A 70,577-nucleotide genomic window follows, 5' to 3' on the forward strand; every position below is an offset into this window, starting at 1 on the left:
AACCAATGACCCCTGCTGTTCCCTGCTTCCAGAGAAGGTCGATTTCTGGGGTTCCAGGAGAGACAGGAAACTAGGGGGACACTGTCAACCCAGTACATGGCTGAAGGCCTGTGGGCCTCCTGGGCTGGCCTCAGGGTGGGAGGGAGGCTTGGTCCCTGTGAAGGGGAGCAGCCCGGGGCCGTCAGTGCCAGGATCCACAAACGGGCAGACGCATCGATGACGCAGAGGGCTGCGGCCCTTGCCCTCGGGGAGTGAGCCTGGCTGGGGTGACAGTCATAGCCCCAGGATGCAAGGTACCAGGTGAGGGGGCACAGACACAGGCAGTGCCACCGTCCTGCCAGGGGCAGTCCGGAAGCCTCTTCGGGCTGACCTGCCAGCCAGGCCTTGGAGGCGAGGAGGCGCTGCTATGAGGACCCCGAGGCCCTTGGCTGGGACAGGTCCCGCCCTGTGGGCAGCTGCTGCTCCAGGCACACGGGCTGTTAGGAGCAAAGTCCAAGCCTCCCACAATACATTCTGGAACTTTCTGCCTTGGAAAACGTCAAACCTCCAACATTGCGTCTTTCTTCTGGAAAAGGCACTGGGCACAGAGCTGACAGGTGCTGGTCCTTCCAGGAGCCCCCGGCATCATGGGGGAGACGCCCAGCCGCGGGCCCAGCTCACGCCTGCCTGCCGCTGTGGGCTGTGCGAGCGTGCCCCTGCCGTGGGCCCTGGGAAGGCTTCTGCGCCACAGTGGAAAGGCTCCCAGCGTCTTCAGAAACGAACGCTGCTGAGTGACAGGCAGCTGCCTATTTCAGCAGCCCCACTGCGCTGCTACACAGGACACCTGAGGCCGGTGACTTAGAAAGGACAGAGGCTTACCTGACACGTGGTTCTGCACGCTGCCCAGGAGGCACGGCCCTGGCATCTGTTTGCTGCTGGGAGGCCTCAGGAAGCTTCCACTCATGGGGGAGGGGGAGGGGCTGCGTGTGTGGTGCTGCGCCGGGTGGCGGGAGAGGAAGCCAGTGGGGGAAAGGGGTGGGGGGTGGGTGCCAAGCTGTTTTCAGCAGCTGCTTTCTCAGAACTCACACAGCGGCACTCCCTCCCCCCAACACCCCCAGGAGGAAAACGCCTTCCCTTAGGCCCCACCTCCAATACTCGGGATCAGGTTGTAACCGGAGCTTTGGAGACCCAGCCGCACAGCTGCCGGCCCTGCTCCTGTACCCCCATTCATCTGCGTCTCAGCCCCAGAGAGAGCCGCCACCCTCAGGGACTCAGCACTAGCAGTACCAAGGACAGCAGCCTACCCGCCAGACGCGCCTCCTGATAGGGTCATTGGGGTGTTTGCAGCGTTTGCAGACACTCCAAACACCCACTGTGTGCCAGGCTGGCGCACCGAGGCCCTGCCAGCTGGTGTCATCACGTCAGCTCTTCCCAGGCCTGGGCAGCTGAGACCTGTGCTCACCAGGCCAGAGTCTCCAGCCCCGGATAAGGACCGGGAACACCCCGGGCCACCTCCTCCTTCTTGGGGTCCTCAGATTTGCTCCCGGAGAGCCTTGAGGGTTCACATTCTCACCGTAAGCAGGCACTCACACTGGGGGCAGGCAGAGGGAGGGTGGCCCCCTAGAGGCAGGGCCCATGGTCCCACGCACTTCACCCCTCCTACAGGACCTGGCCTGGGCCCTGTGACCTGGGAATGCACATCGCAGAGGTTCCCTGGAAACAAGGGATGCGGGCCCCACGGCCACGCGCCCCTGCTCCCCAGATGACCCACTGGTGCAGACCGAACATGGGCTTCCATCTCTGAGTTCCCGGCGGTGCAAGCAAATGATGTGTGTGGGTTTTTGTCTTCCGAGAGCTGACTGGAGGTAGGGACCTGAGGACTAGTGCGTCCCCGGGAGGCGAATAGAGCAGTGTCAGGGCAGCGGGGAGGGAGGAGACGCAGCTGCCCACAGCTTCTCAGAAGGCCTCTCCGTGGTGGCCGGGTCCCAGTGGGCCCACTCACCATCACACCTTTAATTTCCCACAGCTACCACAGAGCACAATAAAGCCGGTGACCTCGGACAGAGGTTTATCCTCTCACCGTCCTGGGGGCCGGAAATGCCCCACCAAGGTGCCAGCGGGCCGTGACCCTCCGGAGGCCTTGGGGAGGCTCCCTCTCAGCCTCTTCCAGCTTCCAGGGGCCCAGGCATTCCTTGGCTTGGGGCCACACGGCTCCAGTCTCTGCCTCAGTTGTCACGTTCTCCCCGGGTGCCTGCGTCTTCTAGCAAGGACATCGGCCATGGGATCAAGCCACCCTAAATCCAGGACGACTTCATCTGAACTTACTGACGGTGCCAAAGACCCTGGTTCCAAATACAGCCACATTCACAGCTGCCGCTGGTTAGGACTTGAACGTGGATTTTGGGGGGACACAATTCCACCCACAGCAATCACCCTTGGTCCCCACCCAGCCCAGGTGAGAGCCAACCAGGCACCTGCGGAGCTGAGGCGGCGGACCCCACCCCACCCTTGGACCCCACCCCCACCCTTGGGCCCCACCCACCCTTTGTCCCCACCTTGACTGGAACGCTCACGGCCAGGGGCTCTGCTGTCCATGAGTCTCCCCACCTGGTCCTCACCACAACTGCAGGCCCCATCCCAAAAGCATGGCGGGTCTGCCTGGCCCAGAAGCTCCCTGTCCCCGACATTGTTCTGCCAGCCCAGGGGAGGCCTTCCTGATGTACCACCAGGGTCCTTAGGCCTGGCAGGCTGGAGCCGGGCCGGCTGTCGCTGACACTGTCCTGGACAGCCTCGTGGGCCTCTCTTGCAGTGAGCCAGGGACCATCTCATTACCCTGTGAGCCCTGGCTGCCCTCACCAGAGGGGTCCCCTCCCTAGGCTGGGCAGGCGAGACGGAAAAGCAGACCTCAGGAGCAAAAGGGGGAGACCCTAGCCCCCAAAACTCCCCCAGGCAGAATGGAGCAGAAGAGACGGGCCCATCCTTTATCTCCTGGAGCCAGGCTTCCTGCCCCCGAAACGCCAGAGGCTGCCCTCACACCACGCTGGGCAGCCTCAGGAGACATTGTGCGACCGCCCAGTGCTGGGGGACTGGCAGGCATCGGCCTTTCCCCTCTTCCCCAGTGTGGGAAGGAGGAGATGGGGCACAAGGCAGGGGACCCAGGAGAGGGCTCTGCAGGAGCACCGAGCTCCAGAGGCGACCCCATCCACCACACAGGAGCACCAGCTGCGATGCCCATACACTGGGGACCCAGCAGGCAAAGTGGCTGGACACTGGCATGGATTTCTGACACATCAGGGTACAACCACGAATATTCAGAAAGGTCACAAAACATTAAAGCAGGTGATGGAGAGAAAGTATTGAAGACTTCAGCAGCAGTTTCTTGGCCTATTTCAATGATATTAACTTTTTTTTTTTTTTTTTTTTTTTAGAAAGAGAAAAAGAATAATAAGAAAAAGAATAAAGAAGAGGAAGAAAGAGAAAGAGGAAGAGGGAGAGAGGATGGGGGTATTGCTTTGTTGCCCGGGCTAGAATGCAGTCTAAATATGGGTATGCCTATAATTGTCCTTAATCATGGAGACATGAAAGAAAATGAGGGAAGAGAGTAACAAACAAGGAGCCAACCAACATTTCGTTTAAACTTCTAAGTTGATATGATGTGGCACTGATAAGAGTGTATATTTTGTGTAAAGTGGAGAGTTCTATAAATGTTAACTACGTCTACTTGTTCCAGATCCGAGTCCAAGTCCTGGACATCGTTGTCGACCCTCTGTCTCATTGATCTGTCTAATATTAATGTTGAAGTCTCCCACCATTATTGTGTGGGAGTCCAAGTCTCCTTATAAGTCTTGTATGTCTGGGTATTCCTGCGTTGGGTGCGCAGACATCTAGGACCCTTAACTCTTCTTGTTGTTGCATTGATTCTCCCACCACCATACAATGTCCTTCCCTGCCTCCCCCGATCCCTGCCGCTTCAAATACTATTTTATCAGAGGCAAAAATTGCAACCTCCGCTTCTTATTTATTTATTCCTGCTCTCTGGTTAGTTGGCAAGTCTCTCCCCATCCTTCGTCTTGAGTCTCTGTGCATCCTTGAATGTGAGATGGGTCTGGATGCAGCATACAGTTTTAGTTTTGTGTCCAAATTGCCTGTCTGTCTTTGAATTGGGGAATTTAGTCAATTTAAATTTAGAATTAATAATGATATATGTGAGTTTAATACTGTCATTTGCCCATTAGTTGATGTAAATTCTTCATTATATTGATGTTCTTTACTTTTTGGTATTTTTTAGAAAGGCTGATACTGTTTGTTCCTTTCTATGTGTAGTGGTTCTTTCAGAAGCTCTTGTAAAGCAGGCCTGGTGGTGATGAATTCTCTGCGTGCTTTCTTGTTCACAAAAAACTTAATTTTTCCTTCACTTATGAAGCTTAGTTTGGCTGGATGTGAAATTCTGGGTTGAAAGTTCTTTTCTTTAAGGATCTTGAATATTGGTCGCCACTCTCTTCTGGCTTGTAGGGTTTCTGCTGAGAGATCTGCTGTAAGTCTGATAGGCTTCCCTTTGTGGGTAACCTGACCTTTCTCTCTGGCTACCCTTAGTATTTTCTCCTTCATTTCAACCCTGGTCAATCTGACGATTATGTGCCTTGGAGTTGCTCTTCTTGAGGAATATCTTTGTGGTGTTCTCTGTATTACCTGGAGCTGAATATTATCCTGCCTTACTAGGCTGGGAAAATTTTCCTGAATAATATCCTGAAGCATATTTTCCAGCTTGGATTCATTCTCTTCGTCACATTCGGGTACACCTATCAAGCGTAGATTAGGTCTTTTCACATAGTCCCATATTTCTTGGAGACTTTGCTCGTTCCTTTTTATCCTTTTTTCTCTAATCTTGTCTTCTAGTTTTATTTCATTGAGTTGGTCTTCGACCTCTGATATCCTTTCTTCTGCTTGATCAATTTGACTGTTAAAACTTGTGCATACTTCACGTAGTTCTCGTATTGTGTTTTTCAGCTCCATCAATTCACTTATTTTCCTCTCTAAATTTTGTATTCTTGTTGACATTTCGTCAAACCTTTTTTCTAAGTTCTTAGTTTCTTTAGATTGTGTTAGCATAAGTTCTTTTAATTTACAGAAGTTTCTTATTATCCACATTTTGAAGCCTGCTTCTGTAATTGGAACACACTCGTTCTCCATCAAGCCTTGTTTCGTTGCTGATGAGGAACTGGGATCCCCCGCTGAGGGAGAGGCGTTCTGATCTTGGGTATTCTCAGCCTTTTTTGACTGTTTCCTTCCCTTCGTTGTAGATTTATCCATCTGTGGTCTTTGTATTTACCGTCTTTGTAATTGGGTTTCTGAGTGGACGTCCAACTTATTGATTCTCAGCGCCGAAATCTGAGCAACCCACTGCGCCGACTAAATCAGCGGTGTTAAGATTGATGGTGCTTTTCTGATTCTGCACCAAGAACCGTCGCCTCAAGGCGCGGGCAAAACCGCCTCGCCGGTCACAAGAGTCGCGCTGGTGACCCGTGGGGCTCCTCCGCTGGGAATCTCCTGGTGCGTGAGCAACAAGAATTCATGTGAAGGTGTGGCGTCCTCTCGTTCTTTGCGTTTTCACTGGGAGCTACAATCCCGAGCTGCTAGTGATCAGCCATCTTGGATCTCTCTCCGACATTAACTTTTTAATTAAAACTGATGCTCAAGATTTTCCAACAGAGGGAAGTTTCACTTTTTAACCTAGAGGGAGTTGCATGGACTCCCAACCCAGTGAGCTTTCTGGAGAGGCAGAGCAGGTGGCAGCAGGACTCAGGGGCGAGGCAGGGTTGGCGGGGACAGCGGGGTGCTGCTGGACAGAGACGTCCCTTGAGGGTGGGGTGGGGAGGGACAGGTGCTGTAGGGAGGGTCCTCCTTGCCCTCTGGTGACAAGAACACTCTTCTGGGTGCCACTCATGCAGAGACAGGAGGAGACAGAGGCACAGAGACAGAAGGAGGCAGAGAGACACAGAGACAGGAGGGACAGAGACACAGAAACAGGAGGAGACAGAGAAACACGGGACAGAGACACAGAGACAGGAGGAGACAGAGAGACACAGAGACAGGAGAGACAGAGAGACAGAGACAGGAGGAGACAGAGAGACACAGAGACAGGAGGGACAGAGAGACAGAGACAGGAGGAGACAGAGAGACACAGAGACAGGAGGGACAGAGACACAGAGACAGGAGGAGACAGAGAGACACAGAGACAGGAGGGACAGAGACACAGAGACAGGAGGAGACAGAGACAGAGACAGGAGGAGATGGACACAGAGCACAGGGAGAGCTAGAGAGACAGACAGGAAGAGACAGAGAGACACAGAGACAGGAGGGACAGAGACACAGAGACAGCAGGGACAGAGACAGAGACAGAAGGAGACAGAGAGACATAGAGACAGGAGGGACAGAGAGATAGAGACAGGAGGAGACAGACAGAGACAGGAGGAGATGGACATAGAGTGCAGGGAGAGTTAGACACAGAGACAGGAGGAGACAGAGAGAGGGAGATAGAGAGACACAGAGACAGGAGGAGACAGGAGGAGACAGACAGAAAGAGAGGTAGAGAGACAGAGACGGGGAGGCACAGTGAGTTCCAGGGACTGACAGACACACAGATAAAGGTTGAGGTACTGCCAGAGAAAGGGACAGAAGGAGAGGGAGGGGCCAAGGGCGGGAGACGGGACGCGCTTGGTCAGGGAGTCGCTCCTGGGCGGAGCCTGACCAGTCCACGCCCGTCCAGGGCCGCGCCGCAGAGGACAGGCGGTGAGGCTGGGACAGGCCGGCGGCCCTGGAAGGTCTAGCGTGGGAGACAGATCGGTCTCAACCCCAGAGGTCACTGTCCCGGGGTGGGAGTCGGGGCCCGGCAGTGGACGGGAGGAGCAGCTGTGCGCCTGGACCTAAAATCCCCACCCCGCTCCAGCGGCCCGCACCTGCCCTGGGGGCGCCGGGGTGGGCTCCGCGGGGGCAACGCGCGGGTGAGCCCCGGGGAGCAGCCTGGAGGAGCCCACCCGCTTCGGAGGTGCGGGGCCGGATCTGGGTCTAGGCCGCCCCACCTCCCTCCTGGCGCCCCCGCGGCGGAGCGCCGCCCTCCCCAGTGGCAGCTCCCTGGGGCGGGTCGCCTGGGTTGCGGTGGAGACCGAGCGCCCGGCCCTGCGGAGCCCGCACCGGAACCCAAGCAGAGCGGGAGACTCGACGTGCACGTGAATAGGCCCGCCCGTGGGGAGCGGGGTTCGCGGGGGCTGGCGGGCGGGGGTGCTGCAGGGCGGGGTGGGGGGGGAGCGGGCGTTGTGGGGGAGGGGTGGGAGACGCGGGGACGGGAGTCGGGGGAGAGGCGGGGACGGGGGTGGGGGGAGAGGCGGGGACGGGGTGGGGGGAGAGGCGGGGACGGGGGTGGGGGGAGAGGCGGGGACGGGGCTGGGGGGAGAGGCGGGGACGGGGGTGGGGGGAGAGGCGGGGACGGGGGCGGGAGAGGCGCGGACGGGGGGTGGGAGAGGCGCGGACGGGGGGTGGGAGAAGCGGGGACAGGGGCGAGAGGGGCGCCTCCCCCACAGCCCAGCAACCCTCGCCGCGCGGCTCCAGCGCCTGCTGTGCCCCAGCCCTGCGCCCGGCAGCGTGCGGGAGGCAGAGGGGCCCCCAGTACTTCCCTGCCCTCGGGGCTCTCGGTGGACTCGAGGGTTAGTCCTGGAGAGGAATCATGTTCCCTTTCACTGAGCAGGAAACGGAGGCGCAGACGGCGCCGGGTCCGTGTCGCCCAGGCCTCCGAGGGGGCGCAGCTCCTAGCCCGGCCTTCTGTTTGGAGACGCGGAGCGCGGGCTGCGGGCCGGCGGGGCGGCCTTAGCGCGGGGCACAGGGCAGCCTGCCCCGGAGCTGCTGGAGCGCCTGGGGGTTCCGCCGGCTGCACGTGGTCAGCAGGAGGGCCGGCCTCCTGCCTGGTTTCCTCCTCTTCAACGGAGAAGGAGGCTGCGGACTTGCGGAGTGGCGTTTCCCGGCGGGGGTGGGGCGGGTCCCCTACCAGGGAACATCTCCAAGCACCCTGCGCTGCGCTGCCGTCACCACTCCTGGGACCACCTGCCCTCCCATCCTTTCTTACGAGAGCCTGAGCTCGGCGGGCTTGCCCCGTGGCCCCTCTGGGCACGGGTGGGCAGAGAGAGGGTGAGTGGGTGGGGTGGGTGCGTGAGAGGCGACGTGCAGGGAGGGCCTGCCTGGCACTCTTGTCTGCAGTCTCTGGGGATGCCGTGCCACCCTGTCCAGCCCCAGCCCAGACCAGCGCCCTCCCCTCCTGAGCCACAGCCAGGGACGCGCCTGGTGAGCTAGAGTGTTCCCAGGACACCCCACTATACCTGCCGCGTGCCCACCCTGTCCTATGGACACTGAGGTGGGCCAGGCACAGCCTGAGGCCTGGAGTTGCTGGCGCTTGGGTGGTTGTGGGACCGGGGTGGTGAAAAGAGCAGGGGTCCGGGGAAGAGGGGCACCCTGAAGGGTGCTGTGCGCGTGGTAAAAATCCGACGCATGCTTAATGACGAACAGGGGCTTTGCTAGGCAGCAGAGGAGGAGGATCAGCTGCACTCCTGTTTCTCCACTGCCCTGCTGCTTCCCCAGGGCTTGGGGACCTACTGAGGGTGTAGGAGGGCCCGGTGCCCTCTCTGGGAATGTGTTGAAACATCCCCCATAGTCTAGGCAGATAGGGGCAGCAGAATCCAGCAGCCACCCCAGAGGAAAGTCACTCTGGGACAGTCAGGGCACTTCCCTCAGAAGATCCCTCCCACCGAGGCCAGGTCGAGCCCTCTTTGTGAAGAGGGGCGGCCACTGCCCGGTGTGGGTGGAGTCCCTGTCCCTCTGCTGCCCTTCCCCTGCCTGGGGCTTCTCTGTGTTCTGGGCCAGCCAGGCAGGGGCAGAGCCAGCCACCTCCACCCCAGATCCTGCCACCTCACAGCAGGTGCATTTGGTTGAGATATTTCCGTGGAGGCCCGGTCAGTGTCTTCTGCCAGGGAAGGAGGAAGGACAGACTGCAGGGGCCCCTTCATGGTGAGGCCCCGAGGTGCGTCCTGGAATCTGGCCAGGGCAGGATCAGCTCTGGGGGTGGTCAGAGTGGGGCCGGGAAGGGGGGCAGGGGCAGGGAGGAGCTGGTCTGGGAAAGGGGAGAGCGGGAGGGCTGAGCAGCAGACCGGATGGAGAAGCAGAGGGAAACACACCCTGAGAAGCCGAGAGGAAGACAGGGGACCTAGCGTCTGCCCAAGGATGGAAGGAGCGAAGTGTGGGCTCCAACCCATTGCCCAGATCTGATCCGGTTCCTCTTGAAGATGCTTCCCAAGGCACAGAAAGAGCCTTTGTGATGCCAGCCTCTGGCCACCGGCTTTGGGCCACGAGCCTTCATGAAGCCAGCCTCGGAACAACAGCCTCAGGATGGCAGCCTTCATGATGCCAGCCTCAGGACAACAGCCTTGGAATGCCAGCCTTCATGACACCAGCTTCAGGGTGCCAGCCTCAGGACGGCAGCCTTCATAACTCCAGCCTCGGGATGCCAGCCTTTGGACACCAGCTTTGGGATGCCAACCTTGGGATACCACCTCTATGATGCCAGCCTTGGGACACCAGCCACGGGACTCCAGCCACAGGATGCCAGCCACAGGACGCCAGCCACAGGACACCATACTTCATGGCACTAGCCTCTGGCCACCAGCCTCTGGCGCATCGGGGCTCAGAGCTCTGTGTCTGGCGGGGGGATTGTTTTCCTCTCAGAGATTCTGTTTCTTTGTCTGTGAAATGAGAACATCCCACCCGACCGTTAGTCTACTTTTTAAAATAGTTTATTTTGTAAAACAGTTTTACAAAATAACTGTCATTCTACTTTTTAAAATAGTTTATTTTGTAAAACAGTTTTATTTCATAGAAAAATTGAGAAAACAGTACAGGTTTTCCGCAGATCCCCCTCTGTGTCCCCATCACTAACATCTGGCAGCGGTGTGGTCTTTTGTTACAATCAGTGAACCGATATTGACACATTGTTGTTACCAACCAGAGTCCCAAATCCCACTGGCCTGAGTTCTCACCCGATGCCCTTACCTGTCCCAGGATCCCACCCAGACCCCATGTGACGCTTCCTTGAATGTCCATAGGCTCCGCCTTGCTGGGGCCACTTCTCATTCATTCCTGGTGTCTCATGACCCCAGCAATTCTGAGCACTGGTCGGGGATTTTGTAGACTGTCCCTTAGTAGGGACTGTGTGATGTGCTTCCTGTGATTAGACTGGGCTTATGATGGGTTCTTGGTGGGGCAAACCCACTGTACCAAAGGCACACTTAGGACTGCGGGCACGGACCCACATCACCTGGCTGAGGGGTGCTGGTCAGGATTCTCCACTGGGAATTTCTTGTCCCAATTTCCACGCTGTCCTCTGTGGCAGGATGTCACTGTGCAGCCCGTGTGAGGGCATGGAGCTATGCTGCAGCTCCTGAAGGAGCATCTGCTTGTATTATGCGACCTCCTTCCGTGTGGAGGTTTGTTCCCCCGCCCCCACCCCCATGTATTTATTCAGCCTTTCGCTTCTGCCAGTGTGGGCTTGTGGGCCTCCATCTGTGCTTTTCCTGATCATCCAGTGGTGCTTCCTGTGGGTCCAGCCCTACAGGGCTTTGAGCCCTTCTCTGCTGGTGCGGAGACGAGAAACTGTAGAAATAAAAGACACAGACACAGAGATGGAGAAAAGAGAGTCTGAGCCCAGGGCTCCACTGCCAACCAAAGCGTGGAGTCTGGCAGTGGCCCCGTGTCCACACACTCTGACTCTTATTGCGTACAAAGCTGGGGGCAGGGTAGGGAGCGCATGGCCTCGGTGGTCAGTGATAGGATCAAGTACATTGAGTGTCACGTAGGTGGGGGCCCGAGGCTTTGTAGTAGCCGAGGCGAAGAGAAAACCTAATGTGTTAGCACCTTTTCCATACTTGTCAAGGACATCAAGATTTATGTTACTAATTCTTATCTTCTAAGAAAACAAGGAACCAGGTGCAGAAGCGGAACATGGGAGTGGACATGGAAGGCGACCACTGAAGCCCAGCATCACAGAGCGACAGTTACGCCCCCGGATGTCTGTGGATGTCCCTGACAGGCGTCAGGCCTACTGCAAGAGCTTGGAGGAGCGGAGCTTTCTCCTAACTCCTCCGGGGAAAGAGTCATCTCTGACATGTCCTTCCACAGCTTGCTAAACAGCGGGCACTTTCCCAGTGCTGGTGCTGCCACATAGCCAAGGCGCCCTCCAGCAGCCCTTACATGGGCGTGACAGAGGGTTTAGAGCATCTCACCTTAGGGTCATTCCTTTCAGTGTCACTCCAGGTTCACACTTCGCGACTTGAGAGGCATTAGTAAAAGAACTAAGATCACCTGTGAATAACTAAGATCACACATGAATAAGATCACACATGAATAACTAAGATCACACATGAATAAGATCACACATGAATAAGATCACACATGAATAACTAAGATCACATGTGAATAAGATCACACATGAATGAGATCACACATGAATAAGATCACACATGAATAAGATCACACATGAATAACATCACATGTGAGTAAGATCACACATGAATAATCACACATGAATAACAGATCACACGTGAATAAGATCACACATGAATAAGATCACCTGTGAATAACTAAGATCACACATGAATAAGATCACACCTGAATAACTAAGATCACATGTGAGTAACTAAGATCACGTATGAGTAAGAGCATCTGTCAATAAGATCACATGAGTAACTAAGATCACCTATGAATAACTAAGATCACATATGAGTGACTAAGATCACCTGTGAATAACTAAGATCACATGAGTAACTAAGATCACCTGTGAATAACTAAGATCACATATGAGTAACTAAGATCACCTGTGAATAACTAAGATCACATATGAGTAACTAAGATCACCTGTGAGTGACTAAGATCACCTGTGAGTAACTAAGATCACCCGTGAGTGACTAAGATCACCTGTGAGTAACTAAGATCACCTGTGAATAACTAAGATCACATGTGAATAACTAAGATCACCTGTGAATAACTAAGATCACCTGTGAGTGACTAAGATCACCTGTGAATAACTAAGATCACATGTGAATAACTAAGATCACATGTGAATAACTAAGATCACCTGTAAGATCACCTGTGAATAACTAAGATCACCTGTAAGATCACCTGTGAATAACTAAGATCACCTGTGAATAACTAAGATCACCTGTGAGTGACTAAGATCACCTGTGAATAACTAAGATCACATGTGAATAACTAAGATCACCTGTAAGATCACCTGTGAGTAACTAAGATCACCTGTGAATAACCAAGATCACATGTGAATAACTACCACAGTGCCATCTCTAGTTATTTTCTTCTTCTTTACTTACATGGGAACAGGCTGAGGCTCCTGACTCCTGCCTCGGCACTTACGGGGTCTCCCCGCACAGCTTCCTTCTGTTCTCAGTAGTCCCAGCCTCAGCCCTTGGAGTGCCTTGTGCTGGCTCCTGTCTCTTCAGTGTGCCCCGTCAGTGTGGTGTGGGTGCTTCGGTTTCATCTGAGCACATCCTTGCTCTCTGGGGTTAAATGATGCCCTGGGCCCCTCTCGTATTTCCCCTCACCATAGTTCTAGAATCAGCCATTTCTGCAAACGGACTTGGTTCCTTTTTTTGGAGAAAGGTTTTAGAACCTGAGATCTGGGTGCATAATTCATTTTTAAGGTGCTGCTGTCGACTCAGCACGGGGTGGGCACAGCAGGAGTCATCTCCCTCTGCTGCCCTCCTCTTTGCTTGCCGAGCTCAGGCAGCTCCTCTTCTGCTGGCCTCTGCCGTATCTGGCCACAGTAGAAGCAGCTGCTGGTTCACTTTCCCTGCCCCTGCTGGTCCCCAGGGTCACTCCGAGGAGAGGCTTAGCATTTGCATAGGACAGCAAGAATACAGCAGAGAGAGCCGTGAACCCAGAGTATGTGGAGAAAAGGCACCGCCCAGAATGGCCATGATGTGAAGACAGAGACCTCTGTGTGGACTCCGTGCCGGTGGTCCTGCTGCTGGAGTGGCCGTCGCTGTGCAGTGTCCAACCACAGTGCGTGGAAGCGTGCCGGTGCCTGTGCTGCTGGAACCCACGGCCGGAGGATGGAGAGGACAGCTCTGCCGTGAGAAGCCACAGATCCTACTAGATGTGGGGTGTGGGGGAGACAAAGAGATTCAAGCCAGCTGCAGCCCTGAGCCAGCTTCTCTGCCCTGATAAGACCCTGGAATGTCCCCTAAATTCCCAGGCAACAACACAAAACAAACAAAAAATTCGTTACTCCTAAATGAGAACGGATGTGACCAGAGCTCTCAGAACCCCTCGGGGTGACCATAGCACAGGAGTGACACTGCAGAGCTCTGGCCAGGCAACGCTATGAGAGGAGGCACCACAGGGCCGAGCCTGAGAACTGAGATGACCAGCTCTGCCCCTACTGGCTGGGACCCTGAGCATCTGAAACTGGGGAGCAGCAGTGCTTGCCTCACAGACACCTCCAGAGAGCTATTGACTCACTCTTTTGCTGTCTTCCTATCTTTACTCAAATGTCCTTCTTCATCCGCCTTTCTCTCTGACTTCGGATGCCTCGTCCTCAAACGGGTGAATAGGGTGATGGTTAATTTTATGTGTCAACTTGATTGGGCCATGGGTTGCCCAGATAGCTGGTGAAACATGATCTCCGGGTGTGTCTGTGGGAGAGGTTAGCACAGTGACTGAGTGAGCATACTGTCCTCCCCAGTGTGGGCAGGCACCATCTTATCTGTTGAGTGCCTGCATAGAACAAAACAGACAGGGAGAGGAAGGCTGAGTTCACTCTTACTCTGCCTGAATGTCTGAGCTGGGTGGAAGAACCTGCCCTTGATTGCTGCTGGTTCACAGGCCTTTCAGACTGGATGCTACCCAGACTGGATACTACACTCAGCTCTTAGGCCTTTGAACTGCACCACTGGCTTTCCTCGGTCCCCAGTTTGCAGAATGAAGATTGTGTGATTTAGCCTCCATAATTGCATGAACCACTTCCTTACAGTAAGTCTTATTTTATATAGGCATATATAATCTCCAGAGAGCTCTGACTAACACAGATGACCAAGGATTGCTGCACAGTCAAGGAATGTCTGTACCATAAGGAACAGAGACCAGGACAAATCAACACAGGGAGCAAAAGACAACCTCAGAGAGAGCAGATGTTGCTTCCGTAGAACAAGAACAGTGTGCTCAACAAAAGGAATGGGCAGAGAATACATATGAGCTGTTGAAAATTTATATATATTACTATCTTATATATATTAATATCTATTCGATCTGAAGTTGAGGAGGACTTTAGAAGGAAAAACAAATTTAACAGAAATAAAATGGGTGGGGCCATCTTAGAACATAAGATTAAAGAAAACCCCAAAATAATGTAAAATAGGAAAGATAAACATGTTAAAGACAGAGACTCCATGGAGATCAGACATGCAACAGGAGCACCTGAAACAGGAAAAGGAAAACCAAAGTGAAAACAATTTATACATGATTATTTCAAGAAAATTTCTTAGAACCAAAAAATATAACTTGCCAGATTGAAAGTCCTACCAAGGCCCCAGCACTGGTATTGTGAAATTTCAAAACAGTAGGGACAAGGAAAAGAGCCAAACATTTAAGGGACAGAGAAAGAAAAGGGTCACACTTGGAGGAGAGACTCTGAGGTCTTCAGACTCTGGGAGGGCAGCACAGAGGCTGTGAGTCAGTGAGCGAGGCCTTGGATGGGCCAAGGGAAAAATGATTTTCAGCCTAGAATTTGATACCCAGCCAAACTATCTTTCAGGTTTGAGGGATGAATGAAGACATTGTCAGAATAAGTGGAATTTACAAGTTCCATTCCATGCTCCTTTCCTTAGACTTTTAGATCAAGGGTGTCCAGTCTTTTGGCTTCTTTGGGCCACACTGGAAGAAGAATTATCTTGGGTCACATATAAAGTACACTAACAACTGACCACAGCTAGTGAGCTAAAAAAAAAAAAAAAATTGCAAAAAATCCTCATGTTTCAAGAAAGTTTACAAATTTGTGTTGGGCTGGATTCAAAGCCATCCTGGGCCACATGCAGTCCATGGGCCACAGTTGGACAAGCTTGCTTTAGAGGGTGTGCCTCAGTCAGTGAGGGAGGAACCTCAGAGAGGAGGCTTACAATTTGAGAGCTAGTGGCTCTCACCTAGGAACCAGTTCATGGGGAGTGTGGGAACATACATACACGGTGCCCAGGCCTGGAGGGCCCTGTGCAGCCAGAGTGTGGTGTGGCATGGGGGGCCAGGGAGCATCTCAAAAGGAGAATGCAGGGGACAGAGGTTTGGGAGCTATGCTTGGGCACTGGAAAAAAGCACTGCTGGGTGAGTGTCGAGTCTGCAAAGCATTTGGGGGCAGAAAAATGAGAACAGGAAGAGAATTACAAAACAGCTCAGACACTCTTCCCCTAAAGCTGCAGCTCAGGGAAATTCACAAAGCGAAGACTCATGAGTAACCAGTGCCTGCACCAGGGACCCAGCACTTCAGGAGTCCCCTAGGCCTCTCCTTTCTTGTGGGTGACCCCCGTTCCGACTCTCACAGTACAGATTACTGTTTTCTGTTCTCGTACTTTGTGTAAATGGAATCAGGTCTCAACTTTCAGCATACTGAAGTATTGGTGTGATACCAACAAAAATATGAATATTTTGGTACTTAAAAGTAGCCCAGGATCCTAGAAATATACATCCCGGAATAGAGGGTTGCAGAGAGTGCTTATTACACTCACATATAGGTCCCCCGTCGAGGAAGAAAATTGAACTATGAGGTCGTGCTTAAGTCACGGGGAGAGCAAGTTATATAAGAATGGAAACAGAGTTCACACCCTGACTCAGAAGCATATGGCATCCACTGACCTGTGATTTAGCCTCCCAGTGAAAATGTCACGGCAGCTGAGGGGGCAGGAGAAGCCGAGGGTGGGACTTACAGAAACCACCACACTGACACTTAAAACAGCAAGGAGGACTTTCTTCAGGACCATCGCAGCAGCGGTCAGGACCACCACAGGGAGAGATGGAGTTCAACTCCGAAGGCCACAAGGACAAGTGGGAGTCTTCAGCCACGGAGGAGGGGGTCTAGAGCCCCCCCACCATAAGGACGAGTGGGGGTTACAGCCAGGGGCCTCCGGGGATGCCAAAAGACTGAGATGAGAAGTTCAGGGCTGGAAATTCTTGCTGAAGGCAGCTGAGGACTCAGACCTCACGGATGGGGAGCGAGGAGCTTGATCAGACTTGGGGAGAGCAGATATCAGAGGTCTGAGATTCTCCCTAAACCAGCAGAGATGAACTTGAAGCCCAAGGTGGAGTCCCAGTGGCAACGAGGTATCAGAGGAGCCCAGGGAAGTCTGGCCAGGAGGCGTCTGCTGGGAGTCAGCACTGAAGCTTCAGGGAAGTCCTCAGAGGCTGCAGCTGTGTTCAGTTCAGTGCGAGGCAGCCCCCGGGAGCCCTCAGCAGGGCCCGCTTGTTTCCTTGTTATTAATGTTTCCTTTCAACAACATCCAATTCACAGTGTATTGTTAATTTGCCAACAGTAAAAACAGCTCAAATCCGACGGTGACCACCCGACGGTGACCACCCGCCGGCGGAAGGAGCTTCCCTGCGTGGAGCTGACTCCACCCCGAGATCTGCACCCTACACTCAGGTGTGGTCCCCTGGCCTCCGCCCAGGATGTGCCTGGGACCCGGACGCTGCCCCTCAGGCCTGAGGTCTCCTTTTAGGTCTCTCTGACCTTCCTTCCAGATGCACCCAGGCGAGGTGACCCCTCTGCAGGCGGGGCCCAGCCCCTGCCGGGCAGGCTGCTCTCTGTTCACCCACGCTGGGTAGGGACCTGTGGCCACCATCCCGGTCTCTCCCACCCGTGGCAGGGGGCCCCGTCCAGAGCAGGTGCACGGTAAGTGTCTGCTGGGCTGCCAGGGCACGGTAAGGATGGCGCCCGGAGGAAGGGCTGCTGCCCGGGGCTGCCTGAAGAGGGTCGCAGAAGGTCCCTCTCTGAGGGGCAGGAGGGCGTTTGCATTCCGAACTAGGAGAAAGTGCTACAGGGAATCTTCCCAAGCCCCAAGGTGCTGTTCTGCCGAGATGCTGAGGTGGGGACCCTTCCAGGCCTGGCCGAGAGGCTGCAGCGACACCCCCCGACCCCACCAGGCCTGGGCACCCCAACCCCCACCGCTGCCCGAGGCGCCTGCAGGGGGTTCCTTCTGCAGATCTGCAGACTCACGCCAGCCCAGCCCAAGCTCAGCCCGCAGTTCTCCACATCCCCCAGGCTGAGGCCGGCTCCCGCGCAGGAAGGCGGGGTTTGCTGCCACCTGCCGACCGTTCGCCAGGAGGGGTGGGACGCAGGTTCACCTGAGAACCTGGGGAGGAGAGGAGGGAAGGAGAAAGGGAGGGAGGAGAGGCGAAGAGGGAAGGACAGTGGGGAGGGAAGGCGAGAACAGGGCCGGAGGAGGAGAGAGACGACCCTCAGGAAGCCGGCAGCCTTCCCCCCTCGACTGCTGCCCCCACCATGCGTGCCCCCTCTGCTCCGTGCCTGCCTGTTTCCGAACACCCGAGCTTCTCACGGGGTGGGGGCACTGTGGCTGCGTGTGTCCCTGGGGGCAGATCCCCAGTATGCTCTTGGGATTAATCAGATGGTCACAACTCAACAAGAGAATAAAAATACATTTTAAGACCCAAATGCCAGGATGGGTGGGAACAGCAAATATTTGGGGGTTTCGTGACACATTTTTAGAAACAACAGATGTAGGGAGACATCTGTGACACTTTGTGACACATTTTAGGGGGACATCTGGACATTTTGTGACACATTTTAAAAACAACAGATTCCGTGCCTCCGATGTGTCAAACAGATACCCAAAGACGCATGGCACCTTGCTCTCGGCCATCTAGGGAGCCGGTGGGAGCTGGGCCTGTCACCTGTGCCCAGGCCAGGCACAGCTGGGAGGGACATTAGAGGGGTGCTGCTCCCCCTGTCCTGCCACACAGCTCTCTTCCCCCAACGCCACCCCAACCCCGGCTGCTTCCAGGCAAGTTCCTGGCATCCTTTCCTGCCCCTCCACCCTTCTGTGGATGCGGACACTGTGGGGACCACCCAATGTGCTGCCCAAATCCCCCTTTAGGAGTGAGGTCTTTCTCCCAGGCCACCAAAGTGCTGCAGGAGTATGCCCTCACCGTCCACCTTCTTTGCCTGTCACAGTCACTGCTCAGCCCAGGGACAGCTGATGGCGGCAGGTGGGCTGGAGGTACAAGAGCCCAACTTGGCTCAGCTTGATTCTATTCACTCAGAAAAGCTGCCCGGCTCCTGAGTTCCCATGGGGTCGGTGGGGGCTTTGCTGGGACTTCATTGCAGTTCCAGTTTCTCTCCGGCTTCCCCCACTCCTGCCCAGGATGTGATACCAAGCACATCCCCTTTCAGCCCCGCACGGGCCAATCTCTCCACCAGGGCCTGCCTCTCAATGTCACATTCGCAGTTCCTATTTCAGTTCAGACAATATCTAACGGGGCCCAGAGGTTCACTCCTCTGCCCGCTGAAGAATTTCCTTCGTGTTTGAGAGTCACGCCCATATCACTCATATCAGCACCTGCGTCGGCAGGATCAGTCAGTGCACCAGACATGATTCTGGATGCTTGGGATACAGCAGTGCACAGAATGAAAAATCTCATCTTTGTGGTACCTGCGTTCTGGGCTGGAGATCAATACCATGAAGAAATATAATGCAATATGCAAATATGTTCTTTTCTTTCTTTTTTTTTTTTACAACTTAATTTTTTGTACATATATTGACAGTCCATGTGATATTTTGCTATAATGTGGAATGATCAAATCGGGGTACTTGGGATGTCTGTCACCTCAAACATTTATCTTTTCTTTGAGTTAGAAACATTACATTGTTCTCTTCCAGCTATTTTGAAATCAACAAGAAATTATGGGTAACTCTAATTTCCCTACTGTGCTATTGAATACTAGAACATGTTCCTTCTATCTACCCGAAATGTTGTACTGTCCTCTTAGCCAACTTCATCTGCTTTCCCCCTTTCCTTCCCTTTCTCTGGTAACCACCATTCTCCTCTCCGCCTCCATAACATCCACTTTTCTAGTGCCCACATATAAATGAGAACACATAGTTGCTTTTTGATGCCTGTCTTATTTCTCTTAACATAATGATCTCCGGTTCCATCCATGTTGCTGCAAATGACAGGATTTTATTCTTTTTTATGGCTGAATAATATGTTCCGTTGTGTACATGTACATTTCCATTTTATCCATTCATCATTGATGGACACTTGGGTTGACTCCGTGTCTTGGCTATTGTGAATAGTGCTGTAAGAAACATAGGAGTGAAGACATCTCTCTGATCTGCTGATTTCCTTTTGGGGTGGTGGTGTATGCCCAGCAGTGGGATTGCTGGGTCATGTGGTAGTTCTGCTTTTATTTTTCTGAGGTCCCTCCACACTGATTTTTGTAATGACTTCACATTTCCGTCAGCAGTTACAAGCATTCACCTTTCTCCGCATCCTCATCAGCTTTTGTTATTTTTGTCTCTTTTGACAATAGCCATTCTAACTAGGGTGAGATGGTATCTCATTGTGCTTTTTATTTGAATTTCTCTGACAATTAGTGACGTTGAGTATTTTTTCACGTATCTGTTAACCATTTTTTGTGTCTCCTTTTGAGAAATGTCTATTCAGGTATTTTTGCCCATTTTTAAAATCGAATTATTTGTTTGCTATTATTTGGGTTCTTTATATTAAAGAAATAGTTCTTTCTTCAGTGTATTTTTCTTCGCACCATTTGTCAAAAATAAGTTGGCTGCAAGTACATGGAGTAGAGACATTTTAACAACATTAATTGTTTCAATCCATGAGCATGATATACCTTTCCTTGTTTTGGTGCCTTCTTCAATATCTTTCACTGGTATTTTATAGTTTTTCTTGTAGAGATCTTTCACTTCTTTGGCTAAACTTATTCCTAAATATTTTTGTAGCTATTGTAAATGGGATTGCTTTCTTGATTTCTTTTTCAAATTGATCACTATTAGAATATAGAAATGCTATTGGTTATTGCATGTTGATGTTGTATCCTGCACCTTTACTGAATCTGTCTATAAGTTCTAAGTTTTATGGTGAATTAAGATAATGTCATCTGCAAACAAGGAAAATTTGGCTTCTTCCTTTCCAATTTGGATGCACTTTATTTCTTTTTTTTTTGCCTAATTGCCCTGGCTAGGATGTCCAGTACTATGTTGAACAGAAGTGGTGAAAATAGGCCTTGTCTTGTTCCAGACCTTAGTAAAAAGGCTTTCAGGATTTCCCTGTTCAGTACGATATTACCTGCAGTTTGTCATATATAGCCTTTATCATGTTGAGACATGTTCCTTAATATACCCAATTTGTTGAGAGTTTTTATCATGAAGAGATGTTGAATTTTAGCAAATGCTTTTCTGGCATTTATTGAAATGATCATATGGTATTTGTTCTGTTAATGTGATGTATCATGTTCATTGTCTCACATATGTTGAACCATCCTTGCATCCATTGAATAAATCTCACTTGATTGTGGTGAATGAATTTTTTTTTTTCATTTTAAACAAGAAGTTTATTTAAACAATGAGGCACTTGACTTAAAGGGAAAACTATCTAGGATTATTTTTTTGTTGTTGTTTTAGAGTAATTTATCCCTACTTAAAGACAGATTGTCCTACATGTAACAGCTACGTACAAAAAAGTTATAAAATTGTCCTTGGTTTTACAATAATCAATGAAAAACATTAAAATTCTCTAATTGAACAAGATATGCCAGGATTTTTATGTTGTTGGGTTTTTTTTGTTAAAACAGTGAAAGCAAAATAAATTACTGGAATATAAAGATAAGAGCTGAATGAGCATGCCACTGATAGAGAAAGGGGGTATTTTCACAGAATCAGTACTTTTCCCCATCCTGTCTCCACTTGATGTCAATCAAAACACACCATTGGTTGTTTAAAACAAATGCAATATGTTTGTGCACTTATACCAGTGACCTTATGTACAGTAAAGGAATGGAAAAGAGGGAAATGAAATGAAAGAGTAGAGAAAACTGTACCGTAGTAGTCCAGATGTGGTGGAACCAAATTGCAGTTTTCTAATTGAGAATGTAATCTTGGTCTTTAAAGAACTGAGTTCTGGAGTAACGACGCAGGTTCCCTTTTCAGTAGACACCTCCCGTCTGCTGTTGGAGCACATCAATTGTATCTTCATTCTCCATTCCCAACTGTGCAGGTGTGTCTGTTTCATTGACTGTCAAATCGGAGTCTGATCTGCCTCATTGACAATCCCCGTCATTCACAATAGGCTTTCATTAGTTTGCTAAGAGGTATACGCCTCTTAATCTTAAACTGCACCACAGAACCATCCTGCCCCCCAACTTTCAAATTAATACGATCGTTATTCTCAGTCTTGATTCCTTCTTTGGGCTTTTTCTTGACCATGGTGAGTGCTGGGTCTCCTGAGCTGCCACTTCCCAAAAGAGGTACCAGGTCCACACCGAAGGAGCACAAAAGCAGCACCAGGAGCAGCAGAAGAAGGAGGCAGCAGAGGTGGACGAGAGAGAGGGTGTGCACACATCATGTGCTGCCTCCCCCTACCCTGCGTTAGGAATTTTTAAATATATTGTTGAATTCAGTTTGCTAATATTTTGTGGAGTAATTTTGCATCTATTTTCATCAGGAATACAGGCCCAAAATCTTTTTTTGTTGCATCCATGTCTAGTTCTAGTATCAGGGTAATGCTGACCTTGTAGAATGAGTGAAATAGTTTGGGTAGAATTGGTGTTAGTTCTACTTAAATGTTTGGTAGAATTCAGCAGTGAACCCATCGGGTCCTGGGCTTTTCTTTCAAGAGAAAGTTTTTATTACTTATTTGACCTCATTACTCATTTTTGGTCTGCTCAAGTTTTCTGTTTCTTCATGGTTCAGTCTTGGTAGATTGTATATGTCTAGGAATTTATCCATTTTTTCTAGGTGTGAACCCCAAATATGTGAGACATGTCACGTTGATTTAGAAAGTTTATTTGCCAAGATTGAGGACGCATGCCCATGACACAGCCTCAGGTGCTCAGAGCACAGCTTGGTTTTATACATTTTAAGGAGACATGAGACATTAATCAACATATGTAAGCTGAACATTCATCTGGGCTGGAAAGGCAGGGGAACTAGAATCAAAGGCAGGACAAGTTGAAGTGGGCAGGGGGCTTCCAGGTCACAGGTAGATAAGAGACAAATGGTTGCATTCTTCTGAGCTTCTGATTAGCCTCTCCAAAGGAGGCAACCAGATAGATATGCGTTTATCTCAGTGAGCAGAGGGGTGACCTTGAACAGAATGGGAGGCAGGTTTGCCCTAAGCAGTTCCCAGCTTGACCTCTCCCTTTAGCTTGGTGATTTGGGGTCCCCAGGGTTTATTTTTCTTTCACATTTCTCCCTTTTTTCTTTTTCGTTTTGTTTTCTGAGATGGAATCTCACTGTCACCCAGGCTGGAGTGCAGCGGCAAGATCTTGGCTCACCACAACCTCTACCTCTCAGGTTCAAGTGATTTCCATGACTCAGCTTCCTGAGTAGCTGGCATTAGAGTTGTGTGCCACTGCACCTGGCTAATTTTTGTATTTTTAGTAGAGACGGGTTTCACCATGTTGGCCAGGCAGGTCTTGAACTCCTGACTTCAGGTGATCCACTCCCACCTCAGCCTCCCAAAGTACTGAGATTACAAGTGTGAGCCACTGCACCTGGCCTTACCCCCTTTTCTTTTTGAAAACATTTTGGAGGAAGCATTTTAGAAGAAAATGAGTCTCTGGTCTCAGGTTTCATCCGATCTCTCATGGCTGGGGTGGTTTATTCCTAGACAGGTGGGTCCCAAGTTATTAGGAAAGCTCTTTTTTAGCAGGTTGTGTGGTCGGATGTCCTGTGAAGAGAAAATAGGAGGAGGAAGGGAGAAAAACAGCAACAAACTAAAGAACAATGCTGGAAAATTAATATAGACCACATTACTCTGAAGTTCATACATCAGCAGACAGGTATGAAAGTCGCATATGTATGTAAAGAGGTTGCTGTTATTTTCCTCTGAAGTTTAAGTTGTCTACCTTCAGTTCCCAGGGCTTTACAAAAGCACCACTTAGTTTTCAGTGACTCCAAATTAGGAAACATGGGAACAAAGAAGGAAACAAAATTTAAAACACTATTTTGAAGACTTGTAACCAAGAAAAATAAAATTTGTTCCAAACCATAGAAAATAATTAAAATGAAAAAATGTTAGGCAAGACTAGAATCTAACAACAGGTGTACTACAGTTTTTGAAACATAATTCTCTCTCTAGTTTCCCATTTTTACTAAAGACGGATCAACGTAGGACTGATCTGCTTTATTTTATTTTATTTTATTTTATTTTTTTGAGACGGAGTTTCGCTCTTGTTACCCAGGCTGGAGTGCAATGACGCGATCTCGACTCACCGCAACCTCCGCCTCCTGGGTTCAGGCAATTCTCCTGCCTCAGCCTCCTGAGTAGCTGGGATTACAGGCACGTGCCACCATGCCCAGCTAAATTTTTGTATTTTTAGTAGAGACGGGGTTTCACCATGTTGACCAGGATGGTCTCGATCTCTTGACCTCGTGATCCACCCACCTTGGCCTCCCAAAGTGCTGGGATTACAGGCTTGAGCTACCACGCCCGGCCCTGATCTGCTTTATTATACTTGACCTGGTATGCAGTGCACCAAGAATAACTATTTTTTTACATAAGCTTTTAAATTGGCTTTGATGGAACTTTGTTCCAAAGAAGGAATCTCAGGTAAGACTTTTTTAAAGCTGAGCCCAGCCATAGATTTGTACCATCAAATACCTATCAGTTGGGTGAATTCCTCTGCTCTTGGGGCTCCTGGGTCTGTCAGAAAGTGACACCCTTTAGCACAGATCAGGAATCCTGTACAGAGACTGTAGACAAGGTATGAGGTCAGTTTTCCCAGGGGGCTTTGATTGGCTCCATAAGTCAAGTTTAATTCCTTAAAGGAAAGCACACCATTCCAGTCAAAGCCTTGGTAAAATAACCAGTTTCCCCAGTTGTGTCCTCTTACAAATGAAAACAGATTCATATTGCACTTATGCAAATAAATGTATTGCCATAAGTTAAGAATACTCACAGATAGTTTACAAATTCTGGAGAAATCAGGTAGAAAAAACAAGCTCCAAGTTTTGTTCATGTGAGTATACTAAATTGGTAAAGATGGCAAGAGAGCAAAAGAAATGTTTTCTTGACTCTGAAAAACAAAACAAGGGATCAGCAATGTCTTAAGCAAAAAGTCAGAAGGATTACTTCAGTCTTCTGTTAGTTCAGTCCATGTGGTTAATATCTATTCTGCTTGATATTCACAAACATTTCAACTCTCCATGAGTCCTGAACATTTTTCCTCCATTCTGATGTCACAGTTTCCAGAGTTATCAGAAACCTGCATTTAAAAGCACTTGTTACCATTTTATAGTTGATTTTCAAACCATCTTCTAAATGGGCATGGTGGCTCATGCCTTTAATCCCAGCACTTTGGGAGGCCAAGGTGGGCAAGTCACCTGAGGTCAAGAGTTTGAGACCAGCCTGGCCAACATGGTGAAACCTCATCTCTATTAAAAATACAAAAATTAGCCAGGTGATGTGGTGTGCACCTGTAATCCCAGCTACCCAGGAGGCTGAGGTAGGAGAACTGCTTGAAACCAGGAGGCGGAGGTTGCAGTGAACCAAGATCATGCCACTGCACTCCAGCATGGAAGACAAGAGTGAAACTCCATTTCAAAAAACATAACAAAACACAAACCACCTTCTAAGGAGGACCAAAACATGACAACAATTGTCTGCAGATGACAAAAGGTTTTAGGGCAGCCATAGTCAAAAACACAATTGACAAGGAAATTTGTTACCTCTGTGGAATATGATAATTTTATGTAACAATGATAATTATTACTGATAACGTACGTTAAGTCATATCAGAATTATAGGAGTTTCCCATAATTTTGGAACACATACCAATAACATAGTTGTATGAATTCAGCCCAAAGAAAACCAAATGACATTTCATTTTTGACAGTGCTTCCTGTACAATTTTTACACCAAATAAACCAAATTATGTCAATTTTGGACTTCAGGGAAACTAATTGGAATAAAGTGATAACTCAAGGATATATAAAAAAAAAGATGAAAACCTTCATTCTTTGGGAGAGGAAACTTAATTTTCCAAACAATAAGCCCTAATGAAACAGCATGAAGCCAATTAAATTTGTTTTTCAAAATGTTATAGTCTACGAAATTTTAATCTTAACCATAAGATCTGACTTCCATAAGCCTTTTATAACCTGTATTAAGGAGTCAATCAATGCTTCAATAAAACCTTGTTAATCTGATCCAGGGGCCCAATGTTAGCCTTGCACCAGTGTGCCTTTTGAGATCAATGATTAATTTATAGAGAAACTAAACTTACTTTCTCTCTCAAAATTGGCCCTTACAATCTCACATGCCCACCTCTTACATGAATGTCCCTGGGCCCTGATGACTGAATAGCTTTAATTTCTGACCCCTTGTCTCAGGAATGCGGTTTATTTTGATTGCCATCTTCTATGGGGCCTAAAGATGAAGGTTTCATTGCTTTCAGTGTTTAAGATTTAGCAGGACTTTTTAGACCCAGGAGTCAAGGCCCTGTAACTTAAAGTCACGATGACTTTAAAAGCCTATATGGAAAGATATACACATGTAATAATCTTAATTTAAAAAAAAATTAATCTCAGTTTTTTTAAGCAAACCAAAACTGAATAATAATGGCATAGGAATTGTTTTGATAGACCATACAATATGTCAGGCCAGTTACCAAAAGGCAAAAGAAAAGATCTGCACTGCACAGAATGTCATGTTAGAAGAAAACATTTTCTTTAGACCTTTAAGAAAACATTGTTAGCATCAGGCCACAGCAAACAGAACTTGAGGAAAAAGCTTACACAAGCTGAAAATGAGTTGAAGGAGAGCATCGGTACTTTGTACCCTTTAAAGGGGAAGAGAACACGGAAAATGGTGAGATGCAATAAAAGTTGAACTTTGGGTTAAAAAATTAAAATCTCTTAGAATTAATTAAATCGATCTGTTACAAAAATTTTATTGTTCTAACCAATTATTTAGTGTATGAGTGTTTTTTTATATCAAACCCAATCTCTAGAGAAACTATAATTTCCCTTTAATTATAGATGACTTGATCAGTTAAAGTATTTTAAAAATAAATCCTCTTATTGTGACTTAAACAAACTGCTTATGATATACTTGGACTTTCTGGTTTGTCCTCAACATCCCTCTTTCTTAAACAACCAGTCATTTTATTCTAGGATTAAATTTACCATACAAGGTTCTTTCTTATATTAAATTATTTTTCTTTACATTTTTTTTTCCAGAAAAAAACAGTTTATTTTTATAACCTTCTTTACATTTCTTATTTCTTGGTTCCTTTTACCTTTAAACATAACCTCTTAATAAACTTTGAATTTGACAAAAATCGTTCACCTTTTTAAAAAGGACATAATTTTTTTATAGAAAGAATATTTTCCCACAATATATTTTTATTGGAAAATACACAAATAATGAAATATCTACTATTTAACATAACGTTAGATTCTAAATTATGATGAGTTTGTCTACAAGTATCCCATTACATTTGCCTAATTACTTTATTTTAATCATTTACCTAGATTATTTAAGAAAACTACAGTAGTCATTATTTCAAGTTACGGAACTGCCATTGCAAAATTATAACTGAGACAGTGAAAATGATCTGACCTAACTGACTTCATCTTGCTGCTAGCCTCTAAGCTGTCCTTGTTCATTCCTGGGTGAAGGCTGAACTAACTTTGAGAGGAACTTAGTTTACAGTTCAGCTTTGAAACAAAGATGACAACAGTCCTTACCTAAAACAAACCTTATTGCCTGTGGACTAGACCACCTACAGCCACTAGGTTAGCAGTTATGGTCATCTTACTCAATTCAAGATTTAGCTATCTCCATCAAACCAACATCAATGTCTTAGTTATTAAAAATTACATAAGCACTGGGTTAGAACATGTTCTTTGACACATGCACACGAATGTTCATTGCAGCACTGTTTACAATAGCAAAGACCTGGAACCAACCCAAATGCCCATCGATGATAGACTGGACAGGGAAAATGTGGCACATTTACAACATGGAATATTATGCAGCCATCAAAAACGATGAGTTCGTGTCCTTTGTAGGGACATGGATGAACCTGGAAACCATCATTCTCAGCAAACTGACGCAAGAACAGAAAACCAAACACCGCATGTTCTCACTCATAGGCGGGTGTTGAACAACGAGAACACATGGACACAGGGAGGGGAACATCACACACTGGGGTCTGTTGGGGGGAAATAGGGGAGGGACAGTGGGGGGTGGGAGTTGGGGAGAGAGAGCATGGGGAGAAATGCCAGATATAGGTGAAGGGGAGGAAGGCAGCAAATCACTCTGCCACGTGTGTACCTATGCAATAATCTTGCATGTTCTTCACATGTACCCCAAAACTAAAATGCAATAAAAAAAATTACATAAGCAAAGATCATTCTGTCTTTGGCTGGGTTTACAGTTTTGTAACCCCTATGCCCAATTTTGACATCTTATAGTATTTGGTAGGGATAAGTATGAAATTGCTTGATTAATAAATGCAAACAAAAATGTATGCTGGTGATTCTTAAGACATTTTAAATATTACTTTACCAATAAATTTATAGCTAGTTTATTTATTAAAGATTTTACTTAAGTTGTATAAACTTGAAACAGCATTTGACTGGTCTTTGTTCCTGATAAAGTATTTTATTCCAGCACTTTTATTTCTTAAGCCGATTAACTAGAGCTCTTTTATATATTTTCAGTAGTGAAACATTGTGTACAGAACACATAAAGACACACATGTATTAAACATGCCGATGGAAGTACATGTTACAGGTTCATAAAGAGCTTTTTCTTTTCCTGTGTTAGACTTTCAAATTCTTGATAACCTGTTTCACTATGCTAGGCAGTTGTCAGCTAAACAGCCTTAAATTTGCATGTTAAAGGAAACAACTCAGGTGAAAAATAGGAAAATTTGCATCATAAGGTACAGAGAGAAAATGTCTGGTGTGCTCGAGGGAAATTAAAACAGATTTAATTGCCAGTAAAACATAAAATTATCCTTTTAGGCCGGGCGCGGTGGCTCAAGCCTGTAATCCCAGCACTTTGGGAGGCCGAGGTGGGTGGATCACGAGGTCAAGAGATCGAGACCATCCTGGTCAACATGGTGAAACCCCATCTCTACTAAAAATACAAAAATTAGCTGGGCATGGTGGCGCGTGCCTGTAATCCCAGCTACTCAGGAGGCTGAGGCAGGAGAATTGCCTGAACCCAGGAGGCGGAGGTTGCGGTGAGCCGAGATCACACCATTGCACTCCAGCCTGGGTAGCAAGAGCGAAACTCCGTCTCAAAAAAAAAAAAAAAAAAAAAAATTATCCTTTTAAATACACACGCATGCACACACATGCACATATGTGCACACACACGTGTACACACACATGCACGCACACACATGCACACACAAACACACACGTGCAAACACACACACATGCACACAAAGATCCTATAGCTGTCACTTCAGAACTTTAGCCATGTGATAAGAATCACCAGCTCGCCAACAGAAAACCTGTTAGAACCAACAGTGGTTTTTATCTCGGTAAAAGTAGCAGCAGACAGAAAAGAAAACAGAGAAAAAAGAGAACTCGGGAGCTCGAGAGTTAGCATGTCCACCTTGGGGCCCCTTTCTCTTAACATGATGTGCACAGAGACCATATTACTTCCATTTCCATAAACTGACGAGTAGAGGCGACAGAAAACCCACGGCGTGCTCAAAAGGGGGTCATTCTCTTTGCTTTCTCCTCATTCGTAAATTGTTTCCCACTTTTTTTTTCCTGAAAAGAGGAATTGAGTTGTGGCCAAGGATTTTTGTGTTTTTTAGCGACGGAGTCTCACTCTGTCACCCAGGCTGGAGTTCAGTGGCACGATCTCAGCTCACTGCAATCTCCAGTTCTCTGGTTCAAGCAATTCTCCTGCCTCAGCCTCCCAAGTAGCTGGGATCGCAGGCGTCCACCACCACGCCCGGCTAATTTTTTTTTTTTTTTTTTTTTTTGAGACGGAGTTTCGCTCTTGGTACCCAGGCTGGAGTGCAATGGCGCGATCTCGGCTCACCGCAACCTCCGCCTCCTGGGCTCAGGCAATTCTCCTGCCTCAACCTCCTGAGTAGCTGGGATTACAGGCACGTGCCACCATGCCCAGCTAATTTTTTTGTATCTTTAGTAGAGACGGGGTTTCACCATGTTGACCAGGATGGTCTCGATCTCTTGACCTCGTGATCCACCCGCCTCGGCCTCCCAAAGTGCTGGGATTACAGGCTTGAGCCACCGCGCCCGGCTCCGGCTAATTTTTGTATTTTTTGTAGAGATGGGGTTTCCCCATGTTGGCCAGAATGGTCTCAATCTCCTGACCTGGTGATGTCCCCGCCTTGGCCTCCCAAAGTGCTGGGATTACAGGCCTGAGCCAGCGCGCCCGGCCTGGCCTGGGTTTTTGTGTGGCAGATCCACGTGAGCTCCTTGTGGGCGGGACTCCACATCGGGTCCCCCCGAGTCATTTCCACCTACCACATGTCTCAGTTTCTGTCTCCAGAGGTCTAAGAGGGCTCAAAACACTGGGTGATCAACCTTTATGTGCATTTCCTGGAAAAGCCTTTTTTAAAAATTAACTTGTATTGGGGATTTCCCTGTAGGACCGCTGTATGTCACAGGGGGCAACCCCACCCCACCCCGACACTCCCAGGCGGCCCCTGATCACCCAGGGGTGGTTTTCCCTGCAAAAAGCAAATGCTTTGGAGCTGGGAATACTCAGTCTCTCATTTACCTACAAAAACCACAGTCCAGTTCCTCATCCAAATGTGCACAGACTAGCTGACTCAGCATTAATCTGGGGAGAAAAGGCAAAAGAGAAGACCCTTTGGAACGCATCTCCGAACTAGAATTAGAATCCTTAAACAGCAACTTCCTAGGAGAGAGAAGAAAAAAATAACCAAGACCATGCCTGTAAAGTGTGCTCAGCCACCCCTAAATCCGTAGCTCTTGTCCACTGTTACACATACCAAGGTCAAAGCCTCTCACAATACAAGGTCATCTCTGGTTTCCCCCAGAGCCAAAGAGTCAGGTCATGCAGTACAGGAAAACAGAGCTTTAGACCTAAGAAGAATCTGCCCATGAATTTTGAAACGTCATAAGAAAACAGAAGACCCCAAAAGGGGTGAATGGGGCCTTTGTTCTGAGTTCTTTAAAGGGGCTTAAGTCATCAGAAGCCTTCTCTAGATCTTTCGGTACTGCAGATGGCAAAGGGGAAGGAGGTATAAGGTGGAAAAGAAGCAAACAAGAGGACATTTGTTTTGTGCGTGGTTTTCCTTAGGACAGGAAGCAAACACGGAAGCCCAGCCCGTGGTTTTTGTTTGTTTTCGACCTTTGGTTTTTGTATCTTTCCTCTTCTGCAGCTGCAAGGAATTTTAGCCAGAGTGGAGAGGCTTTGTCACCTATCATTGGGAATTCTCGCTCAGATTTGACCAAGTCAAGTAGAGTTGGTCAAATCTGAGGGGGAAAAAGACCAGAACAAACACCACCACCACGCAGCAATATGATCAGTGAGCCCTGTAGTGGCGAGGAGAAACTGGCTGGGCACAGTGGCTCATGCCCATAATCCCAGCACTTTCAGAGGCCAAGGTGGGCTGATTGTCTGAGATCAGGAGTTCGAGACCAGCCTGACCAACATGCTGAAACCCTGTCTCTACTGAAAAAAAAAAAAAAAAAATTAGCCAGGTGTGGTGGTGGATGCCTGTAATCCCAGCTACTTGGGAAACTGAGGCAGAAGAATCACTTGAACTGGGGAGGCAGACAGAGTAGAGGTGACAGTGAGTCAAGACCACACCACTGCTCTCCAGCCTGGGTGACAGAGTGAGATTCCATCTAAAAAAAAAAGTAAGGAGAAATTAAGACTAGTTTGTTATTAAACTTTAGCAAGACAGAACTCCAATTCAGCTACTTACCTAGGGGTGGGTCTCAAGCTGAACACTGCTTTCTACCATGCTAAACGCAGTAAAAAACACTCACTCGTCTTCCCTGCTGGGAGTGAGCTCAAACTCCATTAGGGAGTTACCTGCTTTTCATCATCATGGAAGCAGGACATCTCCCCTTCCTTGTTAGAAGCAAGTAAAACTCAAAAAAACAGGGAGTTGTACAGCAAAATAATCTCTAGATCTTGACCAAATTTGGGGAGATCAGGAAATCTCTAGAGGGGTTGCTCCCAGACCTCAGCAAATTGTCCTATTGGTTTGAGCCACAAAGTTAGCTCGCGCTGGTAACACTGATAGTGTTATTCCTTTCCAAGAGTACAGAATATTCAGTATATTTAATGAACATCTTCCAAACAGGCTTTGTGTGAGCAACAGGGACGTTTCATTTCTCGCTTGGGTGCAAGCGGGCCGAACCTGAGAAAGGACAGGCGAAGGGGGTAAGGTGGGAATTGGCTTTAGAATTTGGGGTAGTGTTGAGGGGCGGGGGTGTTGCAGAGTAAGATCCGTTACAGTGGTGGGGGTTAGGGGCAAGGGGTATACATGGCCACAAGTTCAGTTACAATGGCAGGTGGGGGCAAGGCAGAAGGGCAGTTAAGATGGCAGGATGGGTGAGGGGTAGTCATGTTATCATAAGGGCAGTTAAGATGGCAGGATGGGGCTGGGCGCGGTGGCTCAAGCCTGTAACCCCAGCACTTTGGGAGGCCGAGGCGGGTGGATCACGAGGTCGAGAGATCGAGACCATCCTGGTCAACATGGTGAAACCCCGTCTCTTCTAAAAGTACAAAAAATTAGCTGGGCATGGTGGCGCGTGCCTGTAATCCCAGCTACTCAGGAGGCTGAGGCAGGAGAATTGCTTGAACCCAGGAGGCGAAGGTTGCGGTGAGCCGAGATCGTGCCATTGCACTCCAGCCTGGGTAACAAGAGCGAAACTCCGTTTCAAAAAAAAAAAATAAGATGGCAGGATGGGTGAGGGGTAGTCACGTTATCATAAGAACAGTTAAGATGGCAGGGTTGGGTGAGAGGCCTTTCTGGGGAAGCTCCACTGGGCGATTAGGGACAATGGTGAATGCAGAGGGGGCGGTGGGAGACTTCAGCCCAGGCAGCAGGACTTCAGACTTTCAGGCTCCAGGCTTGCATATGAGACCTGACAGAGAGGAGATTTGTCAAAGGTCAGGAGCATCTCCACTCAGAATCCCTTCGTGATTACCAACACGTGGACCCTGGATATTTGAGTCGGGTCTCAGTTAATTTAGAAAGTTTGTTTTGCCAAGGTTGTGGACGCACACCCATGACGCGGTGCCAGGAGGCCCAGACGACGTACGCCCGGGGTGGTCGGGGCACACCTTGGTTTTGTACATTTTAGGGAGACATGAGACATATGCAACACAATCAACATATGTAAGATGAACATTGATCTGGAAAGGTGGGACAGCTCCAAGTGGGGAGGGGCCTCTAGGTCCTAGGTAGATGAGAGAGGCGTGGTTGCTTTCTTTTGAGTTTCTGAGTAGCCTCTCTAAAGGAGCCAATCAGAGATGCATTTATCTCAGGGAGCAGAGGGGTGACTAAGAATAGAACGGGAGGCAGGTTCTCCCTAAGCGGTTCCCAGCCTGACTCTTCCCTTTGGCTTAGTGATTTTGGGGCCAAAGAATTACTTTCCTTCCACATAGGTTTTCCAGTTTTGAGGGGATAGTTATTCATAGTAGCCTCCAGTGATTCTTTTGTGGTATCAGTTGTAATGTTTCCTTTTTTGCCTCTGATTTTATTTGGGCTTTCTGTCTTTCATAGTCTAGTTAAAGGTCTGTTGGTTTTATCTTTTCATAAAACCACAACTTTCTGTTTCATTAATCTTTTGTATGTTTTTAAGTCTCAATTTCATTTATTTCTGCTCTGATTTTGATTCTTTCTTTCCTTTGACTAATTTTGGGTTTGATTTGTTCTTGATTTTCTATTTGCTTGAGGTGTATCATTAGATTGCTCACTTGAAGTCTTTCTTTTTTTTTTTTTTTTTCCTTTTTGAGATGGTGTCTTGCTCTGTCTCCAGGCTGGAGTGCAGTGGCACAATCTTGACTCACTGCAACCTACACCTCCTATGTTTAAGAGATGCTCCTGCGTCAGATTACAGGTGCACGCCACCATGCCTGGCTAATTTGTGTGTGTGTGTGTGTGTGTGTGTGTGTGTGTGTGTGTGTGTGTATTTTTAGTAGAGACAGGGTTTCACCATGTTGGCCAGGCTGGTCTCAAATGCCTGACCTCGTGATCCACCTGCCTCGGCCTCCCAGAGTGCTGGGATTACAGGTGTGAGCCACCACGCTGGGCTCTATTTTCTTTAAAGGCAGATGTTTATTACTATAAACTTCCCTCTTGGTACTGCTTTTGCTGTAGCCCATAGGTTCTGGTATGTGGTGTTTTCATTTTAATTTGTTTTAAGAAATCTAAAATTGTTCTTAGTTTCTTCATTGCCTCATTGGTCACTCAAGAGCATGCAAATCTCCATCCGTTTGCACGATTTTCTAAAGTTCCTTTTGTTATTGTTTTCTAGTTTTATTCCATTGTGGTCAGAAAAAAATGTTTGATATGATCTCAACGTTTTGGAATTTGTTGAGGCTTGTTCTGTGGCCTAACATATGGTCTGTCCTGGGGAATGTTCCAATGTTTCCATTGATGAGAAAAATGTGCATTCTGTAGCTGTTGGAGGAAACGCTCTGTAAATGTCTATCAGGCGCATTTGGTCTCGAGTATAATTTAAGGCCAGTGTTTCTTTGTCTATTTTCTGCCTGGACGATCCCTCTGTTGCCAGAAGTGGGGTGTTGAAGTTCCCTGCTATGTCGTGCCCTGTTTTTCCCCTTAGATCCATCAATATTCACTTTATAAATTGTGATGCCCTGATGTTGCATACAGATATATTTATTATTATTATATCCTCTTACTTAATTTACCCTTTTATTATTATATAATGACTTCTTTGTCTCTTTGGACAATTTTTTGGCTTAAAGTCTATTTTATCTGATAAAACTACAGCTATTCTCACTTTTTTTTTTATTTTCAGTCGCACAAAATACATCTTTCCATCCCTTCTCTTTGACTTTATGTGCATCTTTACACATGAAGTGAGTTTTCTGTAGGCAACATATACTTGGATCTTGTTTTAAAATCCATTCAGCCACGCTATGTCTTTTAATTGGAGAATTTAGTTAATTGCATTCAACATCATGATTGACAGGTAAGGACTTACTACTGCCGTTCTGTTACTTGTTTTCTAACTGTTTGGTAACGTCTCTCTTCCTTTCTTTCTTTCTTTCTGTCTTCCTTGCCGTTAAGTAATTTGCTCTGATAGTATGTCTTAATTTATCGCCTTTTACTTTTAGTGTATCTGTTACAGGTTTTTGCTTTGTGGTTATTATGAGGCTTACAAAAAACCAGTTTATAGTTACAACAAGTTATTTAAAACTGATACCAACTGAACTTTGATTGCAAAATAAACAACAACAACAAAAAACCCCCTCTACCTATTAATTTCCTTCTCTCCCCACATCTGCATTTTTGATGTTACAAAAAAAAAATGTTTGATGTCTACTGCCTATTTCTTAGAAAATTGTAGTTATTCTTAATAGTTCTGTCTTTTAGTCTTCTTAGTAAAAATATAAGTGGTTTACACACTATGATTGCAAAATTAGTGTAACAATCATGTTAGCATTCTTTCTTTTGTTTTGAAGAACCCCCTTTACCATTTTGCGTAGGACAGATTTGATGGCAATAAATTACCTGTTTTTATTTGTCTGGGAAAGTATCTCTCCTCCATTTCCGAAGAAAGTTTTGCTGGGTATAATATCTTGATTGACAGTTCTATTCCTTCAGCACTCTGAATATATTGTTCCATTCTACCCTGGCCTATAAGGTTTCTGCTAAGAAGTCTGCTGCCAAGTAATTGGATCCCTTGTCTTTGCTTTCTGTTATGCTCTCAAGATCCTCTCTTCTTTGTCTTTGACCTTTGGGAGTTTGATTATAATATGTCTTGGGGTACTGTTATTTGAATTGCATCTGATGGATGAGTTTTAACCTTCTTGTACCTGAATATCTATATATTTCTTCATGTTTGGAAAGTTTTATTATTTCTTTGAAATAATGAAATAAGCTGTCTACCCCTTTTTCTCTCAGTTCCCTCTTTAACTCCAATAACCCAAATACTTGCTCTTTTTATATTGTCCCATAGATCCTGTAAGCTGTCTTCATTCTTTTAATTTTTCTCCTCTTTTTTGTGTATTTTCAGTTAGGCTGTCTTTGAGCTCACGGATTTTTTTCTTCCACTGATTAATCCTGCTGCTGATGCTCTCTATTGCATTCTTCATTTCTTTCATTGCACTCTTCACCCCCAAGATTTCTGTCTGGTTTTTCAAATTATTTCCATGTCTCTGTTAAATTCTTTGATAAGTTTCATAATTGATTGTCTTATTTTTCTTGAAGTTCAATGAATTTCCTTAAAACATGTATCTGAATTCTTTGTCTGGGAGATCACACATCTTACTCACTTTAGGGTTGGTCTCTGGTGCTATTATTTTGTTGGTCCGGTATTTTCCTGAATGTTCTGGATGCTTGCTGACAGGGATGATGTCTGTGCATTGAGAGATTAGGTATTTATTTTGATTTGCAGTCTGGCTTTGTCTGTGCCTATTCTTCTGCAGAGAGCTTTCCAGGGATTCTAAGCAGACTGACAGCTGATTTCCTTGAGTGTTATGACCACGGCAGCCATCTCAGCTAGAGGATGCTCTAAGCCCAGGCTTGCCACAAGTTCTGTGAAGAAATTGGGGTTGACATGGGTTTTCAGCCCAGATGGACTTGGGGAAGACCAAGGAGGGTGTGAGGCCGCCCGGGAATACTGACCAGGCACCTGAGTCCAGAAGACTTTCCTGGTGGCCTCGATTGGCGTGCCTCCCAGCAGGTCGCTGCACAGGAGAAATGGGTGCCTGACTGCAGCAAGAGGAGCTGAAGCTGACACTGGCTGCCTTCAGGATCCACTGTGGGTTAGAGGCTGGCAAGCCCATCAGGGATGTTCACACTCCCAGGCTACAAGATATGGGTGAGTCCCCTCTGGGTCCTTGCGTAAGCATCCCTGAGCTGGGACCTCAGCTGAAGGGGATTGGAGCTGAGCCACAGGGCGACATTCAGGTTCCCTGCCAAAGTGGGTGTCAGTGAGCAGCGCCTTTCCACCAAGGTGCTGATGTGTGTGATTCCACACGGACCCCGTGGCTCATGGTTTCGGTTGCAGGCTCAAGGCCAAACGGACCCGTGGCTAAACCCCTTGGAGGGCTGGGCCATTTCTGAGGTTGAACCTGGGAGCAAGCTTGGCAGATCAGCCACCTCAGTGAGGGTCTCTCGGAACAACCCTCCCACTCCTGGGCTCCACTGGGGTTTCACAAACTTCTGCTTGGATCCTGAGATTCCCTAAGAGAAGCTTTCGACGGTGGTTGGGTGCAGAATTGTTTTTGGGGGGAGATATGAGCAGGTGACCTTTGTTCCACCATCTTAATGATGTCACCTGCCATATGCAGGTATTTCCTAATTCCAGGCAGTGGTCAGTGCTAAGAGGAAAACCAGGCAAGGGAGAGGATGACAGGGATGGGATGACCTAGCCAGTGGCCTTCCGGAGAAGGTGACGTCCGAGCACGGAGACTCGCACGGTAGAAGAAGGCTGGGGAAGTTCAGGGGAAGTGCAGCAGGTGGAGGGCACAGCTGGTGTGGAGGCCCTGACGTGGTCTGGGCTTGGAGACTGTGGTCAGCAGAATGAGGGTCCCCAGAGAGCAGGAGTCCTGATCCTGAAGCTGCGAAGAGCTTAGGCTGCAAGGCAAAGGGAGTTCAGGCTGCAGCGGAGTTCAGGCTGCCAGTGAGCCGATCGTACGGCCGGGAGGTTGTTCTGCCCTTGCAGATGGCCTGGAGCCATCACGGGCTCCTTCACTGAAAGAGGGAGGCAGGAGCAGAGGCCAGTGTGACGTGATGTGAGGACTCAACCCACCTGCGCGGATTTTGAGGATGGACGAGGGGCCGTGGGCCAGGAAGGCAGGTGGCCTCTGGGAGTTGGATAAAGTGGGGAGACAGCTTCTCCGCTCAGGAGACTCCGTGACGGATGCGGGCCTGCTGGCGGCGTGACTTCAGCACAGGGAGACTCTTGCCGGACTTCTGACCCCCAGAATGTGAGAAAACGCATCTGTGTTGTTTGATGCCACTAAGTTTGTGGTGGTTTGTTAAGGCAGCCAGGGAAACTAATACCCTGTTCTGGAGAACCAGAAAGAACACTCTGTTCCTCAGGCCTCTCCCTTCACCCCCTTCTATGTGGAGAGAGAAGGGAACCACCCGCTTGGAGGCTGATTTCCTGTGCCGTTCCCTTCACTCTCCTGGGCGCCACCAGTGAGCAGGATGCTGTCGGGGCTGGTGGACGTCCGCTGGCTCGACAGGCCTGCCTTGGCTGCCACGACGGCCGTCTCCAGGCCTCGGTGCGGTGGGGACACTCGCAGGTCTTGTGACTGCAGGAGGGGCTGAGGCTTCTTCGGTGAGCAGGCCCCCCCACCCCCAGGGAGGCCACCCAGGTCCCCTGCCGGACTGCTGACTCCCAAGTTCATGCCTCCATCCCGGACCTCTGGCCTATGCACCTGGAGCATCCCCCGGATCACGTGTCCAAGGGATCCCCGTCGGCTTCACTGGGGTGTCCCGCTCAGTACGCACAGAGGCCCCCCGGTCTTCCACATCTCCCCATCCGGAGCCTTCCGGTCGTCCCTGTGACTCAGTTTCTCTTGTGCCTCACGTCAATCCCTCAGAAACCCCCGATAGCACTGTGTTCAGCACAAACCCCAAATCCGGTGCATCCTCCCCCGCCAGCCCCCCCGACCCGGGCCCGGGCCCCACCCCTCAGGCCTGGGCACCCACACACCACGGTGTCTCCCTGCCCATAGATACGTGAGGTGGGCACAGACACAGCTCCCACTGGCGGCTCCTGGTGGTCTTGCTGGTGACATCTGTCTGGACCCCTCTGACTCATCTCTCCATGGTGTGTCCCCTCCCAGACGCCAGGTGGCTGTCCAGGCCACCCCGCTGCTCCTAGAATCCCCAGGCTCACTCCACCCCCGGCCTTGGCACTCGCTGTGCCCTTTGCCCCAGAGCTCTGCTTCCATGCCGGCGGGCTCCCTTCTTCCTGTGCACTTCACCCCAGGGTCCTCTGTGACCCCACAGAGGCTGGGGCCCCTTCCCTTAAGAATCCCTGGAACAGCCCAGGTGTGGTGGCTCACACCTGTAATCCCAGCACTTGGGGAGGCCTAGGCAGGCGAATCACGAGGTCCCAGCTACTCTGGAGGCTGAGGCAGGAGAATTGCTTGAACCTGGGAGGTGGAGGTTGCAGTGAGTTGAGATTGTGCCACTGCCCTCCAGCCTGGGGGACAGAGTGAGAGAGACTCTGAACAAAGAAAGAAGAAGGAAGGAAGGAAGGAAAGAGAAAGAAAGAAAAGAAAAGAATCCGAGAACCTGCTCGCAAGAACCCCGGTCATCTGTCCCCTGCCCCTCTGGTCTGGAGGCTGGCTCCTGGAGCTGGGGTGGTGCCTGCCTGGGCCCTCTGTAGCGCTGGCAGCTGGAGCAGTGGGTGTTCACCAAGCCCTCGTGGAACGGCTGAGAGGGCGAGGGAGCCCACGCCCCAGATGACCTCTCCCCATGTCCTCAGAGCCAGTCCGGAGCTGGGCTCGGCCCCAGGCCGCACGTGCCCTCGTGATGGTCGCGGGGTTTCTGCAGCCAGGGCCAGTGCTCCTGCTGTCTCTGCTCTTTGGGGGACCCCATAGCACGCTCTCCTGGGACAGCGATGCCCGGAAGTGCAGTGGCCGGCCCAGGCTCGGGACCCAGGAGCTGCGTGCCTCCGCTTCTCCTCCACGGCTTGCTCTCCCCGGAAAGACAGGCCGTGTTCTCTGCCGACCTCAGGCAGGGCCCATCCGCCGCTGGCGCCAGTCTCAGCTCTGGCACTGTCTGCAGTATCTTCTGACTTTCCCAGCCTCCCAACTGGTACAATGTGCCAGCCACCCCAGTGGTCTCTGTGCAGGGCAGGGGCAGTGGTTCAAAGCCGAGCCCTAGGAGAGTGTCTGTTCCAGCTGCTTTAACAAAAGCAACACAGAGCGCGGGGCTGAAGCAACAGACGTGGACTTCCTCACGGCTCCGGAGGCTGCAGGGCCAGCTGGACGTGCCCGCATAGTGGTGTCTGGTGAGGCTGTCTGTGTCTTGCTCGGTCCACGCTGTGTCCCCACATGGTGGGAGGCAGGGGGAGAGAGAAAAGGCACCAGTCCTTCCGTGAGGGCTTCCTCAGGACGTGCTCATCACTTCCGCAGGCCCCTCCTAACGCTGAGGATCAGGGCTTCAACAGAGAAATGGTGGGGGGCGGGCAGCAGGCCGGGCATGGTGGCTCACACCTACAGTCCCAGCGCTTTGGGAGGCAAAGGTCGGGGGATCACTTGAGGTCAGAAGGTTGAGACCAGCTTGGCCAACGTGGTGAAACCCCGTCTCTACTAAAAATACAAAAATTAGCCGGGTGTGGTGGTGAGCACCTGTAGTCCCAGCTACTCAGGGGGCTGAGAGAGAGAGAGAGGGGAGCAAGGAGGAGGAGGGGAAGGAAGGAGAGAAAGAAAAAAGGAAGGGAGGAAGGGGGAGGGAGGGGGGGAAGGAGAGGAAGAGAAGGAGGGGGGAAGGAAGAAAAAGAAAGGAAATTGAAAGAAGAAAGAAACCCAGAAGGGGCACAACCCTTCAGGGCACAGCAGGCCACCTTCTAGCCGGGAGCAAGTCGCTTTGCTTCTCTGAGCCTCGGTTTCCCCATCAGTGACGTGAAGACACAGCGGTTGTGAACCACACAGGTCGTGTGTGATTTTCAATGCAGGAGCGCTCCGCAGGGTGCCTGCCCCCGGGAGGCGCTGCTGTCTTCCTTTCAGTCTGCTCTAAGCCCCAGCAAATAAGCAGGAAGCAGCAGAGCTGTCCCTTTGTACCCTGAAGCCCGGCAGTCCAGTGGTGTTTACCCCCAGGAAAACCCTTGCTGTGCCAGAAGTCACGTGGGGCTCAGGGAAATCAGCACAGATAAAATACAGGCAGCCCAGTTAGAGATGAGTTTCCCATGAACAGCAGATGCTGCTTAGTGCAAGTTTGTCCTGCGCAGTATTTAGGACACATGCTAAAGAAATTGCTCACCGTTCGTCTGAAATTTCTCTTTAGCTGGATGTCCTGTGGAGTGTTTATTTGCTAAATATTCAGGCCACCCCCCACAGTCCCCTCCATCCCTCTCCGGAGCGGCTGTGAGGCGGGCACTGTGCCTCCACCGCTGCGGGATTGCCAGCCCAGCTCTGGTCTGGGCACAGCTGTGATTTGGGGGTGTGGCCACTGGGTGGCACCATTGTGCCACGGACGGGCTCTGCCTGCCTGTGGGCGCAGGGGTGAGTGGGCTGTGCGCCCAGGCTGCTTCTGCACAGCCGCCTGGGCATCTCTGCTATAGGCACCTCACCTGGGCAGGAGGCCCTCCAGGGAAAGACATGGTCTCCTCCCTGGTCGGGTCAGGGCCGGAGGAACACACTTTGCTGGGGAGCTGGGGGAGGGCACAGCCTCTGCCTTCCTCCTCATCTGCCCCCGCCTTTCCGTGACCCTGCTCAGCTGTCCCCAGGTCCGCCTGCCTGGCGGGTCTCTCTCTCTCTCTCTCCATTCAGCCTTGGTCCACCTGGCACCTGCCCTACAACCTCCCCCGGCTGTGGCCAGAGCAGTCCTGGTCTCTCCCCATTCAAGGGAACCCAGGAGAGCCCCCAGCGGAGGGGCCGCTGATGGCTTTCTTGCAGGGATTTAGCCTAGCCCTGAGCCCGGGGGGTCTGCACACAGCAAGGCCCTGTGAATGTTTGCTGGTAGGACTGTGCCTGGGCCTGGGGCACAGGGGTCAGGAGCTTGGGGTGAGGCAGGGAGGCCTCTCGCTCCACCCAAAGCCACGCTAACACCGACCAGCTCGTACTGGGTCCCAGGGGACACCGAGACCTTTACCCGCACTAACTCACATCGTACTCACCCCAGATGCCAGGCAGGAGCTGTGGTCTCCATTCCGAACGTGGAAACCAGGGTGGGAGCTGACCCCTAACCCGAGGCCTCAGGACAGTAGGTGACTGAGCTGGGAATGAACGAATGAAAGAATGAATGATATTGTCCACATTGCTCAGCCTGGGACGAGAGACGCCCAGATATAGTTATGGTCCCCACTAGCCTTGACCCTAGAGGTCACAGGCAAAAGACTGCTCGTGTGACCTGGGCAAATGACCCCATGACTCAGTTTCCCTCTCTGCCCAACAGCAGGGAGGTGAGCTGTTTCCCAGGCTCAGTCACTGTGAAGTACGGTGAATAGGAGCTGGCGAGAGGGTTTCCCAGCACCCTTTTGCAGTGCGGCCTTGGCCTTCCCTCTGGTTGGGACCCTGGAGCTCAGCCCAGGCCCAGATGGCAGGGGAGGGGCTCTGAGTGCACCCAGGTGTGAGGGGTCCCTTTGGGGCAGCCCTGCAGCGGCCAGACCAGGCGTTCCCAAACTACGGCCCGCGGGCCGCATGTGGCCCCCTGAGGCCATTTATCCGGCCCCCTGTCGCACTTCAGGAAGGGGTACCTCTTTCATTGGTGGTCAGTGAGAGAAGCACAGTATGTGGCGGCCCTCCAACGGTCTGAGGGACAGTGAACTGGCCCCCTGTGTAAAAATTTGGGGACCCCTGGGCCAGACCCTTCCCCATACCAAACAGAAGGGTCCTGCCCTCCTGTGCTGCCAGCCCACCCGGAGCCTCCAGGAGGCCTGTGTGGGGCTGTGGGGGGTGGGGGTGGGCCTGGATCACCTCCAGGCAGCCAAGCAGAGTCCCGGTGGCCTTAAGTACCTGCATGAATCACTGCATTTACCATCCATTTCCTTAGTGGGAGTTGAGCTTGGAGACTCTGAGAGCCGGCGTGAATCCTTCAGGGCTGGGCTGCCCGTCCCCATCCAGGGGAAGCACCGCCGTGTCTGAGCTGGAACCACACAGGTGCAGCATGGCTGGCGCAGGGGGCGGGGCCCCTTGGACGTGCTTGAGAAAGCTTGGCTGGCTGAGCTGAGCATGCGGTCCCGGCTGGCACTGTGAGGGACAGGCCACTCGCCACCCGGGCAACCCACTTGATTGCTGGACGGAGAGGGTCAGAGGGGGCTCCGGAGCCTCCTACGAGGACACCTGCGCCCTGCACCTTCCCACCCAGCCACGGCTCTCCCGGCCTGAGGAAGACCCTTCAGAAACTGCTCTTCCCACCCTGATAGCCAGAGGCCTGTGCCCGCTGAAGCTTGGGCAGAGACACAGGGGCTGCCAGGAAAGAGCAAGGCAGCAGTGAGACGGGCATGGCGAGGCCCGGGCTGGAGAGGAGGGAGCCAGCTCCACAGGGCCCCTCTGTCCCAAGAAGCTCTAGGGCACCACCACAGCCTTCTCAGCGAGCGGCATGTCTTAGGGCACAGGGCTGTGTAGACAGAGGCAGCCGCCGTCTACAGAGTCCAGCCACCAGGCCTCATCCGAGTGGGGACCCGGATAGCACCAGGTGTGCACCCAGAAGCTGGCTCTGCACCCGACAGTTCTGCTCACCACCTCCCAGTCCAGCCCCCATTCTCCCATTCACCCCCACCCCACATACCTTCCCATCCTGGGCGTCCAAATCCCACTCGCTGGGCAAGGCCACGAAGCCTGCTGAGCCCCCAACTTCCTTTCCTGTGGACCCTGGCCTCGCCTCCTCTGACAGCCCCAGGCTGTGTGGGGGTGACCTCCTGCCTCCTTGGGGGGCTTCTGCCCAGGGCTGCATCCCTGTGCCTTCTGGGGGGTCCCTGTCACAGCGTCCCCAGCACCCCACCAGGGCCCAGCACTCAGCAGGCGCCCCCAAGTTCTCTGAACAGACAGAAGGAGCGATCGTGGGTTTGTTCTGGTGTCTCTCATCTCTTGAGTCAGTGTCATGTAACAGCAATGGCCGTGAGACTCTGCGAGGGGACAGAGGAGGCCAGTACAGCGGTGCCAGCGGCCCCCACCTGCCCTGTCCCTGTCCAGCCCCCGAGCTTGCACCCAGGAGTCCATCCTCTGGCCCCTGACACACTCTGGGGCAGCAAGGAGGGTGCCACGGCTTTGCCCGTGGTGGTGGTGACGGCCTGTAACCCTGACCCCTGACACTGGGCCGCCCTCACGTTATCTCATCCGATCCTACACTTGGTGAGGCGGGCGCGACTGTCCTCGTGTTACAGATGCAGGAAGCTGAGGCCCAGGGCGCTGGGTGGCTTGCCTGAGGTCGCAGGGCCAGGAAGTGGCAGGGCAGGGATTTGGATCCTAGCTCAACCCTGGACACCTGGGCGCTGATCATTCTGCTTCTCAGGACACGGGGACTCCCGAACCTGGACCAGTGAGGCGTCACTGAGGTGAGGCTGCTTCCCATAAAGCTGCAGGTGGGCATGTGCTATGCCAAGACATCACTGCAAGGGCGGTGTTGTTACAGGTGACAGCTGCTCTGAGGGGAGGCGCACGGCCCACGGCACTCGGCATCCCACGGCACGCGGCACTCGGCATCCCACGGCACGCGGCACTCGGCATCCCACGGCCCACGGCACTCGGCATCCCACGGCACGTGGCACATGGCATCCCAAGGCACACAGCACATGGCACACCAGCCTCCCATGGCACACGACACATGGCCTCCCGTGGCACATGGCCCACAACCTGCCACTGCACACAGCACATGACTGCCTATGGCCCACGGCTCATGGCCTCCCACAACCCACAGCACATGGCCTCCCATGGCCCATGATGTTCCAGCCTCCCACGGCACATGGCACATGGGCTTTCATGGCCCACAGCTCATGGCCCACAGCACACTGGCCTCCCACAGTCCATGGCACATAGCACGTCCTCCCATGGCACACCAGCCTCCCATGGCCCATGGCACGCTGGCCTCCCACAGCAGAACCATCTGAAGCTGCACCTGAGGAAACCCAGGACTCATGGAATGAGGTGAAGGTGAGGGTGAAGAAGGCAGAGGTACTCTAGAGCCCCCTGGGGGCTCGGGTATCCAGACACAGCACCAAGCCGGCCTCAGAGGGTGTGGCAGGTGGTGGCCAGGACATGGAACAGGGTCCAGGACCCCAGCACTTGGGAAGCCAAGAAGCGAACAGGGTCAAGGCCCGGTGAGCCTGTGCTGGGGGAGTTGGGAGCCACCCCAAGGCCGCCCCTGCCCCACCCCCAGCCGTTCCCATCAGTCCTGGGGATAAGGCTGGGGCCTGCCCAGGGGGACTCTGCCTTCCTAAAGAGGTGGCAGGTGGAGAGCAACACCTGGGCTGCCCTGCGGTGAGATGATCTTTAGCTCATTTCATTCGCGTGGGGCCCTGTGCCCACAGCACACCTGCCAGCCTTCACGCCTTTAACCCATCACGACAGCACATGCCTTCATGGGTTCTAAGGTGATCATTGGTAACTGCCATTGAGGCACCCCATAATAGTCTACCTGGTGGACGCTCTGGAGTATCAACGTTTATCAGACAGCTAAGCCGCTTGCCGTTTCTTGCTGGATAAAGAAGACTGCAGTGGACACTGATATGGCCTGGACCTGTGCCCCCGCCCTAGTCCCATGTTGAATTGTAATCCCCGGTGTTGGAGGTGGGGCCTCGTGAGAGGTGACCGGATCGGGAAGGTGGATTTCCCCCTTGTGGGTGCTCACGAGACCTGGTTATTTAAAGTGTGTGGTGCTGCTTCCTTCTCTCGCTTAGACTCCTGTTCCAGCCGTGTAAGACGTGCCTGCTACCCCTTCATCTTCCACCACGAGCGTAGGTTTCCTGAGGCCTCCCCAGAAGCCAAGCAGATGCCGGCGTCATGCTTCCCGTGCAGCCTGCAGAACTGTGAGCCAACTAAACCTCTTTTCTTTATAAATTACCCGGTATCAGGGACGGGACTCATACAAACATTTCTGGTAGAGCGTCGTCCACCCTTCAGGGACTTCTGCACGAGAATATCTCAGAAGCAGAATCACCAGCCGTGCTAAGATGCTGTTGAGGTATTCACTCAATGCTTAGTAACCAGATGCTTCTTGGGAGGGGACCCCAGGTGATGTGCCCACAGGAAGGCTGCCCAGGTGTCCCCAGGGTCCCACTGAGTTACACGTGGTCATATTTTAAGTGAGGGGTGAAGAGTGGTTTCAGTTTGCATTGCTGCACCTGACATGCCATTTTCCAGGCGTTTGCTGGCCAGTGTTTGTTTTGTGAGTGGGTGTGGGGGAGTCCCGGGGCTGCCCTGACCAGCCCCACAGGTGGAGGTGTGGAGTTGCAGACACGTGCTTGCCCTCGCTCTGAAGGCTAGAAGTCTGAAATCGAGGTGTTGGCAGAGCCAGGCTCCCTGCAGGCACAGGGACAAGGTCAGTCCCAGGCCTCCCTCTGGGCCCTGGTGGTCTCTTGACTTGGGGCAGCGTGACTCTAACCTTCCCACAACGTTCTGTCTGTGGGCATGGCTGGGTACAAACGTCCACGTTTTACAGGAACACCAGTCACGCTGGATTAGGGACCTGCCTGACTCCAACTGAGCTCATCTGAACTAATTACCCCTGCAATGACCCGACTTCCAAGTCAGGTCACTTTCTGAGGTCCTGGGGCTTAGGACTTCAGTGTACAAATCACAGGGGAAGCAGCGCAGCCTGTGACCGTGAGGTCCACACACACCCGCCGTCCTCGGGCACTCCTGGAGCTGGGCAGGCAAAGCCCGTGAGTCCTCCTGGCGACGAGTGCCAGTGTAGGGAGGCCCCAAGGCGCACCAGCACGTTAGGAGAAAGGGCCTTAGCGGGAGGCTTGGTAAACCGTGCGAAGAGCAATGGATTTATTTTTGGGGGAAGACACAAAAGAGAGATAGAGAATCGATGTGAAGTGAACGTGTGGCTTTTTCAGTTCTGTTCTTCGCACAGTGCAGGTTCAGCAAACCACTTAAAGTTCCCATTAAGCTGACAAGCGTGCCCAGAAATAGAAAAATGATTTTCATGGCATTTCCTGCTCAGGCCCGCCCTCTCAGCTGAGAAGTGGGGGCTCGCTGCAGCTTTGCCCTAGCACCACGGGAAGTGCGGAACCCCGTGCTCTGCTGTTTCCAGCAACATCTTCTGTGGGACCAGAGCACAGCCAGAGGGAGGTGACAGTGAGCAGGCCCAATGCTTATCACCAGTGGGACGGGAGAAAGAAGGTCCCCAGGGCAGGCTGCTGCCCGCACAGAGCTGGAGGCTGGCCATGTGGGGACAGGGGCCAGGGACATCGCCTGTGGCTCTCTCCCAGGACACAGCCAGAACTGGTGCATGGATGTCCTGGGAAGGCAGATGACAGCCAGAGCCGTGCAGGTGTGGAAGAGAGGCCTCAGGAGGTAGTGAGCCTCCCATCCCCAGGGGCGTGCAAGCTCAGTCTGATCAGGCAGCAAGTAGGAATTTGTGTAGAGCACCGATGGGAGCAAAGTTGGATCGGGACCATGTAAAACCAGAGCCAAATGGTGCAGGGCTGAGGGGCGGCTGCTGGGGGTCTGTTGCTCTGAGCCCCCCACCACAGGGAAGCTCAGCCCTAAGATCACACTGCTCCCTTCGTTCCCCCGCTGGAGGCTCACAGCCACGTGTGCCAGCCTGGAAGGCGTCACTTCTCCTATTTCATGGAAGAGAAGGCTGCGTTCCCGGGAGAACTGGGCAAAGGCCCCGTGGGGATGCCCAGGAGTGGGGATCCACTCCTGCCTTCTGTCTCCCCAGTCAGAGAGCCTGGGCAGGAACTCAGAGCCAGAGATGCTCTCGTGGCCTCCCCCACCAGGCCTGTGGCCAGCCCAGCCCAGCCCAGCCAGCAGTGGGCCGCCGGGGTCTGTGGGAGGCCAGGTGTAAAAATCCCGGGAATGATGATTGCTTCAGTCTGTCGGGCCGCAGAGCCTGACTGGGCTCCCACCCACTCTGTTCCTCCCAGCGCCGAGGGGCGGAAGGGTCTGGGCTGCTGATTGGATGCCAGCCTCCACCCTCCCAGCGGCGGTGAGATCATGGGGCTCATCCATACGTCCTGTCAGCTCCCCAAATATAATGGGGAACAGATGGTTCCCAGGAGCCCAAGTGGGAAAGCATGTGGCTGCAGTCGCCAGCTCAGCTGCCCATGGGTACCCGTGGGTGAACGGGGATCCCTACAAAAGACGATTCTGCCACCTACTAAGAGCTTCCATGTGCCAGCTCCCTGCAGGGCCGCCACAAAAGCCTAGCAAGGGGAATGACATCTCCACTGTAGGCCAGGGAGCGGCCTCTGGGAGAGAACACGGTCACACTGGCGCCTGGCCACAGGGAGCAGCACACATCACTCTGGTGGTGCTTGGACACTTTCCTCCTGGTGACACGCGCCGGCTCAGACCCCGACACCCTGACTTGGTGACGCAGCTCCCAAAATGCACGGCCTGGCCCGGCCCCGCTCTGGCTGGACCAGAGGCACGGAAGCGCAGCCGGGGTGTCCGGGCGCCTGGTGGCAGCTTCCTTTCTCCTTTGTCCCTGTCACAGCGGCATTCCCTGTCACAGGTCTGAACAGAACCACAGCACCGGAGGCCCAGACCTCTCGTGGGTCTCCTTGGAGGGAGGAACCCACTTCCCAGGTCAGTGCATCTCCCAGCACTGACTGTGTGCCAGGTGCCCTGTGCCGGGCGAGGCGGGAGCACAGCAGGCCGCTGTGAGGAACACACAGACGGCGTGGGACAGACCGAGGCAGGAGAAGAGCGCTGGGGAGAAGATGGGGTGGGAAGGGTGCGGCGGGGGGATCAAGGTCGGGGGACGTCGGGACAAAGGCGTAAACCAGAGGTGGAGCCCCTGTGGGGCTGAGCCAGGCATCTCTTGGGGGGCACAGCTGAGCCAAGGGCCTATGGCAGGAGGCCTGCAGCGTGTCTGAGGACCAGCAGGCGCTATGCTCCCTGCCCAGCCCAGGCCACCAGGGTGTACTGGTTTCCCGTGGGTTCTGTGACACAGCCCTACTACCGGATGGCTTCAAACAGCAGAAATGTGTCCTCTCGCTGTGCTGGAGCTGAGGTCTGACATGGGCATCACTGGGCTGAAACCTCTGGTGGAAAGTCTCCCCCCGCCCCAGGTGGCCCTTGGCTCGTGGCAGCATCCCTCATCTCTGCCTCTGTGGCCACACGGCCTCCTCTCTTGCATGAGCCCCTCTTCCTCTGCCTGCCTCTCACAGGGACACTGGAGATTGCATTTTGGGGCGCGTCTGGATAATCCTGGATAATCTCCCCATCTCAAGAGACTTCACTTAATCACAAAGACTCTCTTTCCGCATCAGGCAGTATTTGCAAGTTCCGGGGATTCTGCTGCGAATATCTTTGGGGGAACCATTTTTCAGGTGACAAGCCCCCTCAGGGGAGGGGCTGTCCCCCCAGCACCGAGCCCCGACGTGGCCGCAGCAGGAGAAGAAAGGGTGAACCAATGAGCGTGGCACAGCCAGCTTACAGCAGGCACAGCAGGGCGGTGCTGGCAGAGAGTTCAGAGCCCCCTTCCCCATGCAGCCCCCCACGGCTGGCAGGCTGCCCATTCTCAGGCAGGGGATCGCCACGTACAGCCCAGGGCCTGCCCTTCGGTGTGGCCCACGAGGGCCGTTTCTCCTCTCTGCGCCCCTTTCCTTGTCTCTACGTGGCACTAAGATGGGAGAGTTGCTGGCCGAGTCCCTTGGAACCAGCCAGACGGTCCCAGGCAGCAGGGCCCCACCACCAGGCCACGGCGGGACTTGACGCCCAGGGCACGCGCAGGAGTCAGGTCTCTCTGCCTGGGGCCGTATCGAAGGCTCGAGGAAAGCCACCATCATGGCAAACAGTGACTGCCTGGAGGGGGCATCTCAGCCACGCTTCCACGGGTCCTTCCCATTCCACCCTCACCAACACCAACACCCGAAGTGCAGACAGAGGCCGGCGGGGCATCGTCCAGGCAGACTCGGTTATCATTCAGGGTGCTCTTTAACGGAAAAATGCGAAATTATGAATGCAGAATTGAGAACAAAGGTGAACATTTACTTACAAGTAGACAGAATCACAAAACGTCACACATTTATGACAATCGGCAAACAGCGTGGATATGCAAAACACGGCGTGCTGCGTCCTCTATGCCCAACAGGTGGTAAAGGGGCATTCTCGGTGCCCTGCCCTGTGCGCCTCTGTCCACCCCCATCAGACGCTGCCGTGACACCATTCTCCGTGGAAAGCCCGGAAAGCTGTTATTAGGTTCGGCTTCTCTTAGTGCGAGGCTGAAAGCTGGTGTTGACTCCTGACGGTTTTTCAAAGTTGTTTTCTTTTTGGCTTCATCACTCATTACTAATGATGCCACGAAGCCTGTTGTGTTTTCCAGCGTATTCACTCTGTTCATCCTGTCTACTAACGGCTTCTTTCCATCAGCCAGGAGCTGTTCCTTTCTTCTGTTCAAAACCCGTCCCACGGGCCGGGTGCGGTGGCTCACGCCTGTAATCCCAGCACTTTGGGAGGCCGAGGCAGGCAGATTATCTGAGGTCAGGAGTTTGAGACCAGCGTGGCCACCCCATCTCTACTAAAAACACAACAGCCAGGTGTGATGGTGCACGCCCGTAATCCCAGCTGCTCGGGAGGCTGAGGCAGGAGAATTTCTTGAACCTGGGAGGTTGCAGTGAGCTAAGATCGCGCCAGTGCATTCTAGCCTGGGTAACAAGAGTGAAACTCTGTCTTTAAAAACAAAACAAAACAAAAACCAAACAAACCCGTCCCGGCTGCAGAGCGTCTGCTCGGGTGCCCTGTGAGTGCATTCTTTCCGTGACTGTCCCCTTCTCTGCGTGGGAATGGCTCCTTTAGCTTCTTCCCTCCCCTTTCCTGCCTGTCTTGCACATTCTTGCCATTTTATCTGGCTTTTTTCTCGGCTCCTTAAGTGATAAATTGAAAGCCGACAGCACAGCCCCTTTGATGTGAACTGAAGCCGCGGGTCTGCGATTCCTCACCTGCCTCACTGAAACGCTCCAAACTGTCTGAGCAAATGAGAGTGCAGAGGGCACGCTGGCTGGCACTCCACCTGCGGGAACCGCGCCTCCTGCCTCATCCTGTCTGTCCGTCTGAGGCTCCCAGGTGTCGGCGCACCTACCGTGGAGTCCGGGCACGTGGAGCGCCGCAGCGTGAGCAGCTCTGTGGCGCGCGGAGCGTCCCATCCCATCGCGAGTCTTCCAGAAGAACCCAAGCCGGCCACGTGCTCCAGCATGTGCGGGGGAGGTCTGCAGGGGCGGGGTGCATGTCTCACCCGGGGCAGGGCCTGGGCCAGAGCGGCTGGCAGCCTCCCCAGGGCCAGGCTCCTCTCCTCACTGTGGCGGCTTCTCGGGAAGGCACAGCCTCTGTCCTCACCTCTGTCCACAGCTGCCTGTCCGACCTCGACAGCTTCACTTTGCTGTATAAATCGGGTGGTTTTCACTGGGAGTACGTGGACACTCACAATACCTTCTGCAGGGCAGCGGCACACAGTAACCGTGACTGCCCCGTCTGCGTAGCTCCCACCCACGTGACAAGGCCAGCCAGGCATCAGGCAGGGGTCTGGCCCCCTCCCAGGAGGAACAGCTGGGGTGCCTGGGCACCCTGCTCCGTGGCTGGAAGGACTGGTGGCAGGGATCTCAGGCAGGGTCCCCATCCTGGATGAACAGCTGCGGGACAGGGCACAGCCTGAACTGGGGACGTCTAAGGAGGAGGGAGAGAGACTCCCCCCACCGAATGGCGAAGGGGCACAGGTGTGAGGAAGACAGGCATGGGTGTAATCCCAGCCGGGCTGCCGCCCAGCGCCCAGCCTGGCCACCCCCGGCAGCTCCCCTCGCCTCTCTGTTCTCATCGTCCCCTGGTGTGAAATGCAGCTCGAAGCAGGGTGGAGCCGGGTAGGAGGCAGGGCCCGCGGTGGGCGCCCCTGCAGGGCTGGCTGCGGACTGGAGGCTGCTGTTTTTCCCGGAATCCTAGCACAGATCACAGAGCCCTGGCTGGTGCCTGGCCTTCCACCCAAATGGTGCAGCCTGCCCTGCCCTCCAGCCCAGGTCTGGGGGCCACACGAGGCGGCTGCCCTCCCGGTAGCCTGGCAGGGCTGGACCAGCAGCTCCATTCCTCGCCCCTAAGAGCGTGAAGATGACGCAATCTGCAGCTCTGCTGGGCTTCTCAGGAGCCAGCGCCTGTGGCAGGTCCCGCCCTGCCCTCCCGGCCTCCCTTGGCTTGGCCTTTCCCTGGACACAGTGGGGAGGGCAGGGCAGGCTGGACACAGCCTCACCTTCCAGCCCAAGGGCCAGGCCTGCTGCCCACAGAGAACCCTGTAGCCTCGAGGCATCTGGCTGCAGGGCATCTAAGGGGTGGAAATTTAAGGCTGGGGAGGCCGTACATAGCTGGAAGATGCCCCTCTCTGTCTCCCAGCCCTGCCCTATGGCCCAGCAATCACCAGGGTCCTCATGGGCTGGAGCTGTGAGAGGCTCTGTGCCCCTCCCCTTCCGCAGCCATTGGGATGTGAAACTGCATCAGAACAAGCGCTCTCGTTGCTAGAAGGGCACAAGAAGGCTTCCTGGAGGCAGTGACCCTGAGAAGGATGCAGGAAGGCTTCCTGTAGGCGGTGACCCCTGAGCAGAGGTCGGAAAGACTGTAGGACAAAGGTGAGAAGAACCAGGAGGGGGAGCAGTCCACAGGGAAGCCCACGGCAGATGTGTGGGGCGGGCGGCTGGGGGCAGGGCCAGGTGTCTGGGTTTCCTTATGAGCCTTGATACCAATACTGAACCGTGCATGTGGAATCCTTTGACATGGATACAAGACTTAAAGCAAAACAGGAAGAAGGGAGAAGCGAGGGAGGGAGGGAGGGAGGGAGGGGGCTGGAGGAGAGGAACACAGGTGCGTTGCACATTTGGGGGGACACGGCACGGAGGCCGCGGTGAATCCGCGTGACCGTGGTGGGGAGTGGAGGCGCGGGGTCTGAGCGTGCCCAGCTGGCATCCGTCCCGGTGAGAGGAGAGACCGCTGCCAAGTGTGGACCCGTCCAGTTCAGCAGGTTCCTCTCGAACCGCTGTGGGCCAGGCTGCGGAGCCTCTGCCTGGGAACGCACGGATGTGGGAATGATTGGCGGCCGGCCCTCAGGGGTCCACCGTAAGTCAGGCGGCCCCAGCCCCTCACCCCAAACTCCTCTCAGCATCAAAGAACAGACTCAGCCACCAGAGACACACTGCACAGCCCCAGGTGCTTCAGAGAGCCCACCCGAGGATAGAGGCCTTCAAGACGCAGGTGGGCCCCGAGGGCGGCCAGGCGCAGATTGGCTCAAGATGGGCCCACCTGTCTGGGAGCTCGGGATCCTGGAAGTGCGGGCAGAGGGCCAAGCTGCCGCTCGTCCCCACCCCACTGCGGGCTCTGCCTCTGGTGAGGGCAGCCCCAGCACTCTGGGTGCCTGGGGGAGGGCCCGGGCTGGAGGCCACAGGGGGCGGGTCAGTTTGCAGCTGTGTTGGGGGCTGTAGCTGGGAGGGCCTGACCTTCCTTGGCCTCTGTGGTCCTCAGGGTTCTGGACAGTGACCCAACAGCAAATGCCCCGGACCTGTCTCCAAAGCCTGCAGTGCCCACAAGTCCTGGCGAGGTGGGGGTCTCAGAGCTGCCGGGAGGCGAAGCCGGTGGAAGCTGGGTTGGTTGAGGTGCCTGATGCTCTTTCTGCAAGGAAGGTCTGTCCGCCGCCTGCGGGAGGAACAGTGGGCGCTGCGTTGCAGGAGTCTCGGGTGCCTGCGTGGGGGCAGCTGCGCCAGACCCCTCGGCAGTCCTCCCTCTGCACGTCTCCACGGTGGGCACCCTGGTCCTGAGTACGGGCTTTGCAGCAGGCTGCCTGCCTTGCGTGCAGTCTGGGCCACTCACTGGCTGTGTGGCCTGGGGCAAGTGGCTTGCCCTCTCTGTGCCTCAGTTTCCTTGTCTATACAATGGGAATCATGACAGCAGCCACCCCCAGGAGGTTGCCATAAGAATTAAACAAACAAATCCCCGTAGACTCTTGAGCACGTACGAAGCATCACTCCACAGTGGGGTTCGCGCCATTGCTGTGGACGGCTGATTTGCTGACAGCTTCCTCGACACCAACCCCCCGCATTTCATCCCATCACCCCAGCCGCCTGCTGCCCGTGGGTGTCCCCACCTCTGTGATTCCTGTGCAGAAACCAAAGCTCAAAGGCCATGTGGCAGGGACGGAACAGACACTGGTTACCTGCCTGAGCGGGGAGGCGCCATCCGCATCCAGACACGCCCCCTACACGGACGCGGCGGCTGAAGCCACACACTTAGAGCCAGGCAGTGTCCCCCAGCGCCACGAGCCGCCCCCACGCTGGAATTAATTGGGAGTTGAAACCGTGGTCCAAGTTTGTCTAAGGAAGCCCCTTGCTCCGGCCTTCCCGTCATTCTGGGAAAAGTGCTGTTTCCTTCTCAATCTGTTCCCCCCGACACACACACACAGTGGGGGCACCTGGATGTCCAGGCTGGGGACTGGGGAGAACAGGAGTTTCAGCTGGGAGGGGCAGAGCTCGGGGTTTCTAAGGAAGACTGCCGTTGGGTCCAGGAAGGCCCGAGGGCCAGGAAAGCCTTGGAAGAGGGAGGTGGGATCTGAGCTCCAGACACCAACCCGAGCCCTTCCTGGGGTGCATGAAGGCCACCGCGGCCGTGGCCTCACAGCGTCTGTCCTGGCTGAGAGAAGAAGGAGTGGGTCCGTCACACCGGAGAGGAAACCGATGCTCACCGACATGGAGGGCTCACCCAGCTCTCTTGACCCTGATGCCTCCAGGTTTCTGCTGCCCCTGTCCTAGACTGGACCTCTGCTGGCCCCTAGCCCCATGGAGGAGGGGCCCAGACTGGGAAACAGGGAGGAGAAGTTTAAGGGTGTTTTTGTATCCTGGGGATGACACAACAAACTATCACCAGCCAGGGGACGTGAAACAAGAGCTCGGTTCTCACCGTTCTGGTGGCAGGAAGTCTAAAGTCCAGGGGCAGCCGGGCTGTGCCCCCTCCCGAGGTTCCAGGGCAGGCTCCTTTCTGCTGGCTCCAGCTCTTGGTGGCTGTGGGCATCCCTCAGCTTGTGACTGCAGCTCTTGGTGGCTTCTGGCATCCCTCAGCTTGTGGCTCCAGCTCTTGGTGGCTGCCAGCATCCCTCAGCTTGTGGCTCCAGCTCTTGGTGGCTGCCAGCATCCCTCAGCTTGTGGCTCCAGCTCTTGGTGGCTGCCAGCATCCCTCAGCTTGTGGCTCCAGTTCTTGGTAGCTTCGGGCATCCCTCAGCTTGTGGCTCCAGCTCTTAGTGGCTGTGGGCATCCCTCAGCTTGTGGCTCCAGCTCTTGGTGGCTTCAGACATCCCTCAGCTTGTGGCTCCAGCTCTTGGTGGCTTCAGGCATCTTTCAGTTTGTGGCTCCAGCTCTTGGTGGCTGTGGGCATCCTTCAGCTTGTGGCTCCAGCTCTTGGTGGCTGTGGGCATCCCTCAGCTTGTGGCCATGCTGCGCTGTTAATCTCTGCTTCCATCTGCACCTGGCCTCCGCCCCTTTTCTCTGTCTCTCCACTGTGTGTTCGAGGACATTTGTCATTGGATTTAAGGGCAATCCAGGGTGGTCTCCTCTCAAGACCCATAACTGAATCCCATCTGCAAAGACTGTTTTCCCAAATAACGTCACATTCACATTCGGGGTGACCATGGATTTCTCTTTCCTCCTAATCACTGTCGCTGCAGACCCTCCATTGGCACTGTTCTGGTCCTCAAAAGGTAAAAGAGAATCACTGTATGACCCTGAAATTCGGCTCTTGGGTCTACACCCAGGAAATCGAAACCACATATTCAAACAAATACTGGTACACAAATGTTCACGGCAGCATTATTTATACAGCACCCAAAAAGTGGAAGCCACCCAATGTCCATCAGCAGGTGCACTGGTGAGCAAGCATGGGCCATCCACAAGACAGCAGAATCCGACTCACCCACAGCACAGAGCATGGCGTCAGGATAGGCTGCAGTGTGAGTGAGCCCTGCAGACATCACGCAACCTTGCCACTGAGATTCCACTTACACGGAATGTCCACCCCAGCAAATCCACAGACACAGAGCAGAGCAAGGTCATCGGGGCCAGGGGAGTGGGGGTGGGGTGTGCCTGCTCCTTGGATGCAAGGTTTTCTTTTGGGGAGATGAAGCATCTTGAAACTAGACAGAGGTGGAGGCCGCGCAGCACTGTGAATATGCCAAATGCTACTGAGCTGTACATTTTACAGCAGTCAACACCATGTGGATCTCACCTCAGTTTTTATAAATGCGCTGTCCCCCTCTACATCTCAGCCACCCCTGGGGTCACTCCTCCTTTCTGGAGACTTCCCATAGGAGCCCCCTGAGTGAGGGGCTGGGGCTGGTGCCCCTCACCTCTGCTGCTGTTTCCCTGAAAGAGTCTGATTCTGGCTGGGCGTGGTGGCTCATGCCTGCAATCCCAGCACTTTGGGAGGCTGAGGTGGGTGGATCACAGGGTCAAGAGATCAAGACCATCCTGGCCAATATGGTGAAACCCTGTCTCTACTGAAAATACAATAATTAGCTGGGTATGGTGGCTCACGCCTATAATCCCAGCTACTCAGGAGGCTGAGGCAGGAGAATCACTTCGACCCAGGAGGCAGAGGTTGTAGTGAAGCGAGATCATACCACTGCATTCCAGCCAGGTGACAGAGTGAGACACTGTTTCAAAAAAAAAACAATTATTTGATTCCTCCCCCTCCTCTCCAGCATGGCTGGCTTCACGGCTGTGCTACGTGGAGAAAGGTGATCACAGAATTCTGTGGCTTGTCTCACCAAAAGGCAGGGTCTGTCTTCCCACTCCTTGGAGCTGGGCTGGCCCCAGCTGGCTATGGCCTAGACCGATGGTGGAGGCACGGCTGACTTCCAAGGAGAGCCTGGGGGGACGTCGCTGTTCTTCCTCTCCCAAATTCCTCAGGTGGGACAGGCGGGGAGAGGAACAGTGACGTCCTCTCAGGCTCTTCAGTGGCTCTACATAGGAAGCCACAGAGGGGTAAGGAGGGTGACCCATGGGTGCTGGTGGGCAGCCTGGCAGGAGAAGCGGCCATGGAGGGTGGAGGCTCTGGCCCAGTGCAGTGGGTTGGTTCTGGCTGGACGAGAAGGGTGTCTACCCACGGGGTGGTGAAAATGGCAGCCCGGTGCAGGGTCTCAGAGCCCACACGCAGAGTGGAGTTTCCACAGCAGGGTGGGGGCAGGAGCCCGGAGTTAGGGAGACTGAATTTCCTTGGGGGAATAATCGAGTAAGTAAATGTGGTGAGGACAACGAAAGCCGGGTCTCTTGCTGGAAAGGAAGTTACAGACACAGAGAGAGGGAGAAAACGACAACCACACCCGCAGTGCTGGACTCGAACAGGGTCCTAGGTGTGAAGGCACGGCCGTAATACAGACAGATGCTGAAATACGCAGTGATGTGTGTGCACAGAAATGCGTGTACCTGCGTACTTGTACTTATGTAAGTAAACACGTGTGTATTTCCTACCTCTGCCCATGGGTAGCCCCGGGAGCAGCAACACCCCAACAGCCCTGAGCATGTTTAGCCCCCAGATCTTGCTTTCTAACCACCATCCTCCTTAAGAAGAACCAGGACCCGTGGAGAAATGTCTGATCCTAACACTGGGCCCAGAGGGGGCACAGGAAGTCAGACTCACCCTGCTGTGTTAGGAAGTAAAGACGCAGGCCCAGCAAGGTGGCTCATGCCTGTGATCCCAGCACTTTGGGAGGCCGAGGTGGGAAGATCCCTTGGGCCCGGGAGTTTGAGACCAGGTTGGGCACCATAGTAAAACCCCAACTCCACACACACACACAAAAAGAAGAAAAATGAGCCAGGCATGGTGGTGTGTGCCTGTGATTCCAACTACTCAGAGAGGCTGAGCTGGGAAGATCACGTGAGCCCGGGAGGTGGAAATTGCAGTGAGCAGAGATTGTACCACTGCACTCCAGCCTGGGTGACAGAGTGAGCCCCTGTCTCAGCAACGGCAACCACGATAAAGATAATAAAGGCATGCTCGAGGAACGAGCGGGATGTGCCACGGACAGAGAGGCCACGTGAAGGGCTCCTGCTGACCAGACGGAAGATGACTTAAGCAGGAAAAGGATACTGGTGATGGATTACCACCGATGGGTGACATAGGAGTCCAGGGGACCCTACTCTCCTAAATTATTGATGGTTCACTGTAAGTAGGATGAGGAACGGGCCATTCACATAGTCCCAGCACAACTCCCTACAAACGAGCTGTGAATTATAAAATGAAAGAAAGGTGACTTTACAGTGGAGGTGGCTGGCAGACTCCACCTGAATTAATCCAGTAACTGAAGTTAACGTCCGCAGTAACGGGACAAATCCCAGCGATGAGCCACAGGGCCAGCTGCAATGAGGCGCAGCGTCCCGCCCGTGATCTTCCTGCCGGGGTGTGAAAACCTGAGTCTCCTCATTCCCGGTGCTGGCCATGGACTGACAGTCTCGGCATGAGCCGCCCTGTGCGGAAATCGCTTTGTGTTTTGCCAGCGTGTCTTCGGGGTAGGTTCCCAGAAGCGGCGTTGCTGAGCGAAAGGGTGAGTGTATACGTACCTTTTCCAGTAATCCAGCAACGCATTTAAATGTGTGTCTCCTGTAATTCACCTGCCACTGGGAACTCTGCAGTGACAGGACTTCTTAGAATAGCTCCTCTGTGACTCTGCTGGAATGGAAATCTCTCTCACACTCTAATCTAACAACTGTCTCTTCAGTAGTTGGAGCGCCCAACAGGCAGACCAAGAATCGGGGTCTTTGTTTGTCTTCAACCACTGTCATTTTCCTGTATCAGCCTCCTACGGCTGCTGTAACAAATAGCACAAACTCGGAGGCCCAAACCACAGAATGGGATTGTCTCACAGGTCTGGACTCCAGAAGTCAGAACCTGGGCAGCAATACGTTACTGCCTAACCCTGAGGATCTACCTCCTGGAACCTGTTCCTCAGTGGGCAAGTTAGGCAGACCTCTCCCAAAAGTCTGAGAAAGCGGAGAGGCTGACATGTCCAGCTTCTCAGAAAGGAACACTAACAGAGACTTACCGACAGAAGCCACATCTATATCTTAGTGGGGACGGCAAGACTGCACCGTGACCTCAGACCCAGGGCCTAGAGGCCACAGGGAAAAGGTAGACGTGCTTCAGAAGGGATGATGTATGGTAAGTATGTGCTCTTACACACGGAACAATAGATACACGGGAAATCTGAGGGGCCTTCCTGGAAGTAGAGCTAGTCAGAAGTCAGCATGGCAGATCTGCATCTGAGACGGAGTTCCTTCAGCCTCCAAGTACCGAGGCCTGGGGAAGGTTTTTCCCTCTTACTTGTGTCCTGAGCGGGGAGTGTCGTGGGTTGCATTTGGTCTCCCCAAACTCACATGTTACCATCCTAACCCCCAGGACCTCAGAACAGGACCTTATTTGGAAACAGCGTTGCTGTAGATGCAGTCAAGCTGGGGTTACGCTGGCTCAGGTGAGCCCTAATCCCGCATGACGGGTGTCCTCACCAAAGGGGGAAATCTGGACACACACAGGAGATGCCATGTGAAGATGAAGGCAGAAGTCGGGGTGATGCTTCCTCAAGCCAAGGCACACTGGGGACTGCCAGCCACCCCCACGAGCCACAGAAAGGCTGGAAACAGATCCTCCCTCATTGCCTCAGAAGGAACCAGCAGGAGAGCATACCTTCCACCATGGCATCTAAGCTCGGGGTCGGGGGGTCACGGTGGCAGGAGCCACCTTCTTGCCTCACCACTGCCCGAGATGCAGACGTGACGTCTGTCTCTAAGCCTCTCAGCTTCCCCAGACTTTTGGGGGAGGTCTGCACACACCTGCCCACTGCACAACAATTTCCCAGAGGTAAGTCCACTGAGTCACAGCAGTAACTTACAGCTGCAGGAAAACCACCGTTAACTTAGTGGGCTGTGTCCCCTGGCAGTGCTCAGGGGAGCTGGCCTGGCACAAGGGTCACCCTGCAACGCTCTTCACCACAGCAGGGGCAATTCCTTCCCCTATTTGTGGTTTCCCTGTGCCAACCTCCTGGCCCCTCAGAAATAGGCACAGCCCACAGGCCCTCAGCCGTCGGGACCCCAGCTCCACCTGCCCCTGCTGTGAGTTGCCAAGTTGGGGTAATTCCCTCTGCTTCCCCACGTTTTCCCAGCCCCGGGGTGGCAGCTGCTTCCTGAGGTTGCTACTCCATGGCATCTTAGACTCCCTCTGCCCTTTCATCCCTCAATGCCAAGCTACCCCTTCTCTACACAGGACTCTCTGTTAGAACCACGGGTGGTTTCTGTGTCCTGAGTGGACCCTGACCAAGAGACGTGATGGGGAAAGGGGTCTCAGTGCAGTGAGTTAGGGACGTGCCAGGTTGGGCTCACTGCAGGGAAGGTCGTCTCTGCGGGGAGGTCAGGGTGGTTACTTTGCTCAGGGTGCCACAGATCTCCACTGGTGGGTGTGGGCCAAGCACACCACATCTCCAGACTTCAGCGGCCACGGGGTCCATTTTTCTTTCTTTCTTTTTTTTTTTTTTTTTGAGCCGGAGTTTCGCTCTTGTTATCCAGGCTGGAGTGCAATGGCGCGATCTCGGCTCACCGCAACCTCCGCCTCCTGGGTTCAGGCAATTCTCCTGCCTCAGCCTCCTTAGAAGCTGGGATTACAGGCACACGCCACCATTTCCAGCTAATTTTTTTTTTGTATTTTTAGTAGAGACAGGGTGTCACCATGTTGACCAGGTTGGTCTCGATCTCTTGACCTCGTGATCCACCTGCCTCGGCCTCCCAAAGTGCTGGGATTACAGGCTTGAGCCACCGCGCCCGGCCGGGGTCCATTTTTCTGAGAAGGCTTGCAGGAGTGAGGTTGCAGAGAACATCTTGGAACTCAGGTCAGATCAGCACCAAACATTCAGCTTGAATCCATTCAGCGTTTTCTGTCTGAGTGCTGAAAGGCCCCCACCATCCGTAAGCCAGAGAAGCTTCTAAAGCTCTTTCTCTCTGAAGTGAGGAAGCCTGTCCCTGGGGCCACAGGGACCCCAGAGAGCCCAACGACTAACCCAGGCTGGGGCCAGCAGCGTCACAGATGTTTGTTGTGACCCTCGGCCACTTGGAGGCTCCATCTGACAGCTGCGCAAACCTCTCGACCCAGCACAGAGGGCTGCCTGAAGAGAGAGGCGAACAGAGAAGGCGTGGAGTCCTAGCTCAGTTCCCAGCCCAGTGTACCTTCTGGGCTGAAGGGGGAATGACAAGGTCTGGTTATGGCCGGATGGCCTCCCTTCTCTGCTTCTCCGAGGAGAGTGGACAGGTTGAGATTTCCAAGAGAAAATGCTTTCGCCAAGAGGCAACTGCTTCCCTGTCAGCCCTGGGCTTTCAGGCAACCTGCATCCGCCAACACCTTTCACTGTGGCTGATTTCACTGAAGATGTGACCCTCAGCTCTGGATCTGGTATTTCTTAGCGCAGCCAGCCCTGGACAACTGCTGAGCAGAGCTGGGCCCCCTTCCAGCGACAGCAGAAAATGCTCAAGGCTGCTTTCAAAATCAAACTCAGGCCCGGCGCAGTGGCTCACGCCCGTCATCCAAACACTTTGGGAGGCCAGGGCGGGTGAATCACCTGAGGTCAGGAGTTCGAGACCAGCCTGGCCAATGTCGCGAAACCCCATCCCTACTAAAAATACAAAAATTATCCGGGCATGGTGGTGTGCATCTGTAATCTCAGCTATTTGGGAGGCTGAGGCAGGAGAATCTCTTGAACCCGGGAGGCAGAGGTTGCAGTGAGCTGAGATCATGCCACTGCACTCCAGCCTGGGTGACAGAGCAAGACTCTGTATCAAAAAAAAAAAAAAAAAGCAAATTTAAGGTGAGCTGGGCCCCACCCACGTCCCCACCAGGGCTATGTAACTGGGTCTGCAGGTCCCTCTGCCTCAGGCTCAGTCTTTATGACTGTAAAATGGCTGAGTAATTCCTCACCTGTCCGAGAGCAAAGAGCTGAGCCGGGGAGCACCCGTCTGCACCCGAGACGGAGGCCAGCAGTGTTCAGGTGTGGCCTGTACGTCTTCAGGATCCAACAGCGCTCTGGGAGCGGGAAGCACACATTTGAAAGATATTTCCAAGAAATGATGAGAAACTACCCAGATGTCTCCCTCCGGTTCCTCGGAGAAAACACACGACAGTGAAATCGCTCTGAGCAGACCGAACCCTGGTGCGGGCAGCCAGCTTGATCTTCGTCCGAGACGCTCTCTCCTCAACACCGAGACCACGAACACGCTTCCACTCAGGAAGGATTTCCTGTTGTTAGCTGTACACAAACTTTATGCTAATCTCAAATCTGGAGCCAAAAACATGCTCCCACCACCATATGGACGTGATTTTCTCTTGTCTTCCTCCCACGTCTGATCAGCAGATGTAAACCCAAGCGCTTCAGCTCCTAAGGGCGCTACGGAGCGCCAGAAGGTAATCAAAACCACTTCTACAGATGGCGTGGACCGGGAGGGATGCCGCTCTTTTGGGCAAACTCTGGGTCTGGCTCCTCCTGCCTCAATTTCCTCCCTCCTCTGCCTGTTACCCTCCCGGCCTCAGGGGTCTCCAGCTCACTTCCCGGTATTCTCTTCTGTCAAGACCCCTCACTGTCCCTCCACTCTGATCAGCTCCGTCTTTCACAATACAGCAGAGATGTCTCCCTCCCTTGCCATTCCTTCCTAAGCCCTTTTGGCTTGAAATCCTGTTACTCCCCCAGGCCCGTTCACAGTGACAGCAGCCGTGAGTGCCTGGCTGCATGCTCCGGAGGCTGGGCCCAGCATGGAATTAGGGCAGCCTTCAGGCTGGTGCAGGTCAGTGGGAGTGGGAGCCAGGGACTGGTGATCAGAGGGGGACTCCTGCCAAAGACCATGATGGACAGAGCAGGGGTGGCTGATTTCGCCCAAGGAGGCCAGAGAATCTCCAAGCGGGAGGTGCAGGCTCCCGTGAAGAGCAAGATCATTCAGGCCGGGCGGAGGCTCACACAGTGATCCCAGCACTTTGGGAGGCCGAGGTGGGCGGATCACGAGGTCAGGAGATGGAAACCATCCTGGCTAACACGGTGAAACCCCATCTCTACTAAAAATACAAAAAATTAGCCCGGTGTGGTGGCACGTGCCTGTAGTCCCAGCTACTCCAGAGTCTGAGGCGGGAGAGTCACTTGAACCCAGGAGGCGGAGGTTGCAGGAAGCTGAGATCTCGCCACTGCACTCCAGCCTGGGTGACAGAGTGAAATTCCATCTAAAAAAAAAAAAAAGAGAGAGAGAGAGAGAGAGAGATCATTTAATGAAAGACTCAGCACCTTACAGTGCAGCGAAGTCCCAGCATGACAGGGAAGGGGTAGTGAGGCTTGGGTTGTGAGTCAGCCCTGCCCAGCTGCAGGGCACAGCGCAGGTAGGGAGGGGCTTGCGAGAAGAGCCGGAGAGGAGGGAAGGCCTGAGGCGAGGGGTGGGTGCCAGGTTCAGGAACCCACTTGCTGGGCCACCTTGGGCAGATCACTCCACCTCTCTGGGACTCTGCATCTGCGCGTCTAAAATGAAGACAGCAAGATGGCCTCAACAGACCAGCTGAAGAACATGGTGAGGTAGCAGCCACGGGTGCCACATGGGAAAGGCCGTGGCTGTCTGCCCCCTGCCCCTTCCAGAAACCAGCCTGACGACTGGCCAGCAGAAGGAAGGGAGTGGGGAAGTAGGGAGAGGGAGAAAAGGAAGGAAGGCAGAGGAGGAGGGGATGGAGGGAAAGCGTGAAGAGGGAGGACATCAGTGTTGTTTTTTGCAGAGACGATAGAGCCGCTTAGACCACTTGAGATGCCCAAACCCAGGCCATGCTTCTGGGTAAACTACTCCACAACGTGTCCATTTGAAAAAAAAAAAAAAAAAAAAAAAAAAGACTCCTTACGGAAAAATTCCCTCCAGGTTTCCATGGTAACCCCTACTTCCAGCCAGGATAAGTGAACTCACGCAGAACCTAGCAACTCTAGAGACAACTTCCGAAGCCCAACCTCTGGGAGCAGGGTGATCTTCCAAAGCCGAGACCCCCGGGAGCAGGGTGATCTTCTGAGGCTGAGACCCCTGGGAGCAGGGTGATCTTCCAAAGCCGAGACCCCCGGGAGCAGGGTGATCTTCCAAAGCCGAGACCCCCGGGAGCAGGGTGATCTTCCAAAGCCGAGCTCCCCCTGGGAGGATGATGATCTTCCAAGGCTGAGACCCCCACGAGCAGGGTGAGCAGGCTCTGCAGCTGTCTCTACAACGGCCATGTCATTCCTGGAGTAACTCAGGGTGACATGCTTTTCAAGGGAATTGAACCTGGAGCTGTGTTGATTTGTTTTTCCCGGACTCATTTCCATTTAAATCAGCTGCCCTTCAGACCCTTGCATAATGCAGGTGCTCCTGAAGAGAAATCAATCAGCACTTGAAGGAAATGGATTTGTGTTCACATCTCCTCAGGCGGGCCTTCTGCCCTGCGTGCCCCAGGTCTGACTCCGTGTTTCAGTGACTGACTGTGTGTGTGCACGTGTGAGCATGTGTGTGTGCATGCATGCACCTGTGTGCAGAGGCCTGGTTGCAGAGAGCAGCCGTGTCCTCAATTCAAATCCTCCTTTGCTGTTGCTGTGTGGCCTTAAGTGAGATCCCTAACCTCTCTGGGCCTCTGTTTCCTCTTCGGTGAACTGAGGTTGGCCTGCTATTTCACCAGGTTGTTGAGGGAATCAGCAAGAAGCAGAGATGTCTGGCTCTCAGCGGTGCCTCTTCTCGGCACTCCCCACCTGCTCACCCTCTAGAGTGGGGAAAGAACCGCTGACCCTGGGCACGGCCACACCCTGCAGGTCCCCAGGACTCTGTCCCTGGAACAGCAGGCGCAGTTGCTGGGGTGGAGGGGCCAAGCGTCCAGGTTGGCCCAGGGTCCAGGCTCCCGGCCCACCAGCCTCCTGAAGTCAGGCTGGAGGGATGCCGCTTGGGTCAGTGTTGGTGGCCAGGGAGGACTCAGCTTGTTTTGGGGCTCCAGGTAGCTGGGACGGGGGCACCACGCTGAGCTGGTAGACTCCTGGACCTGGTCACAGAGCTGGAAGGCCCACCACACCCTGTTAGCGTGGAACACGACACTGTCAGAGTCCTGCTGTGCCCCTGAGAGCCAGGGCGTGGGGTGTGGAGGACCAGGCGCGCTCACCCAGCAACTGTTCCCAGGAGGACTGGGGAAGAATCCCCAGTTGGCTTCATCTTGTGGCTCCACCTGCCTGTCTGCCCCTTACCCAGACACCACCCTCCCCTTACAGCTAGGTAAACTGAGACCCACAGGGCCAGCGCCTTGCCCAAGTGTCTCCCACAGAGCTTAGGTTACTCCTACAGCCTAATCCTCGGAACCCAGAAGCATTTTCTGGGGCCAGAGAAGTAAGAGGTCTTGGGCTGAGCCGGGGCCTCCTCGGGCGGCTGTTGCAGGCCATTTGCTCGGCCTTTGGGGCAGCTGTGTTGCTGGGAGAGCTCTGAGACCCAGGGCTGGGCCAAGGACGATAGGACCATTAGCCCCATCTGTGCCTTTAGAGTTCCCAATGCAGGGGGAGAGGGCAGCCCACAGGCGGCCGCCTTGGGGGGCAGCAGGACAAGGGCAGCCCCAACTTGCAGGGATCTCCGTGAGTGCCGGGAGACCAGATGCTCGCTCACAGGGCCCAGGACTGCGCCCTGAGGGTGCACCAGGGAAGAAAGGCCCGAGGAGGGCGCGGGTGGGGCTCCCGGTGGGGTCTTAGTGCAGAAGTCAGGGCTAGCTCCACAGACTCAGGGGACCTGTACAGTTACGGTGGCAAGGGCCCCCTTCAGAAGGGTCCCCGCTCTGCGTTTGCTGCCTTGAAAGTCACAAGATTTCTTGAGTTTTTGAACAAGGGCCATCTTCGATTTTGCACAGGGCTACATGGATGACGTGGCCACACTGCCTAGAGCAGGGACTCCCTTGGGGAAGCAGGTTCTGTCCCCAGAGGTCAAAGCCCAGAGAGGTTAAGACGCTGCTGCAGGTCGCCCAGGGCCTCTGGCACCACCAGGCCTGGGACGCTTCCCACGCTGGGCAGAACAGGAGACGCGAGGAGGCTCTCTGCCGCTTGGGGGACTCCCGGCCGTCGCGGGACCCCTGAGCCGCCCCCCACCCACTCCTGACCCCATGGCAGCGCCTGGCGAGGCACAGGGTCACCGCCCGGTGGGAAGGTTAAACAAGCAGAGACAGAGGAGGGGGCCCGGCGGGTAAGTTCCAGCGCCTCTCGGCTTTCGGGGCGAGTCAGTGCCCCCCGCCGTGGCCTGGTGGGGGAGGGGAGATAATCCGCCCCAGCAGAAGCGCCTCCGGGAGGCTCCGGGTCAGCCGCGGCCCCTTGGCCCCGGAAGAGGACAGCAGCGGAGAGACATGGCTGCGGAGCGGCGGGAGCACAGGGCCGGGGCGGCCGCGGTATGACAAGGACCACCGGGGCGGCCGCAGAGGCCGGGCTAGGACAAGCACTCCCTGGGGTGAAGGCACTCCAGGTCCCAACGCGTGCAGGCGCCGCTGGCGGTGGCTTCGTTCTGGGAATTCAAAACCGTGGGGAGAAGCGGGGCTGTTGAGCGCTGAGACGCAGCCTTGACCCCAGGTCAAAAGCCGCGCGTAGAGGAGTTAAGATCGGACTTTGTTCTCGCTGGTAACGCGCTGGGCAGCATGACAGGGACGACCTCGCCACCTGGCCCGCAGCCCCTTGGCCAAAGGGGAGCACCAGCTCAGCGGGGTCGCACCGTCCTGCGACCAAGGCCAGATTCCGGGCATTTGGGCAGAGGTCGGGATCCCCCACAACCCGGCCTTCGGGTCCCCTCTGCCCGCGCCCGGGTTCTGCCCAGGAATCCAAGCTACGTTTGGCCGGAAGGGGCCCTGGGGCCATTCTGAGAGCCGTGCCACTCCCTGAGGGGTGGGTGGCGGAACTGAGGAGGGAGCCCAGCTGCGACCTCACTCGACTCCGCAGCTTCCCGTCACCTCCCAGAGCCCCTGCGGCGCCGTCTGGGAAACGGAGGCTCAGGGCTGCCCCGAGCAGAGGTGCCAGGGGGACCCAGGTGGGCCACGGGGCAGGCGGGGCCGCGAGTGGGGGTCGCTCCAGCTGTGGGCCCACGCCCCAGGAAAGGCCCGAGGCACAGGAGAGACACCGGGCACCTTTCCTGGGACCCGAACGGACAGATAGGCCCGAAAGGCCAAGCATCAGAGACCGCATCCGAAAACCTCGCGCCAGCCCGCGACCGCTGTGGCTGGGCTGCGGCGGGTCGCTCTGGGGGACCCGGTGCTACGGGTCTGGGCCTAAGCCTAGAAGAAAGCGGGACGGGCGACAGCGGCGGCGCAGGGTGGCCGCGAAGGGAACCGAGAGCCAGCAGGGAGCCCTCCAGAGAGCGCTCCGTGCCGCGCGTCGCTTCCCCGCGCGCGTTCGTTTCCTAAACGCTGAAGACCAATCGCGCGCACCCGGCACTCAGCCGCTCCGTCCCGGCGCGCACTCTCCCCCGCCTTGAAACTGGGCGGCGGGTGGGGCGGGGGCTTCGGGCCGACAGACCCTAATTCCTGCCCTAGAGGGCAGCCTCTGGACAGGCGCTGGGTCCTCGGGAACGCTGCCGGCGCCCACGTCCCCGCGGGGGTTGCACTCGCACAGGTCCCGCTAGACCGGCCGGAGGCAGGCGCTTCCCGAAGCCGAGGCGCGCACGACGCCGGGAGGGGCAGGCGGCGGGGTCGGGGGAGTCGCCCATCGGTGTCCTTTCCTGGAGAGGTCACACCGGAGCTTTGAGAAGCAGAGAAAGGAACCCAGACAAGCAGGAAAGGAAGCGTCTTATCCGGCTTAAAATGCGCAGACGGTGCGGGCGGCGTGGGCCGAGGGGTGTCGGCGGGCGGAGGACCCGGGAGGGCCCCGCGGAGGAAGCCGCCCGCCCTCACTGCCCGCGCCTGTGGACCCCCGCCGCTCTCGGGAATCCGGGGCCCGGGGCGCCGCCGCACGGGCGACAGCCGGGGAGGGGCATGGGGGAAGGGGAGGGGAGGAGGTGGAATGGGGTAATGGAGGGGGTGGCGTGACGCGGGAGGCAGACGGGGTCCCTGATGGGCTCGGCTGCCTGCGCTCTTTCGCCGCCAGAACTTCTCCCAGAACCGGGCCGGCGTCCGGGAGGCCGTGTTTACGCAGTCAGGCCAGTGAGGACGCGGACCCCGTGGAGGAGCTGCAGCGAATGTTGTTCTTCCAGACTGTTCGGCTTGCGATAGCGCCTTCGTAGGCGCCTGTGTTTGAGGGGTAACCGCGGGTCCGGTATACCCCAAAGCCTCAGTCTTCCTCCATAAAATTGGGCCAGTAGGGCCGCCGGGGGATGACCCGGATGGCCCGCGGTGCGCCTGGGCTGTCTTGAGTTTCCCGGGGACCCGCCCGCAGCTCCAGGAGGGCCCGAGACACCTCGCAGCTTCGCGGTCGCAGGGGCCTAGGTTCGCGAACGAGGTCAGGCTGGGCGCCGCGGGAACAGCGCTCGGGGGACGCAGCTCGGCGCTACAGTTGCGCGCAGCCCAGGCCCCAGCAAGGCTGCAAAGGCGGAGCTGGGGAGGAGGAGATAGGGCAGGACGCAGCCAGGAAGACTGTCCGGAGGAGGCCAGGTCAGAGCTCCGCTCTAAAGGGCATGAGTCGGGGGTTTTGAGTGTCCTCTCCCGTCATCCCACCACGTCCGCGTTCCAGAGGTTCCCACCGTCTTTTCTCCACCCACGCAGGGCAAGGATCCCACCCGCAAACCCTGAGTTTTTCCTGGGGTTTCAGGACCGGCCCACGGTGGCTTTGCGGGGTTCAAACGTGCAGCCGCCGGCTCAGATTCGTTTCTCAGTCCGTGGATAGCATCGAGCGTCTGTGAGCCTTGGGTTCTCGGTTTTCGGCGAAGCACTTAAGCAAACCGTGGGTCTCCTAAGGAGCTTTTGGGGGGTTGGGTGGCGTGAGAGCACAGTGAACGCTGAGATCAGGGAAGGGGACTGGGCATCTGAGTTGGGCGTGAGCGACCCGAAAGCCATTTCCCCGGTGCTGGGGACAGTGGAGATGTGACCTGTGCTGCCTGCGCTCGAAGGCAGCGCCCGGGGTTTGGAGGCCGGAGTCTAGGAGCGGAGTTTAGGGTGACAGCTCCTACGAGGAGGCAGCCTCCCTGCCGCCCCAGCGACCGGACGGCCTCGAGATTTGGTTTACCCCGATGGCATTGGAAGGGAGCAGAGGCCTGGAACGGGCAGTGCAGGCGCTGCAGGGCGGGTGAGGCCTGCTCTCGCTACTCCCCGCTAGCTGTCGAGGGGTTGAGAGATGCCCGCGGGGCTGACGCTGTGTCTGGGCCAGCTGCCTTGCCGGTGACCCCCCATGACCTGGGGTGGGCGGGGAGGACGTGGTGGTCACCCAGCAGCAGCACTGAGGTAACGATCATTAGTAATTTGTTTTTGAAGATGGGCCCTTGCTCGGTCAGCCAGACGGGACTGAAGTGGTTGGGTCACAGCTCCCTGCGGCCTCCACCTCCTGGGCTCAAACGATCTTTCAGCCTCAGCCTACTGAGTAGCTGGGACTACAGGCACGCAGCACCAGGCCTGGCTAGGGATCATTATACACATTTGCCACAAGAGGAACCTGAGGCTCAGATCGCTCAGCGAAATACACTACACGCCGTGAAAGGGGCCCCCTCACTTGGGGTCTAGCAGCAAAGGCCAGCCATTTGGGACACACCTCCCAGTCCAAGGGATAGCTGGACAGTGGGGAGATGGAACCCCTCCTGGGTCCGGCACTTTCGGAAAGAGTGGTGGGTCACATTGGAGGCACAGCCTGGCAGTCACTGGGGAGGAGGAGGAAGTGCAGCCCCCAAGAACAACCTGGTGGGGGGATGGCGCTACAGTGGGGAAGACGGAGGACTTCCACACCTCCTCCTCTCTCCAGGGAGCACTGTCTGCCTTACCTCGACTCCTGAAAAACTCCAACTTACGTCCTGGGGAGTGGAGCTTTCCTGGGAGATCCTCTGCCTGGCTGGAGCAGCTGTTGGATTTGCCTGGTGTGCCGCTGCAAGCGATTAGAAACAGAATTGGCTCGCTAAGTCTGGGTCCAAGCAGCCCTACCCGGTGACACGAAGACAGTTTAAGTCCCCTGGAGCACAGATAATCCCTGTCTCTGGGCTCTCTGGCCCTGTCTGGGCTGCTTCTGTAAAATGGGGCAGCCACGGGCGGTGCTCAGACAGCGCCAGGCAGGGTGAGTGCTCGGAGTTTAGCACATCCATACCCCTCCCGTTTTGGAAGGTAACTGGCTTGGGAATGACCCTGTCCTGTTGGCCTCAGCCTCCTCCTATCCCCCAGGGATGACCCTGGGAATTTAAATTTCTGGGGAATGAACATGATATCTGGCCCTGGGAGCTGTTCGGGTGGCTTTAGAACCCCCTAAGGTAAATCTAGCCTCTGCCACCTCTGCTTAGTGGCCCTGGGTGAGTACCACCAGCTACCAGGACCTCTGCTCTCTCCTGGCAAATCCTGGGTGTGCGCCTGGCCCCGGGGTAGCCTGTCACAATAGACTGTGTCTTGCACATTGATTTGCTTGTTTGTATCATGTCTGCAAACTGTTCAGATTTGTTCACAGCTCAAGACTCACTCTTCAGACTTTGCCTGGCACAGACAGATTGGGAATAAAGGAAGGAACAAATGAATGAGTGTGGGAGGGACCCCTACACTTACTAGACCCAGTGGAGGATTTCAAGGGAAGCCAAGCTCAATGAGGGCACCAGAGGCCGATGTGCGCCCTGGGATGCTGGAGGCTCTGGGCCCCTGGGGGCAGGTGCTGCCACTCACCATTTCCCTCCCTGCGCCCACCTTGGGCTGCAGCGGCTCAGGACTGTCTTGTCGGGGGTTGTGGACCCTGGAGAAGCATCGAAAGTCCTTCTGAGAAGTTTCAGGGGAGGCCTTTGAGATTCTAGAGAGGCAAGGGCTGGGGAGAATTCATAGAAATTTAACAAAAGGGGGCCACTTCCCTGAGGGCGGGACAGCACATGGTGGGGCACAGCTACTGGGTGGCCCCCGAGTATGGCAGTCCAGGGCCCCGCCGGCCTCACCTTTCTGGTTTGTTTTTTCTTTTTCTCCACTGCATTTACTCTTGAGCAGCACGGCCCATCCCCCGGAGATCTAAACGAAATCCCCGGAGGAAAGGTGGACTCCAGGAGTGGCCCTCTGTCACCTGCCCTGTCCCCTAATTGCAGGTACAGATCTCCTGGCACAGGGGGAGAGGCCCCACCCAGCTCCGCCTCGGCACTGGGAAATCA

General features: G+C 53.6%; 1 protein-coding gene across 1 annotated transcript; it reads right to left on the reverse strand.

Moving 5' to 3' along the window:
- Positions 1-21,207: 21,207 nt before the first annotated feature.
- LOC101052915 (small ubiquitin-related modifier 2-like) lies at positions 21,208-21,530 on the reverse strand. Its single transcript, XM_074395698.1, has 2 exons — positions 21,384-21,530; positions 21,208-21,319 (listed from the first exon to the last, which is right to left on the reverse strand). The coding sequence occupies exons 1-2, from the start codon at positions 21,528-21,530 to the stop codon at positions 21,251-21,253; spliced, it is 216 nt and encodes a 71-aa protein (XP_074251799.1). The 3' UTR covers positions 21,208-21,250.
- Between the last annotated feature and the right edge of the window lie 49,047 nt (positions 21,531-70,577).

The sequence above is a fragment of the Saimiri boliviensis genome, chromosome 3 (assembly GCF_048565385.1).
Source record: "Saimiri boliviensis isolate mSaiBol1 chromosome 3, mSaiBol1.pri, whole genome shotgun sequence".
Classification (NCBI taxonomy): domain Eukaryota; kingdom Metazoa; phylum Chordata; class Mammalia; order Primates; family Cebidae; genus Saimiri; species Saimiri boliviensis.

What these genes read in the sequence shown, in the direction of transcription:
- LOC101052915 (XM_074395698.1), bottom strand. Translation starts at nt 21,530, where the DNA reads ATGGTCAAGAAAAAGCCCAAAGAAGGAATCAAGACTGAGAATAACGAT. An exon ending in TAATGAAAGCCTATTGTGAA is followed by an intron (nt 21,320 to 21,383) that starts TGACGGGGATTG and finishes ACAGACACACCT; the next exon opens with GCACAGTTGGGAATGGAGAA.